Source organism: Barbatula barbatula, assembly GCF_947034865.1.
Source record: "Barbatula barbatula genome assembly, chromosome: 6".
NCBI classification, from domain to species: Eukaryota; Metazoa; Chordata; class Actinopteri; order Cypriniformes; family Nemacheilidae; genus Barbatula; species Barbatula barbatula.
The window spans coordinates 20963808-21035884 of NC_136765.1; the positions used below are offsets into that span (position 1 = coordinate 20963808).

The window sequence follows — 72077 nt, forward strand, 5'->3', positions numbered from 1 at the left end:
AATATCCAACCATGCATCACTTATCCTTTCCTAAAAAACTGCAAATTTTGACTTAGATTTTAAAAGAACAGCTGCTATACTGTATGTGGGTTTTAAAGTAAAACCATCCTGTACCCAACAGTTTTATTATTTAAGTATTTATAGATCTACCAAAAGTACTGTACAGCTGTTTTGAAATTCAGTCATTTTATTTCAGCTGAAACATTAAGCACTAAATTAAAATGTTTTTTCATCATCTTAAAAAACACGCAGCATCAAAAGATCTTTTATAGGAACAACGGGACGTCCAAAATGTAAGCTCATATCACAACTGCACCGCACGCGCATGATTCAGAGTGAGGTTTTTATTGCACTGAGAACAGTATCCGTAACAATATTTTGTTTCAGTCAAGAAGTCATCGGCCTACTGTTCAGAACAAAAGTCAATAAATGTGTTGCTGCCGCTCAGGGACGTGAATTGACTCTGCGCACACGCTGTGCGTATACTGTAAGATAATCTAATTGTAATGATGAGTGTGGGGTCAAAACAATGAATGAAAACATACACGTCTCACCACAAGGAGTCCGAAACATATACACTGCTGGTACGTTGTGTGTATTGTGACATGATCTGGGAGTTTTTGTACAGTTTGTAAACCTCAAGGTTGTAGATTAATATTGCGTAAAGGATCCAATACTTCATGAGCTTTCAGATCATAATGCACTGGAGGGAATGTAGTTCATGTTTTATTTCTCAGTAGTTCAGGGTGATATAGGAGGTTATGAAGTCCTATTCACAATGTCCTCAACAGTGTGCCAGAGCAGAAGTGTGTGAAGCAGACAGGTCAAGGTGAAGAAGAGATAATGCAGAAGTAGCCATCTCAAACTGTGTGTCTTTCAAAAGATCAAAACTTCGCATATGGCGAGATTCTGTGTAATGTATGTTATTACTTGATCACTCCTTTTGACAGTCTTTGCTTATGCATCAAAATCACTTTCACTCTCTCTTTTAGAGTTTGTACTTAATGTGTCAAAGGTTTTTGAGTCAATTATGCAGTTTTTCTCTTGTCTTTAGTTACCCCAAGCTAAGAACTAAATATCCAAAGAGACAGAAAATATTAGGCAACAATCATTTTTTATTATTAAGTATCAGGAAAAATCTTAAAATATTGACTAAAGGTTGCTCTTTTTTAATTCTAAGTTATGTTATGCATTTAATGGTGTTTTAAATCATATTAGAATAATATTCATATTTTAAGTATTTACAGTATCAGTAGGTATCAGTTTCTCTTAATCTTTATTCGAGAAATAAAACAGAAAAAGAGCAGAAAACTTAAAAAAATACTTACTTTGAGTCTGAAAGAATTTGAAAGAAATCACTGAGTTCCGACTGACTTCCGATTGCAAATCTACGTGCAATTTAAGATGCTTCACCTTTACTAAATCTCACCCAAAAATGTTCCGTCAAACATGGACATTTTCCCAATTTATTTAAACCATATTTATTTATTTGAACCGTATTTAAATTAATATTTTTAATGCAGAAACTTTATTGTGTTTGTTTTATTGACGCCTTTAATGTTTTGAGCACAAACTATTGTTGTGTTTATGGCTGCTGCTCAATGAATGAATAAATGGAAAAAACCTTGTGCAAAAATCTCACTTTCCTGTTCTGTTAGTCTCTGTGCTATCTAGAAAAAACAATTGACGGATTAAATTGATTTTTTTTATGGCTGGATACCTCAAGCCAAGGGCTAAATATGTGGAGAGCATAGGGGAAGAGACAGAAAATTAATTGCCATTGACATTTTTCTATGCATGTTCTGCAGGATGGGTTCAGGGCCATCTGGTCTTAATAGAACATCAATTGATGTGAACAGGAAAAGAGACCAATTTGTTTTCTCACTGGGGGGTTTGGGACTGGTTTGTAAATCTCATATACACACTTTGCCATACTGAGAAAACTATCTTCTTGATCCAGGCCATTGTAAGATGACGGCTTTACAGTAGACACCCAAGGCAGCGTATGCACATGTGTGGACGTCGATTTAGGGATGTTAGTGAACACAGGCAGAAGGCGGCGGACTGCACGCTTCCTTAAGATGTTCTCAGAGCTGTTATGAAAGGTTGTATGTGTATTTCTGCATCTATACGCATTCAGGCGTCTGTTGAGGGGTTTGCTATTGTGAAAGGGGTTGAGGAAAGGCATGAATACCCTCAGTCAGCCAGCTGGCAGTCTCGGGTCTTTGTACAGCCCAGCTTTTCATATTGTCTGCTCAGTTTACAAATAAACATGGCTGGGGATGAGGCCTACAACAAACAGATAGCCCCATTCATTGTGCCTGACAAGCTGCGGGGAAAGCCCAGGTCGCTGTTTCCACAAACCACTCCATTTTAACGTGCACATTCAGCCAAATACGGCTTCTCATAGCGTTTTATGTATACATTATACGGCATACGCATAATTTACATCACACAGTCCTACGCTTCCCACTCTGTGGTGTATACATTAGATTTCATATGGAGTGGGGTCCAAAAGACCGAGACCGCTTGTAAAAACGCTTCTGCGTGTTTACTACATGTTTAATTACCTGCATAGGAAATTAACAAGAATTTCAGAATTTCTAGATTTTTTCAAAACTGAAGATTCATGTAATCCTAGAATGATTTGAGATCGTTCCAACGAACATCTTGCGTGCTTAGAAGCAATCGTTTTTTTTTCGTACAAAGGTAGTAAAAGGAATAGTTAAATTTCCTTAATCGTTTATTCACCCCCATATCATTCCAAACCTGTACAACTTTCTTTCTTCTGCAAGACACAAAAGAAGATATTTCGAAGAATGTTGGTGACCAAACAATTTGGGACCCCATTGACACAAAACCACTGAGACATTTTTCAAAATATCTTCTTTTGTGCTCCACAAAAGAAAGAGTTACATACAGGTTTTGAATGACATGAGGGTGAATAGATGATGACAGAATTTAGGGAACTTCCTTTAACAACGTCAGAAAGTTGCTTATTCAATTGGTGCTGCATAAATAGTGCTGGTAATATCGTAGTGGAACTCTTAAGTGTTTCTTTTTTTTAGTACAGTTGGTAAAGCATTGTGTTAAAAACGCAAAGGTTCACAAACTGATAAAATATTTTACATATCCGTTTTAACCTAATATTTAACCTTTTTATTTCCAGGCTTAGTTTAAATATTAAATCTTATATTGTCAACCCAGACGTTCGGAGCTCACTGTACTGCATGGTCGAGGCTGTATTTTGTATTAGCCTTCGAGCTTGTAGACAGCACATGCGGCTAGAAGGTTTAAGCGCAGATACAACATGACAAAAGACCTTTTGAATCAAATGCTCTCTTTTCACACACTCTAAGTACAGTCTTTCTCTCTTTCACGCGTGTTCCCTCCCTCTTTCCCTCTCTTATTTTTTTAAGGAAAATAATAGCTGGTTGTATGGATCCGCCTCCTGGCCAAGGGAGCTACTTTGTCTTAATTACCTCAGGACGAGCGAGTGGCCCCTGAAGCAATCATCTTTGTTTGTTAAAACAGCGGTTATCTGCTTCAGTTGGGTCCATAAATAAAACATAGCCCAGATTACAATGTCACGTTTCTTAGGACTTTAGAACCTGGGAACCGATCACAACAATAACAAAAAATCCCTGAGCGTTGGACACACACACATAGGGAGATGATCGCTCTCTCTCTCTCTCTCTCTCTCTCCCTCCCTCCCTCGCTCTCTGTGTGTGTGTGTGTGTGTGTGTGTGTGTGCGTGCGTGTGTGCGTGTGGGCGCGTGCGTGCATGTGGGCGCGTGCGTGTGTATGTGTTCTTATCTGATGTCAGCTTGTCGAGACTGTCATTGCTGAGTGATCTAGAACGAGCTGATTGTGGGTATCCACAGATGTAAATAACCTTTTTCACTAGTTCAAGGTGGGACATCTGTCCACTGTCATTTATTTACTTTATTACTGTGAACTGATGGACAGCAGCACCAGTGTCTGCTACAGGCAGGAAAAGCAATAAATAATGACCTTTCTGTCTGAATTATAATCACCAAAGTGTTGCCATGGCACAGGTCTGTGGCACTTCTCTTAGCAGCAGGGGAGCATCAAATCATATGCTGGACATATGGATCCTGCCCAGTTTAGAAAAGAGCTCCCAAAAGAAATGGATTCTGATAAAACACACATCGCACGTGCATGTATTGGTCTTGTTTGTTATGGTCTGTTGTGAGTTATTTAAAGCTTCCTTTCAGACATCTGCATACAGTTAAATAGGGTGTGATGTTGAAGAAAATGTCCTTTACATTAGATTATTGTCATATATGATATACAGTGTCCAGTTTCTGATATCACAAGACAATTTAAGAACCTGGAGGTAAAAACTAACTTTAGGATTTTGAAACAAAGTCAGAAACAGTTATAAGAATTGAATTAAGGTGAATAATAAAAGAAATCTCCTCTGTTTTGTAGTCATCAATTGAATTTGGACTCCACAGATTTAAAGGGACAGGTCGCCCAAAAATAAAAACTTTTTTAAATTTTTCATTATTTACTCGCCCTCAAGTTGTCTGATCTGTTCTTGGCCAGGGTTGACTTTTACAGGAAATATTGCTTCATAGATTTCTTTGTTCTGTTGTACACAAAAGAAGATATTAATTTAGCGTGTGTAATGTAAATGTATTTGAAGAATGTGGGAATGGAAACAGTTCTGGGTAGTCAATGGTGGCCAAGAACAGTTTGGTTACCAGCATTCTTTCAAATATTTTTGTGTTCATCAGAGTAAATGTAAATGATGACAGAATTTTTATTTTTGGGTGAACTGTTCCTTTAAGAAAAAACAAAATTCATCAATATCGTACACATTTCCCGGCAGAAGAATTTCTCAGCTTTCATTTCAAATTGGGAGTCATAAACCACGTCGATCTCGTATGCGGGGTAAGACTTATGAAAATTATCTTTGGCTTATCAACTTTTGTTTCATTAAAGGGAAGTGGAACCAGGTATGTGCAGGAACCAAATTTTACCAAGAAAAATTATGGCCCGTAATGTCTCTGAGATTCAATCCATTCTTGAAAATCTGCATTCGGCAGTAACCTTAGAGAAAAATCGCCCGATTCCAATCTCTTCCCTGTGATGTAAACCGAATCACAATCACAGGAAATGAATCCAATCACTGAGGGGTGGTGCAACAATCTAGGTCAGTTTTGGAAATGACTGCTACAGGCAATAAGATTACAGAACGCACAGATTCGGTGAAATATGAATCAGTAAATAAGCTTTGAATGAATAACACTTTGCTTCTGTTCTTTGTCTTATATGTAGCTAACGTTTATTTTTCCTGCTTATTTTTCGTGATGAGGAAGTGAGAAAGAAAGATGCATTATGCATCTTTTTATGAACAGTACAGTAGATGAATTATAAAAAATAAATATATATATTTTCCGCATCTACCGGTCGCCAACCACTCAACCCCCCCACTACACACACACACACACGCACTCACTCACTTTCCTTCCCATTTCTACAGCTTAACTTCATTGTCTCGATCCCTTTCTTTCATCTTAAGACAAAGATTTATGTAAATCTTTGGGCCAGCGTTAATGCGAGCCGCAGTGTGAGAAATAGCATCCCTAAATCGCAGTATTGTTGTTGAAAATGACAAGGCAGCCCCCTAATCCCACAATGCGATCATCCAAATGTGTCATAATGCTCTGTGTAGGCAGGCAAATCTGAATATCAAAAAGACACCACGCACCTCGCCAGAGTCTTCAGTTCTTCAGAACCGCTTTTTTTAAGGAACTCACCCTGTTGTCACTTAAGGAAAGGAAAAAAATATATGAAAAACAGAAATGTGACATTTGAGTGACTGGCTCAGTGTGCTGTTAAAGGAATTATATTTCTTTGTCTTAATGTCTCAGTGCTTTCTTGCACAGTCTTCGTGTTTTTCGAGTGTGACCTTCTCAATCGGAATCTAGTCATTATGGTTCTCTCTGATTTTGACCAGAAAGTTTTATTCAAATTCATTGATCATCAAGCTTTATACACTATATGCTGCTGTATGCTGAATACAATAAATTCCTGAATAACAGTATATTTTGTCATTCCCCATACCAATAAATATTGAAAGATTATTTGCTGAATAAAGTTAAATAACACTATATACAATATATTCAGGTACAGACAGCCGCTGGGAAAAAGAGATCATTTCAAAGACCATTTTCAGCTTTTCTGAATTTACTAGGTTACGTAAGGTGTTTATAAGTCATTGTCATTGTTTCATTCTGTGAACTACTTTCATTCTGTGAACTACTAACAATATTTCTCCCAAGTTTCAAATAAATAATGTCAAAATAAGAGAAAAGATTCTCTGCATTTTGTCTGACCTCAAATACTACAAAGAGTACAAGTTCACTTTCAAGCAATACAACAGTTGTACGTGTATTTAGGAAAAGTAAAAAAAGTATGTGATAACCTTGATTTTTGTGACACTTTATGAGTAACTTTAGATTTTGTTAAAATTCTAAAGACGCTGGACTGGAATGGCCACAATACACCTAGAAATGCAAGAACCTAAATGACAATTTCGAATGGTCTCTTATTTATTTTCCCCATGGCTACATGTCTTGTTTTATTTTATTTTATAAAAAAATATTTTAAGTATTTATTTCAGCTTTATATTGTAGAAAGATAATTATGAGTAGAATAGTTTTCATAAACTTAGATAACATAGTTTTTTCCCAGTTACAAAGAAAATTGCCTTTTAAATAAATGCTATCTCCATGAACGTTTGTGTGATGTTTTGTTCCCTAGTGCTGATGTTTATGTAATACTAATAGTGCATTTGTTAAGCCTCAAATTGATTTAAACACATTTGATTAGTTTTCTTGTCATTTTTCATGCCGATCTGTCCGTCAGAAAAACAGAGGAGAGAGAGAGAGAGCCCCTTTTGGAAACAGCCATGAAACAGCCATGTCAATCAATTGGACAAGGAGCAGTTAGTTGAATAATAATGTTAATAATTACAACACAAGTCTAGGGAATCCCTGATTCGCCATGGCTCGCTCATTGAGCCGTCTTCCACTGAGACTCTTCACTTCTGATAATTAAAGGAACCATTACACTTTTTCTTCATGTTTTGCTGCAGTTCCCTCGTTTTGATACACGTAAGGAATAAACTAGAACGATTCCACACCTTACTCATGGATCTATTTAACAGTTTGAATTCGCCCCCTCCCCATCCGACAGTAAAATCTTAGGCCGTCACTTGAGGCCCGGTGGGGGATTTTGTGGGAAAGAATAGCCGCGTTGATCTTGAAGTCTTAAGTCTCAGCGTACCTGTCAACACTCAGGCTCAATGGTAAAGACCGTGGCTTTAAGTCACTTGAAGTTGCCTTTTAATGAGTGGGGAGGTCTGTGCACGCTGTCAGACTGAGCCAAAATAATTCCATACCTTCTGAATAACCCAAGCGTGTCTTTTAATCCTGGTGCTGTTTATGTAATGGAAATAAGCAGGAACAGGTTAATGAAAGGTTGAGTTCTGGCCTGTGCCCACACACACGATCAGGGCTGTTTATATTGTGAATATGGAGGTGAGGTGTCTGATGCTTGTTTTCGCCAAACACATTCTTATACTTTAGCAGCACCAAAATGACTCACATAAAGACGCTCCTAAGCTACTTTTAATTTTGTTAATAAATTCGTTTTTTTATAATATTTTTGCACTTAAGTGTACTTTTAGTATAAATTATTATGTTCATTATTTTTATGCTCCTTTTTAGAGTCTCATTAAGTCAACAAAGCTCTATTAACTTTGATCATGCAAGTCAATGGATGCATTTTATACTGCCTTCAATTATTAGTAAAAATCTATTATTGCTGTGCTATAAATAAAATAATGATATATAATATTCGACTGCATGCATATGTGATTGACTCTTTGGCCAAGCACATGATCCTCTTCCTTTGCTTCCTCTCTCTCATTCCTTTCATCCCTCTTTTATTCATTTTCTTGCTTGCTTTTCCTCCTGCACTTCGTCTTCGCTTTTTTCTTTCACTGGGAATAATCCCTCCTACAGGAGACTTCAAAGAGCAAGGACAGGCTTAATTACCCGCTTGTCTTAAATCCGATGCCAAATCATAACTTCTTCTGGTCCATCTCTGTCCTGACCTGGCATTGTTAATTGTGGATTCTATTTTGGACAGTTTTGAAAAACTTTCAATTGAGTTACATGAAGCATGTGGGAGGCCAGTCGCACATCAGCATGCACTTTCTGGAGTTCTGGCGATGTCTGATTGATGAGAATTTGTGCTATTTTAGGGTACTCTATAACATCATCTCATATAGTTGTGGCGTGATAAATAGCACATCAGTACTTAAGTCAACAGGGCCATGCGGGAAGTGTTTTGCTTGGCCACTGTGGATATTCAGTGCAGAAAGTACTTGCATTCGTTCTTCATGTTTATTTTTTAATCTTAGAGGGGGTATGAGGATGGGGTAATTCAATCCCTTTTTTTTAAATGAGTGAAGTTTTTAAACCCCTCCAGGAAGTGCCGGAGGTTTCAATGGCTGGCCGTCGGGGTATTAAACACTGTAGTGAGTTGAGAACGAGGGGGTTTAATGATGGCGTCGCAGACGGGATGAGCGCTTATACACCGCCCAGGGCCCACGATGGATGGGGCACCTGCAGAGCCAACCATCAGTCAGCTTACTCATACCCTCGACAGGTCCCGGGAGGAGTTTTAGATCCCTCCAACTCACATTCACCAAGCTCGGAGAGCTGTCACACTCCACAAAATGGCCTCATAATGACATACACAAAGGCGTTTATGCGGTGGATTGCATCTGGGTGAGGATTTGAAACTAGAACTCTAGCAAATTCATGTTTTTTTTCTTTTTATTCTGTAACTAAATGCGGTCTATTTTAGTAAACTGTTCAGCCTACGAACGTGGTCACAAAAAGTGGCCGCAACTACAAAACAACGTATGGGATTTAAACACAAACAAATATTTATATGCACTAAAAAAGTATTAAAGGTTTCTGAGAACATGCCCGAAAGCCAATTATGCTAGAAGTACTGTAAGGGATCAGAATCAAGCCCTATCTGTTCATATATTATCATAGAAAACAGAAGTTAAATCAGTTCTATAAAGTGACATCATAAAGGATTGTGTATTGTGTGGCCCACTGTAATCGCTCTTATACATTTTATTTAAACTCTTGTGTGATTCTCAAACTTGTTTTTAAAGTTGTGTGGAGTGGGAAATAAAGAATAAACAGCAGTGCAAATTGTTTTTCTTTTTTATTCAAGACCTGCATACCAAAGTTGCTTCAGTCCAAACAAGGGGCATCAGCGTCTAATGCTCGGAAGAAATATGGGAGGGAGAAAAGACTAAAATATACACAGAAGGGTGGCTTTCAAAACAAGTGAACACAATCTTTGAGATGAATGTACTGTATAAATGAGTGGACAAACAGTGTGGTCGATCGTACAGAGTTCTCTGACCTCCACAACGTGCCACATCTTAGATGCCGATACCACAGCCTGATGCATTCTGGGAAGGGTTTGAAAGTATATATGGTGGGTGAGTGTGATTGATTCACATCTGCATGAGTGTGGTCAGTTTTAGTAGCTCTTAATGACTCTAATTGTAGCCTTTGGTCAGAGGCAAAAAGCTTTGATGTGAATTGCACACAAGTGAGAGACCGTTTATGTACAGTGAGGTTTGGCTTGGCTATCCTGTTACCTACACATTTACAAGTCCTCTTAAAGTAAAGACTGTATTGATTCTTTAAGTCATGTTACGAGTGAGTGATTCCTGTGTGTGTGAAGATTTAAAGAGAGAGAGAGAAAGACAGTCCGAACGTTCCAGACCTTTTCTTTTCTTGCTGATCAGAAAATGACACAAAATGACCAGTAATGACTTGGACAAGTAAAACATGTTGTATTTGTGCTCTATTCTTTTCATGCTAAAAGACCTGCACTTTACAGGCCCCATAAATCAGGTATTTCGCCCCAAATCAGAAGACTGACGGGGCTTTGTTTAAAAAAGACAGACTGTTGTCAGAAAAAAAAGAAAATAAAACAAAGACTGGGCAAGCATATAAAAGTATTTACAACCAAGATAAGAGTGAACAAAACATTTACTGTTGTTTATGTAGCTACAGTAAAAGGTCAGACAATCTCTTAAACTCATCTGTACATTTTTAATTTCAATTTTCACAATTGTATCCTGCCAAATGTGTGTACATATACAATATATATACACACACACATCATAGTGCCTACACATGTATTTCATTCCAGCCATTAAAAAAATCCATTACTGAAGAAGGTACCAGAAAGATACACATAACAGGAATCTCTGTATTTGTCCTATAATTATCTTTCTGCGTTGTCGCTGACCCTTTCGCCTACAAATTCTGTTAGCAGTTTTCTTTTATTCAATTGACTCTTTATTTTCATACACCCAAGGCAGAAAAAAGTTACTAAAACTCAAGACTTTTACAGTTACAGTGACAAAACATTTTAGAGACCCACAATTTAAATTGGACTGCAAAATGAAACTTTAAAAAAAGAAAAAGACAGAAAAATTATAATTGGAAAAAATATCTTTTTTTTCTTTTCTTTTTTTTGTAAATTGCCCAGGCATTCTCCAATATTACAAATACTGGTATACTTTTACAGTAAACAAGAGAAATGTCATATATATTTATATATATATATATATATATTTATATATATATATACTTAAAATCCCGTCACCAAAAAACCAATATACACACGCCACGATGGCATTCAGAGAAACGTTATAAGCAAACTTGGGGGGAAAAAAGAAAAATCTTGTTTGTTTAAAACACACATACACAGAAATATCATTTTACCCTTGTACTTGTTTCAATACTGTAAACGTATTTTAAGACAGAGTGCACTAAACATTTTACTTTTTTCTTTTTTTTTTTTGTCTTTTAAGTTTCTGTAGTTCCTGATTTTTGTCCAGTCTCTTTCACAACTATTTGTAGCAAAAAAACTCATTCATTATTTTCAAGGGACACAGTCTAGTCCTTAAGTGAAAAATTGTACATATATATATATTTGTCTATTGTGTGTGTTTTTGTGCAGTTATATGTACATAGATACACACATAGACACACATTAGTATTGTGCTGGCTACTTTTCATTTCAGTTCAACTTTAAATGATGTGATATCTGTTTTAACATTATTGTTTTTAGAAGCAAATTAAAACCATAAGGACTTAATTTTTTTCAATTCTTCGCTTCACAAAAGTGTTGCATTTGTCTTATAAGACAATAAATAGGAAGATCAGTATTCAAGGCACACTCATGTCAAATTGAATGGCAGTACAAAAACTGTCCAAATAAATTAATTTCAGTTTTATAGTGCCAGCATTGTGAAAGCCAAGCCTATCAACGCTGGCACTTCAATCTCAAATGCTCCCTCTAGCAAGGCCCAATAAATCCATTTTTCAACATAATTTCTTGTTCAGAAGCCGTTTCTCTGTTGTTTTCAAATATGTAAATCAAAATAATAAAGTGCGGGTCAACTGCAAAGAGCTGAGTATGTTTTCTTTCTTTCACTCTCATGTTTCTTATTGTCTTTTTTGAAACCACAATATTCCCTCGGTTCAATCATTTGTGGTGTTAGGGCATCTTGTCGAAAAGGGTGTTTAACGGGCAACAAAACAGGTCTGTGACATAGACAGCCCTTTAAAAAAAAAGATAAGGATAGAAGAGAAAAAAAAGAGAAAAATCAGCTGTGCATTCTGTAAGCGTGTTGCTACTTCAGAGAATGCGCTCAACTACACATCACAGGAAGTCCTAAATGAGAGGAAAGAAAGAAAAAAATGTCTTACTGTTTTAGCACACGCTCAACAGGTCATGACAAACACTCTTACTGTGCAATTGACTAAGTTGCATACCTGCTGATGGCTCTAACACACGGGAAATTACCAGATTAACCAGATATATCAATAGCATACACGTTTTACGTCTATAATCAGATTTACTATGCAGTATAGATTTGCTTCTCAAAATGACTGATAAATATATATATGTACAAAAATGCATAGGGCTGTTTCAAGTGATTTAAGAAACATTGTTATAGAATGACAGCATTATACGTCAGTTTATTCTTACTATCTAATCTGGTTAAAGTGGTAACTCCCTCTAGAAACCCCATAAATGAAACAACACAACTAAATACAAAAGAAAAATGTTCAGATATAAATGTCAATGGAAAACTGAATGGTGGTTCTGCCTTGCTTCTGACTGATGTATTCTTAGCTTTACTAAGCCAAATTGGACTGTACATACCCTTATCTCTCTCTCTCTCTTTCTCTCTCTCTCTCTCTCTCTCTCTCTCTCTCTCTCTCTCTCTCTCTCCTTGTGTACGGTGTTTGTGTAATTCACTCTCCTAGTGTGTGAAATTTTTTTTCCTCTGGCCTACACGTTTGTTCCTTTAACTCAAAGGAATAGTTCACCCAATTTTTTTTAAACATTGACACTCTCATTTCTTTACAGACATGTGACATTCTTTTCTGCACGTAACAAAATCGAAGCTGTTTAGCAGCTTGTTCTTGTTGCCATTTTTCATATACTGTAAAAAAAATCCCATAAAACAACTGAAAAATTCACCGGAAATATACAGTAAAAACGTATTCCTGTAACAACATGTTTTTCTGTTACAGGTTTCCAATATATTAACAAATATGTAAAATTTAATTTCATCGACAATTTTTTTTGGGGGGGGAAACTCAAAAAAATCTATTGAAAAACAACATGTAAAAATTCTGTAAAATTACAGGTTTTTTACAGTGAATGATAGCAGATAGTGACCAGAGGCAGTCACCATTCACTTGCATTGTATAGCCTGGAAATTTTGCTAGATATGTTTATTTTTTCAACAGAATTTTCATTTCTGATTAACTGCCCCTTTAACAATAATGTAGTATGACGAGACACTTTTATGTGAACGATTGAGGTGATTCATGACATTAAGGAGAGGCTGGCAGTTCAATATGAAGTGTGCAGACAAGGGGAGGCCTGTGAATGAGCTGAAACAGAGGACTGGACTACTTTATCAGAAACGACGGCTGAGATCAGATAGCACACTTGGCAGAAGTAGCTTGCAGCTCACCCTGAGTTGTTTTAAAGCTCTCAAAGAGAGCCATGAAGCCACCTTCCTTCTACCCACTATTATGCTGTTCAGCTAAATCAAACTGCTTTGATTAAGTGCAATGTCTATGGAAAGAGTGCTAGGGATTAAAATTACTATGGGCAACTGGAGTAGGACCTATATAACACGATCCAGAAGATAGCGTTGTCTGAGTCAGTACTAGGTACCGAGAAGCAGCTGCCTTGGCTATTGTCTGTTTTATCGTCTCCTCTCCCTGATTTCGGACCTGAAGAGTTGACAACTTTTTTCAGCCCCACAGTCCTCTTTAGATTAACTGTTAGAACTGACATTCAGTGCTACATACCCAATTAGATTGACATGTCTAAAATCAGTTCGTGCTACATGGCCTAAGGATTGTTATCCGCTCATTTTATAAGTATGAATAATAAACAACAAAAAAAGAAGGACTAGCTTTCTCAGTTCAACTTTTGAAATTTAGAAACTGAATGCGGCTTCTCTTCAAGAAATTACATGTGTATCTTAGATAATCTACATTGTAGGTAAGCAGCGGCCTATGGATTTCTCGATCGATACTCTGTTTGATTAAAAAAATCTCAGGATGTCTTTTGGGTTTAAAAACATTCTCAGCTTTCTCAGCAAATGTAAGAAAATGGAATAAAAATGGTGAAATAAAAATGAACCTGCACATGCCAAAAAACTAAAAATATCCAATAAATACAGAAATTATTGCACAGTTAAAGGCTCCATGTAAAATATTGTCTAATGTATCCACTCGTGGATTGCTAGAAATAAAAGGCCAAAATAGGCGATTTAGACCAGCTTCGAATTAAATCTCCCCTTTTTTTGCATTTTTCTTCTTCTTTAATGTCTTTATCATTCTCAGATGGCAGTTTCTTCGGACAAATCTAACTCAAACCATTAACTTGAAAACAAACAAGCACCCAAACAAAACAATCAAACGAAAATCAAAAACAGAGTATCCAGCTACCCCTTTTATAATCGAGGAATTGTGAGGCAAAATAGGAAATCTGGCTTAGCTTCTCTCTGCTTGTTCAATTTTGACCTCATTCGTCATCAAATGTTCCCCATGCCACTTTTTCATGTGTTTCTCAAGCGTGCTGTAGACGCTGAAGGGCATTTGGCAAATGTCACAGCGGTACACTTCCTTACCGAGCTGGCCGTGCGTCTTCATGTGGCGGGTGAGCTTGCTGCTCTGGGCACAGGCGTAGTTGCAAAGCTCACACTTGTAGGGCCTCTCGCCTGTGTGACTGCGTCTGTGCACTGTCAGATTGCTACAGTTCTTGAACACCTTGCCGCAGTACTCGCAGGTGTCGCTCCTCCGGCTCTCTTTGGAGCTGGGCCGGCCATGTCCCCCACCCAAGTGTGGAGTGCTGCCTCCACTAGCGGTACCGCTGCGGCCGGAGAGGCCCCCGTCCAGCAGGTCCCCTGGCGGTGTGGAGAATCGCAGGCTGCCGTTCTCGGAAGAGTGCTCCGAGGAGGTGGCAAACGGAGATTGTCTGGAATCGGTGAAGCCGAGAAAGGGATCTTTGATGAAGTGGCGGGATGCTGCGTAACCCACGAGCCACTGGGAATAGACGTTTTCGGATGGGATTAGGGGGGCTGGGGGAATGTCCAAATCCTTCTCTATTTTGATCCTCTTGTTAGAAGAGTTGGACAGGCTGGGGCTGGTTATGGGAGTGGGCTTGCGGGGAAACAGGCCTGAGAAAGAGTCACCAGATCCACAGTGCCTTCCGTTCACAGTTGGCCGCTCCACTCGGTCCATTTCGCCCACTACCGAATCATCATCGCCTGCGTACTTCTGCACCTCTGAGCCCCTTTTGGAGAACAGAAGCCTTTTCCGATTGTCAACTATTAAGTTATTGTACTGCTGAATGGAGCTGAGTCCAGAATTTTCTACCATCTTACCCAAGGAGAGATTTTTCTCATCCGAAGGTGGTTTGGGGCCATTTTCTCTATTTCGACAGAACTCTGAGTCCATGCTGAAATTCGACTCTGGCCTGCTCTCGTTTTCCAGCTCCTCCTCTTCTTCCTCCTCCTCCTCCTCTTCGTTGTCAGGTCCCATGCCCTCACCTCTAAAGTCTCCATCTCTGTTCTTCATTCCCTCCCCAGTGACATCGCTGGTGCCTGGCTCAGGTGAGCTAGTGGTGGACAGACCATCATCGGAACGGCCCGTCATGGATCCAGACTTGTGCATGTGGGTCTTCATGTGGCGTTTCAGCTTGCTGGCCTGAGAACAGGCGTGGTCACACAATTGGCACTTGTAGGGTTTCTCGCCCGTGTGGCTTCGCCGATGTACAACCAGATTGCTCTGAAACTTGAAGGTCTTGCCACAGAACTCACAGGACTTCGACTTGGCCTGTGTCTGTGGAGGTGTGGTGCTATTCGGGGGCATGGGGGGCAACGGAGGGGTGCTCAGAAAGGGCGATTTTGGGCTGGGCTGAAAAGGGTTAGGGTTGAGGAGTCGATGCATAGGGTTGGAACGGCTCGGTGACAGCGGTGGAGTGGAGTTGTTGTTTCCAGCAAGCTCCCTGAGCCGGCGAGAGAAATCCATCGACTGGGATTCCATGGCCATGGGTGTCATGCGCATCACTCTTTCAAAGGCACTGGGATGTTGGGAGATTATACCCATTTCCTCTGCGCTAAGGCGTTCCAGGCGATGGGGATCTAAATGATGGCGGGGAGGGGGGCTGACGAAGGGAGGCGTGTTGGGGAGGCGGTTTTCCACAAAGCCTGGTGGGGGCTCCCGGAGCAGGGGTCCAGCCATTCGTAGGAGGTGGAATGGGTTATTGTCCCCTAAAAAGTTGGTTAAAGGGGACTGTGGTATAGATTCAGCACCAATGGGAGGAGGAATGTTGATCCGTGGGGTTAGAGAAGTATTGGACGGGTTGCTCTCCAAATAAATGCGAATCCCATGCGTGTTCTGAACGTGCTGAAGGAGGAACCAGGCGCTGGTAAAGGGCTGTTTGCACGTTGTGCATATGTAGCTTGAAGGTTCGTCTCTACCTGCAAACAAGCAGAAAACAACAAAACATTTTGTTAGAAAAAAATCTCATAAGCATTAAACAAAAATGCTCTGTGGTCTCCTTTTTCAATCCCACATGGTGGAGCTGTGCTAAAAGCAGAGTTCACGTGAAATGGAAAATGTGGAATGGGGTCGAGGAATGATTACATGTTTCAAAGAACAAACTTCGAGCCATCTGACATATCTTTTAAATGTGCCTCGCACTTTGGGCAACGGGCACCGACTCACCCATCATGCTGTCATAGGAACAGGGCAGCTCATACTTAACAGGCTTGTGACAAGTGCATTACCATACTACGGCCGTGAAGGCCTGCCGTTGTGGGAACACTGCATTCCCTATTTCAGCTTGTCTTTAATCTTCGCTTTTACAAACGGCTGACTCATTTTAGAAGCATAATGCCAGGCAAAAGCACTCTAAACTGGGAAACCCTCCAAGCGCTGAGACTGTCCTAGGATGCCAGAGTAATATGCCACCAAATTGGAAAAGTACAACTAAAACTGTGATTTAGGGGACTCTCGTCACTATCAAACAAATAAAGTTGTCCCCTCAAAGAAACAAATAAAAAATGAGAGAGGGGTTGGGGGAGGGGAGAGCACATCAAGATAAATGGTTTCAAATAAAGAGTGAAAACACTGCCTGTGATTTAAGAGGCGGTGGGGGAAAAGGGAAAAAAGCTCAACGGTCTGAGTGTTAAAGTCTGTGGCATTTAAAACAGCTCAAGGGTATTATTTACTGTTCCATTAAGAATTTCTCAAGATTGTTTTCCTTACTTCCTGTCACGTTTTTGTTCCTGTCACCCCACCCCCTTCCTGACTTTCTGTATGACATCACAATGCTTCACAACTGATGCTAAAGAGATGGCTTGATGTGTGAGGCGGAAATTAATACATAATACATGAATAAAAAGGAATAATAAAGTAATAAAATGAATAATAACTATTCATTTATAAATCATAATTTAAAATAAATTCACCATGTTTCTTGATAACTTTTGTTTGTTGCTGGACAGGGTTTTTCAAGCCGTAACACTGTTTAGCGGTAAAGAAAACATGACGCGGTAACTGTTGGACGTTATTATCACGGTAAACCATTAAACCGGTATTCGTTACATCCCTAGTGTGAACAGTATCAGTTCTCAGGATCAGACGATGTGTTAAAAAGTAAAGAGGATCCTGTGCTTGGTGTGGCTCCGGAGTTTTAACTACATGACTAATTGATGCTACAACTTCACAGTAACACAGGTTTCGCCGTGCAAAGGGGAATCATTACCGTAGCAGCACAAACAAGCCAAGAGTACTGAGTATACAATGAAAAAGGATGCTAAACCTTCTCTGCTTCACTCCCGGGGCACTAGCATAGAAAAAAGATCTACAAAGTCGAAATGGTAATTGTGAACTAGGAAATGGGTTTCATTTATTTATTAAATGAAAGCTCGCTGTTCTGACCTAATGCAGCAATTTAGGATACGCGGGAAAACATATGCTGCTGTAATTGTTCTGGTATTTGATTTCTGGCTGTGCTTTGTGTACCTTTATGAGCGGTTTCATGCTTTCGTGTGTGTGCGAGAGAGAAAGAGAGAGAGAGAGAGAGAGAGCGTGAAGAGAACAACGGGGCGGCAGTTGCACAGAGGAACTGGGACCAGGAAGGCCTCACGGGTGTCTATTCCAATCATGGCCATTGTAAAGGATCAAAAAGAGCAGGGAGAATGGTTGGTATCTGTTCTAGCGTTCCTTTACATGCTGGTGAGGAGCAACGCTGAACAGAGAAGTGTGTTTTCATGAGAAAGAAACAGAAACAAGGGATTATATACAGCTGTAGCCTGAAGCTGCATCTTGTTGGTACACTGGATTTCATCAAGGAATTAGAATAGCAAGCAAAGTAAGATGTAAATTAGAGAAAAAAGTACTGCTAACAGGACAAGCGTATATGATTTTTTTAAATTGATGTAATAACTATAGAAAAACTTAACTTTTCAAAATGATGTGCTTAAAAAAATAATCATAAAAAAGAAATTCTGGAACACAAAATAAATGTTTATAGCATAATGCTCTTCTCCATACAATGCAAGAAAATGGTGACTACGACCAACACAATCTCATGGCAGTTAATGAATATTTTGTGAGGTGGTTAATTTGTATAAACGTGTACATTTTAGTACAATTTGTTTCCACCCCAGTTATGTTTACGAGTAAGGTCAGAGGTGGAGCTTCATTATTGCTTTTTTGCAAATAACTTTACATTTTTGTACAATTTACACAAGATAACAACCTCATAAAAAGGTTACAAATTCCTGTAAGATCATGACTGTCAAAATAGATTTTGGAGTCTTTTATGGAGTTTAAACCCAGCTCTCCATCTTCTTTCATTGCATTGACGATAGCACGTTGAATGTTTCTCAAAACTCCTCATGTTCTCTATAAAGAAAGTCATGCAGCTTTACAACGGTCGATGATGACAGAATTTTCCTCCATGTTATATCCATTCATGTGAAAAACAAACAGAAATAATGCCCAGTCAAAAGATAAAGTGTAAAGGATTGCTGAAAAAAATAATTCCCTCCGGAGGTTATTATGCGGCGACGTGAGCGTTCAGAAAAACATCTGTTTACCTCTGCAGTCTATCGCTGTCCTGTAAAACCTTTGACTTAATTACGGTGGACAGAGCATAAGCTCTTGCACAATGGCCATCTCCCCCCCAGCCTCTTAAGACTTGCATATATGCACGCACACACATACAATCGTCCACCCTCCTCTTGTTTTATGGCAGATGCTTTCAAAGACTAATGCTCCATGTAAAGGAGGTCTAGAAAACAAGCAGCGTCTGTGTTTACCAGGCACTGTCTTTTTCCTCTGTGTGTGTGTGTGTGTGACCGTTTCTCTACACTAACTACCGGGCATAAAACATAGGCTACTGTACTGTCTACTATCTAGCAGACAAACAGAAGTCATCAGGGGGCCGAATGTTCATTTCTGCCCCACAATTAAGACGAATCAATGGCCGCTGCCTGAAATGGTATTTGTGGCCGTGCTGAAGGGATTCGGGCGTGAGTTTATTGAGATCTGTTCTGCGCCTGCTCTCCCGGGGGGATTGGAGTCCGACGCAGATGGCAAATAAAGTATGCAGCCCGAAGCGAGAGCACATTATGCTAATTCTAATGTCAGCTGTACTTTAATATACAGCTCTATTTAATCACCCTATTATTTCACATTTCCATATGAAAAAAGGAAGAGAGAGAGGGAGAGAACGCGAAAGAGAGAGAGAGAGAGAGAGAGAGAGAGAGAAGCCTACTCTCGCTACTAACACGATGAGCGTGCTTAGGTTTAGGTGGATATATTCCGAGTATTTGTGTCGGCATGGGGCGCTGTAGCTATTCGCTCACGGGTCCAACACACATTAATACCCTAAATAAACCGTATTGAATCACACGCACACAAACGTCAAGACACACACACATTTGTACAGATAATGCTTTACAATTTGGATACGTTCAAAATGTGCTAATACCTTAACTAATACTGACTGTTACTTTCGCATTCCTTCATTAACCACACTGATGAAGAAATACAAACTTTGACTTCTATAAAAATGCACATATTTAACATTTGCACACACACAGACAAGTAATAATATGTTGGGGGTATAAAAACGTGTTTGCATGATGTTTTCATGCAAACTCATGAATAAATATTGGGCTAAACATAATACATAAAATAATACTGTATGTAATAAGTCCATAATAAAAAAGTAGTTCCGAGCTAAATTCAGCTGGAAATAATGTTTGGTTGTGAATAATTGCGTATCAGGTTATGATATTATTGCCCAATGTTAGTTTTGGAGAGACCCAGTCAGTGAAAACACCTTTGTGTATATCAGCAGAAAACGTTTTTTTAAGATTTAAATGACAGCTTTTGAAATAATATTTATTTTCATCTGAAATAATAATATTATATAGACCTGCCGCAAAACACAATATAACAAAAGATATAGTACATCACCAGACAAACTAGACATCATCCACAATACAGACCTCCACACACAAGAACAATTTACTAATTTAGTTTTTGCTTTGGTGCAATGAATTCTTACAGAAGGCCTCTCCGGTTTCTCAGATTTGGAAATGAAAGGGCCAAATAACAGCAGCACATCCTGCTGATAAGTTTGGAGTGATTAGTTTCTCAAGCCGAGCACTGACTGATTCTATTTTCAATTAGATATTCCCATCGAGGCCCAGCTGCCGGGTGGGAGAGGGCTATGAGGACGAGGTATTGTGCGAAAGTGTGTGTCATCTCTGGTATCAGTCGTGCATACAGACCCCGATTCAATTAAAGCTAAATTATCACTAATAACAATCGTGGCTCTCCGCACACAAGGACTTAAACAGCATGCAAATGCCGGGCTTTACGACACATTAACCGAAAAATAAAAAAGATAGTTAATAGGTTTCAGCATCTTACTAAGAGGTAGAATGAACCACTTTAGCTTTCAACCTTTAAAAAAGAGAGACAGAGACATGCATTTCCTGCAATTATGCTGTTGCCATTCACAGCTAGTCTATGAAATTTAGTTTGATGGTTCGATCGTAAATTATTCCTTAAGAAACGCTTTGCGAACAAATTGACTTTTGTTGTTAAAACCATTAACAAGATTAAAAATAAACCCTAGGTCATTATATCTTATCATTTCAAACGAATAAAGAAAGATGTTTGAAAAAAGGATGAGGGAATTATTTTTGTTCCTCTGCTTTATTGTGTCACTGTAAGCATTACTCTTTTTTGCAGAAAAAAAATGCACAATGTTGGTATTAGTAAATCAAAAAGAGGCATTGTTTTCTGAGGACAATGCAGCAAAAATCTCCTGGAATTTGAGATTTTTGACACAATAAAGGCTGGTTATAAATGGAGGAGGCGGGAGACGCAGGGGGAGAGAAAAGGAATATAGCATCTTTTAATGAGGTGCTCATTTGCTGACAGTGGTTTTCACTATAGGGACTTCATTTAGGCTGTCATTAAGTTATTATCTAGCGTAAAGAATTTTGCCGTCCTGTAAGTAGCGTGTTGGGTCTGGAAGCTTTTCTCTGTCTATTAGTGGAAGCGTGCCGCGCTGGCCTGGACGACTGCCTGTGTTTTGTTTGGCTGTGGTTCACACACAGCTTTGGCAGGGGGCTTCTTGGATGGTTTACAGAGGAAATAGGGAAAAGCGCGCGCAGGAAAGAAAGGGTGAGCGAGAGAGAACGAGAAACAGGGAGAGCAGAAACTAGCTCGCTCGTGCACGGTAGCTTTTTCTGGGCCAACGAGGGGTTCCAGCGTCCCATTTTCGGCATTTACAGTTATGGTATCCAAATTTCCAACAGAAACTACTGTCGTAGTACAGTAAAGACAGATCCAGAGAGCGTCACGCTGCTGACCAAGACGCCTTTGAGTCATAAGTGCTTCAACATGGCAGTCTGGTAACATTTTTCAGTTACACGAAACGAAAATATAACTGGCTGAGAAGAAGCTGTTGAAAAGTGAAAAATTACTGTAATTGTTAATAAGAACAGGTTAAGGGTACATGATGGTGAAGTTTGTTTAGAGAAATTTCTTAGAGATTATACTTGAAATGAAACTCTCTCCAGAGCTGAGAAAGAGCAATCTCAGATGTTTCTCACAAAATTCAGTATAAAAAGTCACACAAATTGTTTACATAAAGTATAAGTACAACCCTATTAACAACAGAAAAACTCAGGTCTTCATACGGAAACTGAATTTTGCAAATTGTGAGATCTTGTCTTGATCTTGTATTTATTTGCTCATCATTCAATCTAATTGCTGTCCAGGAAAATCTTTAGAGATTTGTATATTTGGGATTATTTTATTCTCTATATACAGTAGTGATATGGAATCATGGTCAATAAAAACACAAGCCTACGATTAAATTCAAATATTTTACACACAAAAAAAAACTTTGTGTGTTTGTTTGATTTATGCACCAAGTTCTCTAAACAGTCCAAAATGAGACAACCTGGTCTTATTACATTTAAGAGTAAGACAGCAGACTTGCGGAGAGACCCAACGTCTTCAGAGACATCTCTAATAAGCGCCACCTCCATCCCGACCGTGGCCTCTCCCAGGCCCGCTCTCCCAAGCTTTTTTCTCTATTGATTAAGTGTAGTCTGGTCCTTAATGATAATTTAGAGGGACTAAACTCCACAGGCCTCTGGATGACTATTCCGTTGAATGATTATCAGTGTGGACACCCCGCTTGAAAATTAAGTTAGATTCTCCTCGGATAGATATGCAGAGCGACGCATGTCCCATTAATTAGGACTCAAGCTGCTGTTTGCGGAGCCGAGACGAGTCTCGTGAAACATGGAGGAAGCCTCATTCAGGCGTGCCGTCTGGCTGCAAAGGACCGCGCAGCTGCGTGTAAAGAATCGCCACACGTCTCTATTCAACCAGATGAGCGCATCAAACAGAGACGCAATTGTGAGGCAAAATACTTGTCTATCTGAATCTACCAAGGGAGAGGCCGAACGGCAGTCCCTTACGGTTCAACGACTTAAACGGTAGAAAAGGAAATAATCCATTGGTACACCCATAGATATAAACTGAAACATAAATGAGAACATTAAAGGGATAGTTTATCCAAAAATTCTGTCATCATTTACTTATCCTCTTGTCATTTCAAACCTGTATGACATTCTTTCTTTTGCACAACACAAAAAACGATATTTTGAGGAACGCTGGTAACCGAACTAAGGTGGTACCCATTGACTTGGTTTTGTGTCATTTCTCCAATTTCTTCTTTTGTGTTCTGCAGAAGAAAGAAAGTCATTTGAAATGACAAGAGGGTGAGTAATGACAGAATTTTCCTTTTTGAGTGAACTATCCCTCTAAGTCTACATTTAGATAATAGTGCAACAAAACTGACGTAATTTGCATTGCTCAGATATTTTGTTCTCGTAAGAATTTAATCAGAAATATTTTCTGACTTTTTACTGCATCTTGGCAAATCTTAAAACATTATTAGGATTTTTTCTGAAATTCATAAAAAAATTTCATTGTGGCCTCAGAGCTAAACCTGAGATATAAAAGAGATCTCATTCATCACTATTATTTAATATTGGCATGGATAAAACAGCATGGCATTTTACACACTACATAACAATATGCACAGATTTATTTTCTCCTGTGATACGCTCGCTGAGCATGCGCCAACAAGGACGTAAGATTAAACGACACCTCAAACGTCGGGACGTTGTTACGGCAGCAAGATTTCGACACTATGCCTGGTCTCCCTTTGAGGAAGGCAGGGTGCAGGATAAGCCTGTAAATGAGGGCCGCGTGCATACAGTAATGCCGGTCGCTGGAATGATGAATGCTATTGTACTGTAAGGAAGAGGTGGGTGGTGCGGACAGAGAGGGAATGAGAGAGGCGCACGGAATTGTGGGTCTCCCCTGCTGTTCCTCCCTAGAGTACTGTGATGTGTGCTCTTCAAAAGAGCTCCTGTCACTGTCACCGCTTCATTTAAAGTCAGACTCCCCTGAATTTGCATCTTGCAACGTCTTACAGGACGTGCCATATGCCGTCCGAATAAGACAATGCTCACAAATAAATTGGCATCCCCCACCTCCTCCCCCCTTCGCCCCGCTCAGAAAAACAACATCTGAGGCAAGAGGATGTTGTTTAAAGACGGCATACAACAAAATCCAGCCACCGTCTGTGGCATTGCAAACAACAAAACATCTCCTCGGGCTCGTAGAGAATCAAATCTGGTAAAATAAATATTTTATTTTTTAATAATGACTGTCTGTACGGAGTGTTAGCAGAGAAATGCCGGTTAATACAGTTCGCGGCGCGGATCTGAGAAGAGATATTCGTCTGCGTTAATTTATCCGGCAAGCTCGTGTACTGCAATCCTCTCAGGAGCCCGCGCCGGCCCCAAGTGTAGACTTCATACCTCACAGGCCAGTCTGAAAGTGCAATAACGAATAAAAATGCTCATTACCGAATGATTTCAGTTTTCTCTATGATTCAATTTGCAGTAATTACTGTGGCCCGCGCTAATAAAAACTGCTACAAAACGCGAAGGTCAACTACCAGTTAGGCGTGTTCATTTTCATCTCAATGTATTCATCCTTGCCGCCTAATGGTCCAATTTTCTCCCCTCGCTCTTCAATAAATATTGCTGGAATTACAGGTTAAATAGCTAAATTAAATCACGGCTATTATGAAAGGCTGCACCAGTCGGTGAGAGAAACAGGTTTACCTCTTGATCTACAATTGCTGGGGAAGTGCCAATCACTAGACAGTTTACGATTAATGTCAACCGTGTCAAGGCCATCAAATTATAGTGTTCATTTCCCCCTCCGCACTCTGCGCTGTGAAATAAGAGAAACGTATGCAAATGTCTTATTACGGCAAAATCAAAAGGGTATTTGTCATGCACAAATTAGGCTTTTAAACAAACTAGATGCAAGGTAACTCACGTGGGCAAAAGTGCATCTCGAACTGGTCAAGTTTCGCTTGGCGTTATTAGATTAACCCCTTCAAAAAAACGAAAAGGATGATGACGCTCAAGGTTTAATTGCCAGGCACCAGGTCTTGGAGGTGTTTTTTAATTGCTCGGGATGAATTTCGTTCCATCTGATTACCCAGCGTACTCTAATGACCAGGGCTACTTACGACAACTCTAAGAGGTGCAGGCTGATATTGAGGCTGTGAGGTAATTTGTATAATGACTACAGAGACCGAGAGTGGAAAGCAACTGATTTGGTACCTTCATTCATCCTAGGTTCTCTGACTGGTGCGCTAGGCAGTCTGTTTGTGAAAAGTCCCCTCATTATCCGTCCTCTCGCCCCTTAACGTTTAATTAATATCCTAACCTTTTGAGTTATTTTGGGAGACTGTCTTTTCATGCCTGAGAAGAGCAAAGGAGGCGAACGAGCCGGAGAAAAAAATTGGTCACATGGGACATCAAATCCCACTTCAAAACTGGACATCCTGTTAACCAGGACTTACTCAGATAACCTTGGAATATCCAGAGCGTTAGAAGTCTCCCTTTCTGAGCCACAGTCATCTCTCTTTGAACTGTCTGAAGTTTTCACACACTGGAGTTCTTAAATTATTAAGGTCAAGATTATATTCCTTGTATTTCATGGTACCTGCAGACTAGATGGATTGAGTTTCGCCAGGCGAATAGATGCTTCTTCTTCATTGCAGACTCAAAGTTCTCTCTACTTCAGAAAAAGAGGCAAACAGAGAGGGAAAAACCACAACAAAGTAGTCTGTTGTGGATCGATAACTCAAAATGCCATGTAGCAGGCAACTCATGACGAGAGGGTCCAGCGCGCATACTACGGTTGACCTAAGCTAGTCCTGACAGCCCGCTTGTGGGCCTGGGGTGTCAGAGCGCTCCACATTTGATAGAGTCAATGTCACGACAAACTGATTTGCATTTAGAACAAAGATGACATGAGCCCTAGGCACAGGGTACCACCCTCCCGTCCGCCCAGCTTGTGGAAAGTTTCCTGACATTTCTTGCATTATTAAGCCAGGGGCTTCATTACCATGTGTGTGATCTGGGAGTCTCCTAAGCCTCTAATTCCTCCTCACCTTGAATTGCTAATGTCTTGTTTATGACTATCATGGCAAATCGGAGGCAACAATTATATGCAAATCAGTCCCCGCGCAATGTGCCGACGCGAACAAAGCTGCAGAGAGGCAGAAATGCGCTTGTCCGTGCTTCCCCTCATACCGACGTATGCTTGTAGCCAGAGCCCCACCTGCTCCAAAAGCCTCATGAAAGAGAGATAATCCTAGCGGCATGAATACAAGCGGCTTCCTTAACCGTAAAGTTACGCATCTCTGTGGGGACAGGACTGTCTGCCACAAAGACAGTGGGCAGATCTGAGGGGAAGTGATAGCATTCAGCGAGGAACAGAGAATCATGGGTGATTTACTAAGTGTAAATGAGGCAAAGGAATCTGGAAGCAGCTGTTTTTTACGGCCTGCTTGACATACTAGTGCAGACCTGGACTGGACAGCGCACAGCTATTTCCCACAGCTAACATCTGCTTTACATTCTCTGCCTCCGATCTGCCAAATCCCCAACTGGACAGGTTCAGTTCAACAGGATAAACACACTTCAACAGTCTGGACAACACTACTTCTCTACTTTTCACTCTTTCTTATTCCTTTCTTTCAGTTTTATATAGAAACACGTCATCTGGTCTATTTCTCTTGATGACATTTTATCACTGTTATTTAGGGAAAGTGACAGGATGGAACAGGATCTGAAAGGGTTTAAGCCAGATTTAAACTCTCACTTCAGTTTTTTTATAACGCTTTTCTTAATGTTGCAAAACAAATGTACAGAAAATATTTTAGTGATTGAAAATGATAAAAAATAGATACAAATAAGCCATTATTATCTCTTGTCTCTAGTATGCAAGCAGTGTGGAGTAAAGAGCAGACAGGAGTAGAAAACCCAAATGGAACTGGAACGGTATGATTATAAACGAGCAGAAAAAATTACGCCGCCTTCATTCGCATGCTCTGCTTCCGAGACCTACAAAGCAAGTGGAAAACTCAGTTCACCGTGAGTCTGTAGACAGTGCTGAAAAATGTTTACCACTGATTAGCCATTTCGACTTGGTCTTAAAGTGGAGCCCTAAAAAACCTCAAGTTCAGCCAATTGCACAGCCAAAACCTCTAGTCCCATAAACCAACACGACCGTGCATTATAGTTTCATAATTTCACCCAAAGGATGTTATTTATATTCATATTTGACAGGAAAAGTGCGTGACCATGAGAACTGACATTTATAAGACTGTCTGTGTCAAAGCTTCCCCCTGACTGACAAATAAGCGCTCCCCACTCCTCTGCCGCACGGAGGGAATCTTGGTGCACATGGCATCGCTGTGGCACGTCTCCTCACGTGAGATTAGAGGAGCGGGGATTAGGCAGGTTGGGAGGGGGTACGGAGCTGAAGGGTTACCGGCATTATTTCTTATGAATTTAAACTAACTCTGAGCAGCTTAGCGAAATCAGAATGAATTAAATTCATTAACTCACCCGGTGACAGCAAAGTGGCAGGGCGGAGAGAAGAATTAACAATTTCTCTCCAATGAGGTCATGTCATTCCACAACAGGCCCAATTGGTAGATACTGTAGGTGGAGTACACGTGTGGGCATGTGTGTGCATGTGTGGGTCAGAACTTTGAAGATCATGTCAGGAAAGCACGGCTCGCTGGGTCACTGTCAAGCAGAGGGAGTTAAAGGAGAACAGAAGGTCTCATCTTGCTTCATCCTCTCCACGGACGGGGGAAAGGTGGATGTCAAACTGTCATTACCAGTTCACTGGATTTACTGCCGCGGAGGAACGTCAGCTTTTAAATAAGGTTTAAAAATTACCATAAGCGTGGCCGTGTGGAAGAGAGCGCGTGTGTGTGCGACGGCACGAAAAGGTAGACGCTTTCAGGAGTTTCTGGATGAGGAACCTGAGCTAATATGGAAGGCCTATGTCAGCAGCTCTGTGTATGAAAGCCTGTGTCATGTTAACAAACTAAAAGGATTAGAGGTGAAAGGAACAGACATGGCTTAACATCGACATGAGGCTGGTCAGCACTAGGGGGAGTGGGCAGCGTTTAGATGAGATGGAGGGGGGGAATCTAAGGCCCGTAATCCTGCTACACAAATCTTAAGTGGCAACAATCTCACCTGCAGGCCTGTACCTGCCATCAAAAGGTAAAAAAGATCTCTGAACTAAAAATGTTGTGGGTTCAAACATGAGGGTGGAATCACCAGTTTGGTTTACTGATAGCAGCAATAGGTAAAAAAAATCACATTCTTAATATCTTAAGGTGTGTTGTTTTGTCTAAAAATCTTTAAACAAATGTGCAGAAAAGACTTTAGCAGACAGTTTTTTTTATTTTTTTAAAAATGTACCTCACCTAATATATATAAATATATGTATAAATAATAATAATTATTATTATTATTATTATAATTATTATTATTGGTACTATTATGTATAATTTGTATTGTTTTTACATGAAATAATAATAATTATTAAATAATATACCTCTTTATTAAATAAATTATTCATTAAAATAATTTAAGAAAAAAATGCATCTCAAATAAATTGATATTGCATGACTAACAAAATATGTTTCGATTTTGGATGCAAAACAAAAAAAGCTGTAGCACTAAACTACACAAAAACATCACAAACTAATATTAAAACCTACATCAGCATGCAATTATGCCATATCTCATCTACTAGTATTACCTCGATGTACAGGACTACAAAGATTTTTTGGACAGTCCCTTCTGTCTGCCCCCATGCCCAGAGTGATCAGACCCATAAGGGAGCATCCCCAAATGATACGCCTGCTTTTCTTGTCCCTTATCAACTAAACGTTGTGTTGCCCTTCCTCTTGCATAATAAGTCACCAATCTGCTGTGGGCTCTTATTGAATCCTTCAACACATATTTTAATCAATATTACATTTATGCATTTGTGAAATAAATATCAAGTAAAAATTACCAAATAAATAAGTACTCTAATGAGCTAAAAATAACCTCTGAGCTGTGAAAATTTTCCCTGGTATAGTTTCAGCCTGACTGAGTGGACCCCTAAACACATTTCCACTCGGCCTCAGCAGTGGGCGGTAAAAATGGCTCCTGCGGTACAGCAAAAAAGTATTTGGTTTTGGTTTGAGGTTGGCCAGCGCTATTTACTCTGCAGTAAGGTGTAAAGATGCCTGCCTGGGGGAAATTTGAGCGAGGTGCACCCCAAACTTACGCTATTGGTTTAGCCAATGTTTCTGTGCTGGGCTGGTCGGGATCCACAAAACACAGAGCAATGTTATGATAGCACCGTAGTGTTTACACTTTTTGGTGAAATCGATCTACAAACGGCTCACTTATAGCTGTCACTGTATATTCAACTGGGATGGGAGAAAGTCATTTAACATAAAAGTTCACATTTCAACTTAAAGGGTTAGATTGAAATGTTGATGAAATATAAGAATAGAAGTAAATAGAAGGCACAGTATACCACAAACCTGTGTGTGCATGTTTATGTGATTTAGAAGTCAGCGTCCATGAGCTCTGGCCGAGGTCTCTGTGTTTACACTGTAAAGACAGAGAGAACTGGCGAGCAGTGTCCTGGGAGAGCAGATTCAGACCAGACACGGGTTAGAGTGGGGCTGGGGGAGGGATGGGTGCATGTCCTCTTTTATAAACGGCCCTTATAAGGATCTGATCACACACATGCTGCACCTGATGGACTGCACAGAGACACGGGGCAGCAGAGACCGTCAGACCATGGGAATTATGAAACACGCACACAAACTGAGTGCAAGGTTCTTCCCATCATCAAGCGGCCGGGAGTGTGAAAGGCTCGCTTTAACAAGTACCTGTAAAATTTAATCAGGCGTACCGAATGCGCCCAATAATAGCGCCAGCCATTGTGTCCAGGCCCATTCTGTACTTCAGACCGGGAAGGAACGGCTTGCAAAACCCGACTAATTGCACAAGCACTTGATTTCCACATAGTTCGGCTGTGCTGCAACTGAATGTAAATGTTATTTTAGAGCAACGCGAAACCATCCGTTAACTAAAGCACTTCTGCGTGAAACATTTAAATCACAGAGACACGAAAGACTATGATGTTGCCACAATTAGCAAACGAAACAGAGGTTTACGTCTTCCCCAACCCAATGTTTTGATATCCATATCTGGATAGAATTCGGCTAGACAATATAATACGAGAAACCGTGCGCTCCAGTCAACATAAACAAAGTACCCCTCCATGTCAGCGCAAAGAAAACATTTTCTCGAGGGATGATTATAACAGTGAGCCCAGGTTGTAAAATGGCCCCGTTGTCAACGAGATAATGATAATCACATGACTCCCGGCGGCATGAACCTGGCATGCTCAGCGTGTCAAACTACACGCTTGAAAATGCTCCTTGTGAGCGCGATTTTGTTTTGAAACACACTTTTGTCTCCGACATCGAAAACAAACGTCTTGAAACTGTAAGCACGATTACAGGAGATCTCCGGCGAGCGGCTCTCCTTCTGTTTAATTCCAGGGTCTGGAAAAAAATGCTTAAAAAAAGGGAAGCTTAAGAAAAGAGCGCAGCAGAAAGTAATGCTGGAAAAAACATGTCAGAGACTGTAAACGGAGGATAGGGTGGTGGTAGTGGGGGGTATGGCATTCACACAGTATGCCTGTCTCCAGTATAACTGAAACCAGGCCCTCTCCCTTAACCAGTCCAATCTGTTTTCATTTGCCAGAAACAGAGCTCCTTGAACGCCCCCTTGTCTCCTCCCAAAACCCTGTCCTCAGCGAAAGAAGGACTCGAAACATCAAACTGCTCAGTTCTCGATGGTAGACCGTTGACACTCCGGCACATTTTACAAAAATGGTTTGATCAGCATGTTTTAAAGACAAACTATCTGGGTGCTTCCTCAACTATGGGCATTCGTATTCCTTTAAAAAAAGAAACTCATATAAAACTCTTGCTATTTTATTTACTGTGGATTGTCATTTCTGTGATTTTCTTTTCATTTACATTTCGCCAAAGTTAAATTCTAACAGATTAAAAATTATGTCTTCTGTATATATTTTATATTCCGTTTTAGATTAATTGATAAAATGACCAATTCATTTGTCTTGCTTGGGCTAACTGCTTTGATAACATTTCAAATCTAAGTACACTAACTATTTATATTTATTTTGTGGTGAAATTATGACTCGCTCATTAAATGCAAGAGATTTAATTTAAGTACCCATTTAAGGTTTAACAATAAAATAATTTGAAAAGTTTTGGGGAAAAGTTTTAATTGACCTTATTACTTATTACCAAATATTTCAGTTTGAATAAACATTTACTTCTGCGACATGAAAGTGCCCTAAAGTTACAGAAACAGCCATATACTCTGTGTTAGTACACTGACACCATGAGAAATCTAATTAATTTAGTAAATCGTAAGAATTAACAAGACACGTAACACAGAGGAAACTTGCCAGCACGACACTTCAGCTCTGCGCTGTACCCCATTTTAAGTGCAGGTCAAATTAGTGGATATAAAGCGCAGTGTGGATTTAGCAAATGAGAAGGTAAACACACTTAAACATTTAACTAGGTTGCCCGAGTCCATGCCGTCAATGAGGGCTGAACGCGAGACCATCCAACACCAAAAAACTGAAAAAATCTCACTGTCAGAGAGCGAGAGAGAGAGAGCAATGGCTGCTGCTCGGCCAAGAAAAAAATGTACTTCAAAAAATTGCATTAGCCGAGCTATTCATTTCATTCGGGAGAATCTACATCACTGGTTGGGAGCGATGTCGCAACAAGAGCTAAAACCGACCATCTTTCCCTTGATTCTGGCTCTGCTGTGGTAGAGCCCGGGCCGAAAAAAACCCGTCAAAGTGTCTCGAACACCCAGAAGAGGAGCACAGGAACAAAACCCAGAGAAAAGAGACAGAATAAAAGCCTTTGTGTGAAACGAAAGGATAATGATTCATTCTCTTTTAGCCTACATCAACCGGAAATTACAAAAAGCCAAATGCTTTCTGCCAGTTCGGCCGTTGGATTTCGGTGGGGGATCCGCATGCGTATATTTCTCGGTCAGGTTATTGATCTCGAGCCTAGACTTGTGCGGTCCGCGGAGGAGTCCCTCCGAGGTGCAGGAGGGGAGAGGAGTCCAGGCGGGTGTTGGGAGCTGAGGTAGTCAGAGAAGATGGGGGCTTGTGTGAGTGAATTAATTACACGTGCATTTTTGGATGGCGTATAACATAATGAGCCCCAGCTGGGCCAGGCATCCAGCTCCCTTTAAATGTAACTATAAAAAGCCGGGCATTCAGCAATCTCTTCACAAAGAGAGCAAGGCACTATAAAAGGTCCCTGTGATGTGTGTGTAGAAATGTGCAGGGGGCAGGCGGGGAGACGTGCCAGCTGGGGCGTCCAGGCACATTTCAGACGTCGAGGGTTGTAATCGCGCGGATGACACTGGTTCGATCAGAGGGTTTGAAACCATACCACAACTTGGCAGACTTGGAATAAGACGATGACATTCTGTGAATCGACACTAAATGCTCATTTTTGACCAGTTCTTCTTGGCTTTACGGTGGGCGGAGGAAATTAATTGTGATTGGATTTGCACATGCATAAAAATGCAGGAAACAAGGTTTGCTAGTAAAACGTTACATGAGAAAAGTGCTGCTTAGATTTAAAGATGGACCTTACACCAATAATTTTACACCTGCAAGTTTTAACAGAGTTGATTGATATCACTTCCATCTGAAGACGAGGTCGATTACCTTACGCCTTATTTCAGCATTGCTGATTAACTCTAATGATGCTCATTTAACCTTGTGATTCCTATCTGATTTCTATCCACCCTATCTGAGAGAAAGAGAGAGAGAGAGAGAAAGAGAGAGAGAGAGAGAGAGAGAGAGAGAGAGAGTGCGTGTGTGTGTGCATGTGTGTGAGAAAGAGAAAGAGATAGAGAGACCGAGATGTTGTGTGCTTTTTGGAATAGAGAAAAAAAGAGAAAGTTGACTCTCCAGCTCCAATTAGACTGGACTGATGCACTGGCCTTCATTTAATTTAATTTCACATGCTACCTCTCACTTTCAAATTAGGCAGATGGCCAAAGTTCCGCCAGAGGCAAAATTCCACATGGCATCCTCTTCCAACAACAGCGGCCGCAGACTGCGGACAGAGCAACGCTCCCAGCCGGCGGTCTACTGATCTCTCCCGACCAAGACAGAACCACCTGGGACACAAGAAAATTATACACGTACTGTCTCTTGCACGTATGACACTATTATCATGATATCAGGGTGGCACAACAGCCCTTACTGTCCTGAGAGGGTTACGAAATAAAAGTGTCTCAATTACCTGAAAGACATGCCTTTCATCCTCAATTTTTCCTTCAAGTCATGCCAGGTGCCTTAACACCTCTCTTCATAGACAACAGGGGTGCCATCTTAGAATAACGAGACTCTCTCCTTTACCCCACTCAAACACCATGAGCAATTTCACTGGATTAACTAGCGGGTTCCTCTGGTGGCTTTTGAGTGCAGCACTGAAGAAAGTGATTTATTTTCCTACTTCAAATCAGAATGGCGTACATTAAAGCACAATAAGCGACTGAGATTGGCTTAGGTCCAGCATTGTTTACACCTAAAAGGTCCTTGAGCTTGCAAATAAATTAGCTTGCCAATGGGTGGCTTTGGCCTTCCAACCGAATTCATCAACAGCGGCTTTTGTCGCTGTTGTAAAATTATCACACACCTGCAGCTATTCGCCAGCTTTAGTTGCCGAACTTCAAGACGTGATTAATAAAATAAACAACTGATTTTTAGTAAAGCAAATGCTAGAGCAGGCAGCCATGTTGTTTCAATAGATTAAAGGGGGCACTGGTGGTGTTTTTTGGAAGGGAATAATTCGAAGCTCATTGTGTTTTCATACAGACAGAGGTTGGATTAAACGCATAAACCAGAGCCACTGATGAGTAATTGAGCGGAATGTGGCTCTTAGTGAAAGCAGACACCAGCTCTTGTTTTACCACGCTGCCACCCAGACAGTCCCGAGTGTAAAGTAAACAGAAAAATAGCACCAGATTTAGCCGCACAGAAGTACAAAATAAACCCTGAGACTCTCCGTGCGGCAAACCGAAACAGTATGGATGGAAAGTCTGAAAAGCACTCTAATGTACACCAAATGCCGTTCCGTTTTTCTCGTTGTGAGACGGGTAGAAAGGGTTAACTCGTGAGTGTCTCGTGGGACGGTCGAACGATGCCAGCCCGTGATCCTCCCGCTCCAGCCAGCGCTTTGATAGAGCTCTTTCTCTAAACTCCACAGACGAGAGCAATTACTGTAAGAGAAGCATGATTATAGGTCTGCCATATCCACGCAGGCCTGGCATTTTGCTGCTTTACATGCTGGAGGTTTCAAAGGAAGAAAGGCTGAGGACTGTATGAGGCAAGGACAAGAAAGGCGGAGGGGAAAAGAAAGAGAGAGACCCCGGGGAACAAATATCAATATTGCAGGATGCATTTCAGCTTAAAGTGGCTAGAGCCATCACTCTGGCAGGGTGGAATGTCTAGGGCCATGCTCTGCGACCGTTAGCATGTGAAATTGGGTAGACTTAAAACCCCCTAAACAAGGGGATCAACACGCATTCGTCAAGCTGCGCTGCCCGCCCGCACACGCCAGCACGCGCGGAGCGCTCGAGTCCCCCCGAACGCGATCCGCCACGCTTCCTACCTTTAGCGGTGACAAACAGCCCCTGCGTAAATTGTCACCGGGCTTTAATTTCACTCTTAACAGCTTTTTCCTCCACCTCTCCACACGATCCACAAACTTTGTATTATTCAACCACTGGCCCCTAATCCTCCCGAGCTAACAGAGGAAAAAATTAGCTTTTGTTAAGTGGTGATTTCTCCTGCTAAATGGCAACACCCTTCTGTGGGAAACGTTCCAGGCTTGAGAGACTGTTCGGATTTAAACCTTCGAGATGGACTAATTCCTTCAGACGTGCTGTGTCAAAACCCAGAGCGGCCCGAGAGAATGCGCGAACGCGAGGAGGAACCTGCGCTAACCTGGTAATCCCATCCTGTCCACTGCCTTCGACATCCGCCCCATTGTTCGCAGCGCCAATCCACTTTTGCCAAAGCGGCTTTGCGGGGAGGTATACAGGCGCTGGCATCCAGGCCCGCTTAGACCCAGCCTGAGGGGCTTACAATACGCTCTCCTCCCCGGCATCTCCCCCGCTTTACAAATTCAAATCTTCATGGAGACTAGTTCACAAAACAAACACTGTCAGTCCGATGGAGTCTCCGTAACGATATGCAAAAGGCAAGCAGTGCTCGGTTTTTTCCTGAAAAGCACAACAAGCTTTCCAACCTGCGGGAGGAGGACCGAGCTAAACAAATAAAGATAAAAAACTTCTGTATATGAATTTGAGAAGTGGCTTCAAGTCTAAAATCTTAAGAGAATTTATTAGCTGTTGGTTACCTTGAATAATTCCGCACAAGTGGCGCGGGGAAAGTCTGTGTACTTGTGTTTCGCAGAGCATCTATGCTGACTATAAAAGAAAAGGAAAAAATGTATAAAACAAAGACCAGCGTGAGGGCGAAAGCCACCAGCGTGTGCAAGAGTCCTGCCAGCGCTCGCTATCCAAATTAGTGACAAGTTTATTCCCTGCCTGCGGTTGGGAGAGACTAAAATCACGCCATATGACAGCCACAAAGTGGCAGAGGGACCGTTTGATGTCTTCATGTGGGATACAGTGACCTCTTAAAGCTTGTACGCAGTCCAGAGCACATAAGATTACACTCCCGCAATTACAGTAGGAGGGCATTGTGTACTTCTTTACAGATTGCTGGGAAAGCTGTCACTCAGTTGCTGTTTATATAGATAAAACCTATAAATTGCTTTTAAAAGTTTGCTTTTATTCTGTATCCAACATCTGTGCTGTCTAGGAAAGACAATTTGAATATTTAGAGACCTCACATGTGATTTTATTATTAATAATGAAATCTGCCAATTGAATCTTTTAAAATTGGTAAAATGTTCAAATGTTACATAATATCTTTAAGCACTTGATTCTTGACCAGCGTTCTCCAACACATACCATAAAAACTCATATTAAACTCAATGAGAAATCCAATAATGCTCTACTTTCCCATTGACTAATTTAAGAAAAAAATCGAAAGAATCCCTCTCCTAAGCCATCCTCTATTGAGTGTACAGTAACATCAAGCAGGAATATTGACTGGGTCCGACTACGCTGCCCTTGAGGGTTTAAAGGTGTTTCTTCCATTATCACAACATTACTGTCACACATGGCAGCATTTAGAAAGAGCCGTTCTCCAGGTATGCCAAAGCTGTCACACACACTGTCCATTACAGCATAGCGCTCATATGCTGACCGTCTGTTGGCGCAAAACACATCTCTTTGTTTTGGATCCAGCCCCAGAATCCTCATGCTGCTAAAAGTTGTGTTTAATTCTGTCGCTATATCAAAATGACAAGGAGACCACCAGTTTATGAAAAAGAAAAGAGCGCACACAAATACTCACTTCTCGGTTATGCTTGTGCTGCTAGTGAGGACGCACGAACACACACACACACACACACAGGCTCCCTTGTGAAGACGTTGCCAAACCACAAGCAAAGGGCCAAAATTCCATAGGCAAATGCTTGAACCCAGCAGGGCTCTGACAAAAGCGAAAAAGAAAAATCAGTGGAAAGGTAACATTAGTTAAACGTGTACAAATTGATGTGCTTAAATAAAGGCGAATCTCTGCGGATTGAATAAATGGAGCTCATTTCAAAGGTAAAATACTGTGTTATTAAAAAAATAAAACACAGAGAGAGAGAGAGAGAGAGAGAAAGAGAGAGAGAGAGAGAGAGAGAGCGACAGAGAGTACTCCGCAAGTGAGCCTTTTAAAAACATTTTATCAGGTTTGCAATGAAAAAAAGATCACATAAGCTGACGCTGAGTAAACCGTGGAGGAAACCGACTCATAAAAATGGGCTTTAATTGCATTCTAGCAATAAGACTAGATTGAACCAATCAGGTGTGAGACTAAAAATGAGCAGGATAAAATGAGGAGGAAAGAACGAGGAACAAGAAGATCTGGAAATGAAGGCGGCAAACGATCGCTTTTTTCCGCTTGGCTAAAAACCATCCATTCTGACAACGTCCTCCATTCAAATGGTAAAGACGCAGATGCGCTCTGATGCCAAGAATAGTTGTTTCGTTAAGAAATAAATAGGCTAAACAATAGATTCGAAATGCCTGTCTGCAGTTGAAGGGCTGTTTTCTTCTGCTCGCTTTATGACGTTTCATTACATAAAAAACGTTTAAACGACTGCTCTTTTTCTTACACCAATTACAGGAGATATCTGAGAACAGCGAGAGGGATGCAATAAAGAAGCCGCACAAAGATACAAAACACGCTATCCTCTCTTTCTCCCCGGTACATCCGCCGTCGTCTCCCCTTCCTTCTCCGCCTGACCCCCCCAAAACGAAAACACGCGCACACACAAAACCCCACATCCACAAGCACCACTGCCACCAATCACAGCCCTGACGCCAGGACATCAATTCTCGCAAGTCGCAGAAAATTACCATGCATGAATGCAAAAAAGCCTGATCAGGAGTAATTAACACGGCTTCATATGCAAATTTTATTAATGCAGAACTACAAAGTCATTATGCAAATGCAACTTTCGTCAGGCCTCTTGACAAATATTCAGAGCTCCAGCCAGAGAACAGGTTTTCTCTCTCTCTCTCTTTCTCTCTCTCTCTTTCTCTCTCTCTCTCTACTTGATTCTAGGCAGAATGTACAAGTATGTTAAGTTATTTTGAACTTGGGCAAATCGCTTTTATTCATATTCTTATGGAAGTTTAAATCTTAGCAGTAAGGCGATGATGGCCAGGCATCCGCAATTAAAAAGCTGGCTCTTGGTAATGACTGTTTGGCTTTGGAGCGAGGTAATGAACCTGTAATTCTAGGGGAAGTGTGTGTCTGCGCGTGTGTGTGTGGCGGGGGGTTGCAAATATGAATATGCATGAGGCTCACTGGCTTTGATGATTAAAGAAAATTTTAATATTTAAATGAGCGCATGCAAAGTGATTAACTGAGAAAGGCAACGAGGCAAAAATCGGAGAAGGATTTCAAGATGCTAAGAACAACACGGATGCAGCTTTGGGTTTTTATGGTCTATTAATGACTAAAACTGTTTTCTCCTTCTCTGCATCTCACTCCTTCTGGCTTTTCCTGTTCTTGATGCTGCTGGACACAGCCCAAATACGAGGATTTGGAGAGCATTTCAAAAGCCAAGTAAAGGTAGCACTTTCCTGAATTTTGAGGTACCGGATAAAACACGGAGGGGGAGAAATTAAAGTCTGGTTTACCAAAGGAAACGTATTTAGCAAAGTGTACCACCGTGTCATAACTCGGGAAGGACGGGCCGTAAGCGTCGATAAACAGAGATGTTGCTAAAACCAGACGCTCAACTTTATTTACTTTATGGAAACGGAAAGAGATCTGGAGAGCTTGCTTATGTAAAACTGCATCGTTTTGTAAATGTACAGCAACAGCCCTGCATGCTGTTAAAGTTAATATTTACAGATTGCCACATGCAGATAAACATACTATTAATGCATATTTAAACTCCCCAAAGGATACACCAATAAACACACACGATGGTGTCGAGCTCATCTTAAGTGTTAAAAGGTTTATATTTGTGCATCTTGTAGGTCATGAGTACATCTACTCCAGTGAGCTTTCAAAGCATGACAAACAAGTTCCTCGCGTGTTTGGTTAGGCATCCTGAACTTCAATGGTACACTCGTAGTAGTGTCATTAAATATGCATCAGGCCTGCGTCACACACTGGCATTTCATTTGAGAAGCATGCTTGGAAAATAACAAGAAAGATGCCACGCTTTAAGTAAGCTTAAAAATGAAATGGATAGAAAGTAAAAAGACGAAACTAGGCGAAAGTGGGTCATTACCACTTCAAAATGGTCGCTCGGTCCTGCACTTCAGGCTTTATTGAAACAACAAGGCGAGTAAAAAGTAATGTGCCTGAACCAGGCCATTAAATCAAACACACATCTACCGCCGAACACTGATTCAGGCATTGCCCCTGAACCAGTCTGTTTCCCTGCCAAGCCTTTGTGAATCTTAATTGAAAAAATGGCATGTGTGTCTTATTATGGGAAACATGTTTTCGATATCTCTGCGCCCGTGTTGTGTCATTATTTATTGAAGGGGCCTCCCAGTGTATATGTTGATTCTGAGCGAGAGACATGTTCCCTCAATTGAGATGCTCTGCGCAGCGAGGGAGGGAGGATCCACATATCTGTTTATTCTGGTCGGTACATGCACGTCTCCGCTGGGCAGAAAATAAGAAAATACATAATCTTTTGATGCAATCAAAAATCAGGCAGTTTGATAACAGTGTAAACGGTCTAATGGCCAGTGCGCGCTCTCTCTAATGCGCTCTGCAAATATTGAATTTAGACTTTACCTCTGAGAAATTATGAACCGTACATGCAAGATGGACCGGCTCGTGCTGGAAACTTCAACGAGCTATGTGAACCTTGTTAATAAAGATACAGCCAACACCCTACCTACTTAATTCACATAACAAAAAGAAGATAAACTTTTGAATATAAACGCTGCCATTCGAAACAAAGCACATCATGCACCTTTGAATAGCTGAAATACAAAGCTGGCAACCTTTGCTGGCTCAACACCACTCCAAGTGAAACTCTGCCGAAACAAATCTTTCTGGGCAAAGCCTCAAAAATAGGTAGGAAGTTGAGGGCAAGTAACAGAAACCGGCTGGCCAAGCTTAGTATCACTGAAGCCAGAACTGGTTTCTACCTCCCGATCTAGCTCCACGGTAGAGAAATATACCAAAGCCACACGCTTGGGATATGATAGGCGCACTTGATGTTTCATAAATAAAAAGTACATTACAATTATATTACGTTCCCAAAATAGAACTTATCTGCATGTGTGATTAATGAATTACAGCGCTGAAAATGAATCTGTGACTACTGTGTAAAATACGTCGATATTGAGGGTGTCGTGCCCCAGAAATTAAACTATACGGCATCTGATAAATCCATTTACATAACACACATACAAACGGCTCTTGAGAATGCATTAATGGCAGGTGTGTGCTCGGAAGCGTAGGGGGTCTAGGGACAGGCACATGGAGACGTGGAGTGATAGAGGGGTGTCTGAGGTAAATTTCTTTATAAATATAGCATGTCTCATGAAATATTCACCACAACGATCTGGTGAGCCAAGGGTCAGAAATAACTCCCCGTCACAGCACTTGTTAGACGTGTAAAGCCGTGTGCTTGGATGGTAAAGAGATGAAGAGAGGGAGGGAGGGAGAGAGAGAGAAAGAAGCCATGACAGAAACAGGATTGCTTCTCGCCAAACAACATACAAGTGGGTACAACCTATGGTTCCTAAATGCGAGTTATCATCTTAGGTGATGCAGGCTGTGAGCTTTGAATTGTGCATTTCTACACATTTCTGAGTCCGGATGACGCATTGATTTAGAGCAGAGCTGAAATAACCAAAACAGCTCTGTAGGAAATGTTTACTTCCTATTTGTCACTCGCATTTGCGTACTGATATTTAAGCTAACCCCAAATGCAGTGCTGGTTTGGAATGGTACATGGCCACATCACCACACTCACAGACTGACAAGAGCTCGATTACAAATAACACCAAAAACTCAGAGAAATAAGCCTCAATTTACACTCGGTCTAATTCAGTTTCTTTACAATCTAAAAACACTATCCGTCACTGTCGGATGCTGTAGAACACAAACCGCGATTGACACCATTTTATTTTAATTTTCTTCTATACATTTTACAAGGTTAAAGTTTGTGCTGGTTATTAGATCTGTGCTATTTTTGCTTGTAAGATCAAAGAATTCTTATTCTTTAAATGAAAACGTTATAGCTGCATTGCCAAAGCCGTTTAAATATGATTTATTTTCAGACAATCACTTATTAATCTTATTATTTTAATCTATGTTATTCTGTGTGTGTAAAAGTACATGCCTTCCGTGTCCATGTCTTCTGTAAAAACTTTGTTAACCCAGTTTTTAAGGGGTTTTATAAATGACACTCTCTCTCTCTATCTCTCACATAATATAGTAGAATTTATAATATTGTCCGTGTCCTTCCAAAACCTCAGGTGTCCAAATTTGCTGTTATTGAAGGAATGGAAAAACACTGTACTTTTTAAATGATTAAATATTGTGTTGTCAAACATGACAAGCACTTCTTAATATGTTTTATTAATACGTTTTATTGGTTCAAATCAATTTAATCTCGTTTGGAGGTTCATGAGATGCAAATATGCGTATTATTCATATCACACATTCATGATTCCTCTTTTATTAAAGCATCCACAAAGCAAACCGGCTTTAGTACAATGAAACTCCAAACACTCTGTGGTTCATAGCACCTCTATCTGAGATCAATCTATAATTAAATAACAAGTACCATTAAATGCCTGACCAGCTTCAGCAGGCTAAGCTATCTACATGCATTAAGCAGCAGTAAATGTCTTATTTATTTGTTTATTTATGAACGTATTTATTTATTTATTTAGCATTTAGATTGCTTAGTGGTGCACAATGGCTACCGCTAGCCTTTTCAAGGCCCTGTTTTTTAGTACCACTAAACTGTTTTAAACTAGCTGTGCGACATAAGGGGGGCTCCGGTGACTCTGGCCCTCCGTATGCCCCCAGCAGAAGCTTCTGTTGCCTGAGGGTATGCAGAATGTCATATTTTATTTAATTAGGGCTATTAAATATAATTAAATTCCACTGAAACTTAAGGCGGTTAAGTGGCAATACAATGCGACGCCGAGCGAGCTTGTGTCCTACTGATATTTATGCAGGAAATATTGAATTCAACCCTCAAGTGGTTCCTCTTCTATGGCTGCTCCATATTGTCATAGATAACGCTGACTTTTTCATACTCACTAATAAAGAAAAAGCCACTGGGAGAATTATCGCTAAAAGCTATTTCTGTAATCAGAATGCTTTATCACGAGGTCTTTTCCACTGATTATGCGTTTTCCAGATCAAAGATGCGACGTTTAGTTATCATTACGCCGTCTCTAGAGAACGGTTAGGTATGACTTAATGAAGTTGCCATTCGTGCATATTGTGTTAGTACTTTCAGTCAGCCAAAAACAAAGATTCATACAGATTATTTTATTTTTCTTAAAGGGCCATAACGTGCCGCGAGATATGAGGCGTGATATTGGGCCGTTAGTTTTAGGATGTGAGACCCTAGAAGATGATTGGTGAATCACGCAGGAGGGGATGATGGGATGGAGGTTGACATGTGAGAATGCGGTAGATTTGATGTAACTGCTGAAACAATAAATAGAAATGTACAAAAACATCACTTTTGATTGAATATCTATTTATTTATAGAAAATTACCATTGCACCATATACCGTAAATACTTTTGTAAATATGCGGCAAACTTAAATCAGTTTAATTTACATAGAAAAGAACCAAGTTCAGGGTGAAACGAATGACTAATACAAATAACTTTGTAAGATTCACGGTGCATGAATACTGTGCATTCTCACACTTTCCCTCATTTCTCCACTTGAAGTTGGCAGATGGATATATTTTAAAGGAAAATAAATTCGTGAAAAATGATCTGTGCTTTTCCAAGCAAGGGCGCCATTGCTATTTTCGAGGCGCAATGGCTGAGTGTTTTTTGCACGACATTTTCTGTCTCACGTCGAGAACAAATGGAACAGGAAAGGTTTAGCATAAAAGAATACTTTAACCTGCTGGGAGGCAATTATGAATACAAGGCAGCCTGTGAGTGTTTAGCCGCGTGCACGGACTGACATTCAAGCGTCTTAATCACTTTCACAAGACGTTTCATCTGCCGTTATTACGTTCCTCTCTCCCTACTGCATCTCTCTCTAGCCCTGAATAAATGAAAGGTTTAAAATGTACTCTAACTCAATGTGATTCACAAAGGCAAATGTTTACCTTTTATTTTAATAGCCCGTTATTGAGATTATGAAGTTTAAATAAGATTAAAATTCAGAGTAACACTTTACATTAAGGTACCCTTTATAAAGCGTTTATAAATGATAAATAAGTCATTTACAAATGCATTATGAAGCAGTTACAACTGCTTGAAAAAAAGAGGGATTCTAACTAAATACCTGCCAAAAAGCGATGTTTAACTCACATGTTATAAATGCTTAATAAATGTATTTTTTCATCATTTATTTGTCTCGAAAGCAGATTCATTATTATCTTGCTGTTGTTTGCAATATAGGCTGTCAGACTGGACACTGTAGGGTGTTATGTTGTTTTTCTTATACCTGCTCACTATTTGGCAGGTATTTCATTAGAATCCCCCTTTTTTTCATGCCATTATAACTGCTTAATAATGCATTTGTAAATTACTTATTAAACATTAATGAACACATTTATAAACGCTTTATTAAGGGTACCTTCATGTAAAGTGTTACCAAATTCTCTTTTTAACATTAAATTTATGAGGCATGCAGAACAAAAATAAAGAGATCATGCATTGTGTAATAAATAAATAGATGAACACATAAATCAATTTGTCCTTCAAAATACAAAATACACCACCTATTGAAGCAAATCGTGTGGTTGACAAAACACACGCTTGTGACTCGAAGCAGTCAGTGCTTTTTTTTAAATCAGTGATGACGAAGTGTATAGTTGAACGACTTGCACCTAACACGGCGCGTACGCCTGCATCATATTTCACAACTGCCGCCAACACACTGTGAGCAGACAGTCAGTCAGTCAGTCTCAGAGTCGAGTCTGCCCTACATCATGTGAGGTAGCGAGTAATTTAGCAGCGGCCTCATTATTTGAGACATTTAAATACGTGAGGCATTGTGGTGGCGCGGAATAAATTGTTTCCGATGCCGCAGGTAACTTTCACAAATAAGGATTGTGAAGCATTAAAAAACGACGTTATTAAAAACCGAGGCAGTGTCATAAGCCGCTCCCCTGCGTTTCCCCCGGTAACTTTGTCCAACCTAGAATATTATTTTATGAGACCCATTTCCTGTGATCCCTCAGGCGTCTTCGTGAAGGACTTGACTGCGCTGTTTTGCAAGATAACTGTGAGAGTTCTCTCCCTACAGCTGGACTAAACTAAACTGCCTCTTTACCTCATTCAATAGGAAACTCAATCTTTTAATCCTACTCTACGTCTCCCTCCCTCCCTCTCTCTCTCTCTCTCTCTCTCTCTCTCTCTCTCTCTCTCTCTCTCTCTCTCTCAGTTTTTTTTGTTGTTGTTGAGTATTTGAATTTTAATGAGCTTTTCACCTTTTAAGCAGATGGCTCAGGCTGGATTTCTCCATGGAAGTGGGGTGAGATCTCTGTCACGTCTTGCACAATTTGTTTCAACTACCAGAGTCCTTCAGGGGGTTTTAGGATTTTCAGTCAGTAATGTGATGTTTCACTCTGTGCGGCGTAGGCTCCCCTAATGAAATCAGCTAAAGGAAAAACAATCTCTCTTGAGGCTCTGAGATGAACGGTATCACAATCACTACAGGACGCCCAGAGTCCTACCGCGGTAAATGAGTGTGTGTCTTCTTTTTGTCTAAAACTCTGCGGGCTGTGTGTGCGTGTTCCTCGCGTGTATGTGCGTCTGAATTAGAATCCGTGCTGGTGTGCATTTTTACTTAGCGTCACTGATCGAACAACTTTAAAAACTTTTCTTTGTGACACACCGGAGATAGTTTGACCTACCTGCCAGACCACTTTCTTGCTTAGGGCAAATTCCTTTTGGGGGCGTCAACAGTCTCTCGTCCTCTTCCTCTGGTGTCACCTGGATACCAATTTCGACCGGTTCCACCACTTTCCTTAGCTCAGCGCGGGGCGGCGAGGGGCTGTTGCGGTCTGCCATCTTGTCGTAGCAGCCGTGGCCGGCCGTCAGAGACTGGCACTGTTTTTTCTTGTGCTCGATGAAGAGCAGGATTTCTCCCAACGGGAAGGTTAGTTGGCACTGGCCGCAGGTGAGGAGGTCATGGTCACCCAGGCCGGGGGGCAGAGGCCCGGGCATGCTGGGATCCAGCAGCGGGTGAGGGTGAGAGTGGAGATTGTCCACGGCCAGTCCGGCATCCACATTTTCAGCTTCTGCTGTGAGAAAAATAAAAATGCACGTTGAGCTTAAAGACTAAATCAAATAAAAACTGACCTTATTAATTTATTCCTCCAAAAACCTTCAAGCTTTAAAAAAAAGTCATAAAACTAATTTTATAATAACTACTTTTTTAAGGATTCACATTGCTTCACAAGATCGTGACACGGTCAGTTTCCAGTAGATAAAACCAAGTCCCGTTCAACATTATTTTCAGCTGAATATTTAGTTTTACTAAATATTGTGAAGCGAAACATTAAAAAATGTATACCTTAAAAGTCGCTTTGAATAAAAGCATTTGCTAAATGCAAACATGTTCACTTGAAAAAACACCACTTCACTAGTAAAATACATTGTAAGAGTAATTTGATCATAATTTGCATCTGTATCAGTTCCTCATATTTTATTGATGGCAGATCCATCATATATATTCGTACTAACTCCTGAATAAACCTGCCAGAAACACATCAATGGAGAAAATGTAAATCAAACATAAATGGAGTGGAACGTGCAACATAATCACACATTTTGAGAAAGCTGAGTTTAGCATTTCGGCATTTGGCAGCTTGTTAAAATAAAGGAAATGAATACCGAGGCCCATTTAACAGTTCACCTACGTCCCATGACATTCGCACTAAACTTTCAGAGCAAAGAATAAATGCAGACGTCAACTGAATCATCCCAGTGGCCACACACAAGGCACCTCTCCCTTTTCGGCATGTTCTGTCCTGTACCAAGCCAACTTTTGATAAACATCCATACGTGAGGCCAAGACCCAACAGCAAGGCACTGTTATTAATATACAATACAGTACTTGTGAGGCTGAGAATGAGACAGCCAGACATGAAAAAGGAAGACAGTGAGTGTGAAAGGAGAAAAAAAGAGAAAAGAGAAGAGGAGGGGGGCTAAGGGCTCAGTTTTGGCTGTGAGAGATATTTGCACAACCATGAGAGCAAGAGGCCCTGCAGATCTTCTGGTTGATTCTGTCACCTAGATAAACAACGAGGAACGGCGGGCTCTGGAAACCGCAGCGTACACCGGTCAACCTCGGGCCTCCATTTTGAAATTTCATCCTCACCTTTCAGCACGCGGCCACAATTGGCCCTTTGTAGCCGGGTGCCAGGCGCAAGAGCAGTTATCAAAGACAGTAGAGGCCCTTGACAAAGCCCTCTCGGGACCCCCTGACAGACAGCTCTGTTGATGTTACATTTGACAGCTTATCCTTGAGCCATACTAATCATAAGATCTAGACAAACACCTCTCTGACTGCCACTTTACACTCCTCGACTTCCTGTCAGTGCTTTCATGCTCTCCCTGCTCAACACGCTGTATGATTTGGGTGAAAGCAAAAAAAGATGGAGAAAACACAACAACACAACCGTAGCAACACTTAAAGCCACACAGCGAGCAGGTGTGGATATTTGAAGCGCACATAAATCTGTTAGGACACTGACGAGAGGGATTCTCAAACTGTCAAACACTAAAGAACAAACATCAGCTGTTTTTTCCGTGAAACAATCTGACAGCGTACATGACAGATTAGCATCTAATTGATAAGTATGTTTTAATTTATTTTCTTTCGAGAGGACACGAATCACACTCTTCGGTTGCACGAGCCCCAAGAATGCAACGTGGTGTAATAGGCCTGGAAATCGCTAACATCGTGAGAAGCGAGTGACACTGTGGAGACGAGACAAAGATGAAGGAAAGAAGCGCTCTGCTCGCACAACGCAGGTAGCCCTGTTTACCGCTCCCTAGGGAACCGCCTTACCACTAATTTTCAATGATAAATTACGAGCAGCCTGCGCATCCATCTGCAATTTGTCCGCGGCCCAAATTATGAATGCGGAAAGATTTGTAATGTCAAGTCCAGAACGCGAGATGAAACGAAAACACCAAACCCTGTTATCTGTTTCAGAGGATGCATTCGATATGTTTGGTGGGCATCCTGTCAATCGATACATGCAAATATATAATTCAAATGTATTGTAACATAATGAAGGAAATTATTAAAGATGACTAAGGTACTTCCACACCCCCTGCTCTCCAAACACAAACTGAGGTCCTCACTTATATATAATAGGGGAGAAAAATACCCCTCTGGGTAAAATTGGGCCATCTGTGCATTAAATTAGTCTACAGTTCATCTATGTAAATAAACAGCGAAAGACTTGCAGGCTTAAGAGACTGTGAACATCCTAATATACTTCATAAGCAACTAATATACTGAAATGTAACTGTGCTCTTAGCTACTATAGCACAAACTTGTCTATTTTTAATTAAGAATCAGATTATTGTTTATTTATTTCAGATTGTGGAAATTTTTCTTTGACATGGAGTCTTGACCTAAATAAAACAGAAAAAAGAAACTAAAATGTTATTATGATTAAATTTAGGTAAAATATAGAATAAAACAATGAAAGCGTTACATTTATAATGTGAACTTTTGCAGCGGGGCAAACGTCTGAGACTGCAAATATCTCAACAGTATTTTGTCTTTTCTTTATTTAATATCATTTTTTGCTTTATAATTTATATAAAGTAAAATTTGAATAAAAATAAAAAATATATACGTTTCTGAATATTTCTGAATTTCTTAGCATTTGATGTTTTTCCCTTTTGCTTTAATGATAGCAGCATTTGTGCTGGCATGGACTCCACAAGCTCATGCAAAACCTGATGATCCATGTTATGCCAGCGTGATATGAGAATACTGAAGAATCTTAAATATTCCTACTTCATTTTACATATTTAAAAAATGCAAAAAATATTTTGTTTTATAAAAGAATCATTTTAATGTGGAAACTGTAAGTCAATTTTTCTGAAATTTGGGGTCTGTTTAGTGCAACTGTTTTACATACATCAAATATATCCGCACCTGTGAGCACATGCACAAAAGCTTGTGCATCTGAACCAATAAATCGAAATGGCTTGCAGGCATGAGCAATAGTTGTGCATGTGTGTCGGTTTGTTTGTGTAAGCGTGTCACGCATTTGTGCATCCAGGGAAGCTGCAACAGCGGAGGTGCGCACACACACACACCACCACAGGAAGAGGTAAATTTCTATTATTTACATGTTTACAAGACAACAAGGACCTGTGCACTTTTTTTAAACATTAACGTGTAGCTCAAGCAGGTTAAATTTTATATGATAAAAAAGTAATATGCCGTTATAAGTCATTGTGTAATGAAAGGCAAAAATGAGACTGTACCCTCTCGGTAAGGTGGAAGAGATTTTGAGGTACGTTGGTGGAAAGCGTTAGTTTAATGTGTCATAGGTCTGGCACAGAACTGAATCAAAGTGACAGCAGAAGAAAAAAAACTGAGTAAAGAACGAACGCAGCTGAAATTCTCTCTCTCCATCCACATCATTTGCTCAGACTGTGCCAACCACAGGAAACACGCTGCTTGCAAGCAATGCCGCTAGTACGCACTTCAAAAGAAGGGACCCCCGTATGCACACACACACTCACACACATACATTATACACACACCAGGTGTTGTAATCATGTAAACACACGTGACGTTCACGGATCCGAATGAATTCAAAGGTCAGTAAAATACTTAAAAAGATAATTTCATGCCCTTCCATATTCTGTAACCACTCTGATGGCCATATAAGAAAATGAACTATGCAGGCCTGATCCAACGGTGTGTGTTTCCTGCTGTAGGCAAACAGGTGAGTGTGCCATTCCTCACAGTCACACACACACTCTCATCCACCAGCGATAACAATGCTGTCACCAAGGTAACATTACAGCTCATGATTTTCTCTGATCCCTCAACAAATACTCCATATAATTCTATCAGGGCCACCGAAATGTCAAATGTTATTTGTCTTTATCTAGCCCTCTCTGGCAGCCTGTAGAGCACGATAGTGAGAAGGACAGTTGTAAGAAAGCCTTACAAGAAAAAATATTGCTATTAAAAGATTAAATAATGTGAAATCGTAAATTTGCATGAAAGGTGCTACTGGTTATACTGAAATGTAAAAAAGACAGCGTATTGACATCTTGTAATTAGCTACAATGCAACGACATTAAAATATAAACAGCCTCTTATGATATTCTCGTTTTCCTAAAAAGCCTATATGTTTCATAATGCACACTAATAGGATTTCGGTAAAACATAAAATGAAATGAATGTGGGGCAATTCATGTTTATAAACCGTCTTGGGATTTTTTTCTATTCCCTCCTGGATTTACGCACCATTGTTAAGGGGCCCGTCTGACTCATACTTACTGAGTCTTTTTGTTTGCGAGTGGAACAAAATTGCTGTTGACAGGTATTTGGCTGATCACAGTACAGCCTGGGTTTCCCTCCTAAAACACAAAGGTCTGCGTGTTACGTAACGTCGCTTTAGCAGCCCTGCGTAACTTTCCTCCTGCACGAGCGTTCACGGTAACAAACACGACTTAATGCTCTGCGTTACTTGGCTTGCTCTTGCGATTTTGCATATCAATATAAGAAAGACAGGGTTTTTTCAGACATAGTTAACAGTTAAGGCCTTATTAGACGACGCACACACCATTTAACGGATTTCATATTGTTTTTACTGGGTCCATAAATTTTCCTATTTAAATCATGAAAGACTTTATAATGCTGCCCAGATATAAAGATTTACCCCGGGCCAATTAAAGCCATTCACTGGGTGCGCATAGGGAAAGCGCGCTGAAAATGAAAGCCAGAGAAAGGCCCTAATCAAACAATAAAAGCACCGCTTTACTGTTTGTGCATTATTTTGCTATGTTTCCCATCAGGCTGAGCTGCACGAGAGCAGAGACTGCCGATGGGGGCTTAGCTGTTTGCGCTGCTACGTACACAAACCTGACCACACCAACCCACAAACTCCAACTCTGAAATACCCCACCACGTGTAACACAACCCACCCCCAGCAGCATAACAGAGATGTAGGCCTCAGTGTTTGTGAATGAATGTCGGTGAGGGGAAACTCTGACAGTAGGACAGGCTGGATTTTGTGTGAGCGCTTCACTCAGACGGCATGCAAACAAACAAACAAACAGGTCGGCGAGAAGGTAGCGAGCTGGCAGAAGATGTCTCTTCGATCATTTCGTGTCTGCCGTGCCTGCAAAGGGAGCATGTGACACGTGCGCGTGTACACGTGTTCACGCGCAGCAGCAGGAATTTATCAGGAATGAATTAGGCTGCCATTAATCTGTAACCTACAGTCGAGCGCACCAGCGCTCAAAGAGAAGCCGCAAACCTCCACCTAACGCTTGACAAGCTAGGCCACTAGTTTTTCCTATTTTCTCATGCTTTCAAGTCTTCTCTGACGACCATACCTCTCTGTGTTTGTTTTGATAAATCTGATAAAACATTTTCTAAAACAAACTTCCATAATGATTTTTTAGTCTCACTCTGATCTTGGAGTTTCTTAGCCTTAAGGCTTTCTAAAACCATGAAGAGAAAGACAAAGACTCGTCTGGGATATTCAGTTGCAGCGTGGGTCTTGCAGAACATTTCGGTGCAGATGCAAAGCGCCTAAAACATGAGCAAATGAGAGCAGAGCGCTGTGTGTGTGCAAATGAAGCTGTTAACAAGAGGAGATCAGGGATCATCGCGGCACGCCGCAGCGGCGGAATCAAAACGCGTGATCCTCGGACACTATGGCTCGTTGTTTAATTAAAATAGGGAAGAATACTGAAAATGAGTCGTCTTGCAGGTAAAAAGAGATTAACGTGTTGATGTCCACCGGGTGCCTGTCTAAGCATCGCTGACACTTTATCGGGAAAAATCTCATCTGGGAGATATTACCTAATGTTTTCACAAGGACTGAGGAATTATGGGTAGCTCGAATGACTACATATCACCTGAATCTCTTTTTCTGGTTCTGGAAAGCTTTGCTTTCTAATGAAATACATTCAGAACAAAGACAGCACGTATATCACAGTCACAGAAACACAGATGAGCGCGTTGGCTCTTAGGCACGGATCTGCGCAGAAGCTCAGGAGCCGGTCAGAACTCAGCCAGCTGTGCGACGTCAAACATCCAAGCCACCATTAAGGGCCTCTGTGTCTCATAAATCAAGCTCGCATGGATATGCCCACTTTTGATTCCCCTGCCTTGATGCATTTCTACTGACAGACAGGCATACATATACACTTCTCTACATTTCATCAGAGGGAGGCAACGTGCTCTCTCTCTCTCGCTCACCGCGCAAACAAAAGGCACCTGAAACGAAAGAAAGAGAGAATATGCAGGCGTATTAATCAAATGTGCCAGCCAGACATTTTGCCCATTGTTATGGGAGAAGTGTAGAGGCTACCAATTTTTTATATCACGGACTCAAATTTATTTATTTAGATGGCAAGAACAATAGGTCCTCAGTCAGAGGGGCCCGCAAGTTCCCGAGCCACTTCATCATTCACGTTCTTAATCCAAATGATGACGTTCAACCTATTTGTTTTGATGTTTAGTTAAAGCCACACCTATCAGATTCTGAAATCTAAAAGAGAACCGAAAAGCAATTTAGCTCCAATAATGAAAAATTAAATAATTACTTAAGTGCAAATGAAAAAAAAGAGTGATATGCAGGCAGAAAGAATGACAGGCCGATTGTGTTGTAAGACCAGCTGCCGCTGAGAGGCGTTGACAGTTTGCTTTTGAGCACGTGTGTTAATGGCAATATCACTTCAAACATCTATGCAGAGTCGTCAGAAGCCGCAGTCCCGTAGTTCACTCGACTTACACATTTAAGCACACTTAGGAAATATGTTATTACACGATATCAGCCTCCCTCCCCCTCTGGCAGACTAAGAGCTCCCCCTAGCAGGTCGAGACCAGCACACTCACTGCAAAGCAAGGTGGCCCGTTTCTGCAGCATACAAAAATTAATTAAAACAAGACACTTCATAATCTGAAATGTATGGGAAGGCATTCAAATGGGACAATTGTATGGCCCGTTTACTGAGTTTAATATCTTGTGCCGTAATAATCGTAATAAATAATAAATACAAATATTTATTTCTCACATACGTTTGTAAAGTACAATGTAAGGCATAGCATTTAGAGTTAAGAGTGAATAAATCCAAAATAAATTAAACATTATCACCTTTGTTTACTTTGGATTACAGTGGCTGCAAAGCACGTCTTTGTATTAATGTATGTGTCTGGATACAAATAATATCAACATTCAATATTTGAACATGCCTCTGTCTTTAAAATGTATTGTTATAATAATAACCGATACCAGATTTTAAGACATAAAAATGTATGTCTAAAAACATTCAAAGCAAAGTTCAGTTTCCTGTGCTGGCAGGTCTAATGTAAAACATGCATCTCGAGCAATAGTTGATCATTTACGGTATAACTTTGTTATTCTGACGCTCAGCGAGGGAAATCTAGCTCTCTTCTAATTACTTCCATTTGAGGATGACATCTGTTACCTCACATTTATATTTATTTGACTGCGCTACACCTCGATAAAGACACTGTGCACCGACATGAAAAATTGAACAGGTGTCAAAATCCAATTTAAATTTGTGACGACAACGCCTGCGCAATAATTCACTCCAATAAGTGTAAAAGTTAAAACAATTCTTCAAAATAATTACAATTAAAAACAAAGGCTTGTGAATGTTTAAGACATCTTGGTGAGTGATGTTTTTCAACAAATCAAGTCTTACTAGAAAATTCTATAGGTTATGAAAGTTTGTGGCGGATCTTTCTGCGTTTCACACAGAATTAATAAACTGCTGGGTTTATAGAATATTTGAGGGCCATAATGTAGCACACACAACCACAGGCTGCTAACACATTAAACTGATGTACATCACAGCAAAGTTTGCAGGCCGCTCACGCCGAGAACACATGAATTACCATGTGGACACAAACTACACACACACACTCTCTCTCTCTCTTCAACACTTGAGCAGACAAAAATTGCCTCTCACTAACTCAAGGCTAATCCTGCTAAGACAGAGTGGTTAACAAAAGCTAAATACCACAGAAGACATGCTGACGAGCAGACATTAACACACACACACACACACACGCACTTATTTACAGCTGTGAATATATCCCTTAAAAAATACACACTACATTTTTAACCTTGACATTTCAGGCAATATTAAAAGAATACATTATTAGAGGAAAACAAATATACCCAAACTAGCAATCATTCACATTTCCATCCTGCTCGACAAGTAACCGTTTTAAATAATCAGCAACGTATCAAAGAATATTTCGCCACAATATTTTCGAGCTTGCAAAACCCGCACAAGTGCACGCCAGTGGGGAGGCATTTTCATAAAGTACCTACTACAAACAAAAACATCAGTCACATCAAAATCGTTGCCACAGACTCGTACACATCAGCATGTGATGTGAATTCTGAACTACACGGAAGAGCGCAGGCCATAGTTTAGATGACTATCAGCTAACACCTGGCCTACTTGCCCCCTGCATAAAAACCACCACGACCTGATACGTTTAAGGAGCTACTGTGAAGCTTATTTATTCATTCATTGGTGATGCACGCCCATCAATCTCTTGTTTCTGAGGAGAAAGTCGACCGCCCTCCTACTCAGCATGTTAGAAAAATACAAAAGCTTGATGTCTACACTGGCGTCTGCTTTACTCTGTGCACGTCTGCATTTGTGTCTGTTTGTACGCGTTGGGTGAGCGCGTGTGTGTGAGAGAGAGAGAGAGAGAGAGAGAGAGAGAGAGAGAGAGAGAGAGAGAGAGAGAGGGAATGTGAGAAAGAGCACACAGGGAAAGTTCCTTGGTGTAACTGGAGCATTCTGAAATTTAAAGCCCAAATTAATAACCACGGCCATTGTACATGCAATGACTGATGGGATATGTGATAACTATAGAAAGATACTTAGTGAAAAAGGGCCATTTTCAACCAAACCAGCACGGTTGTTTTACGTGCACGCTGCACAAATATCACAAAAAGCTAACACAATCTGTTAGATATTGTTCACAAAGGATATGTGAACATTCTGGTCAAGTTTGCACAATTAAATATGAAACAAAATCTAAAATTATTGTTAGTCACAATCTAACACGCGTCGACAAGGGCCATGCATGCCCCCTAGCAAATCTAGCCATGGCGATTTCAGATAATGTGCATCAAGCTTTAAATATCATCTACACTCCCATTCCTTCATAAGTCAGAGGCATAAGACTCTGCCATATTTATAAATTTAAGATTTAAATCAAACACACAACGCACCGACATGATAAATGTTTACACCGCAACCGTGCACATGTGCGCATATACAGTGAAACATTAAGCCATTAGTGATAGAATGGTGTGTGTTAGAGTGTATGCAAAGCGTACATGGTCTTAACCCTGCAACACAAAACAGATTTGGGTGGCATTACATCACTGTCTCTGTTATGAATTATGTGGATTGGCTATGTAGACTACACTTAAGCACAGGAGGATAGGAAAAAAAACGGGATACATTTCATTGTCTTTCAGTTCTTTGTCTTTCATTTTCACTGACCAGACTCAATCTAGGAAAAAAGCATGCATATTTAAAGTAGTCAATGTACCTGGGAAAATCATTTTTACAGGTTGCTTCTAGCAATGCAAATCTCACAAGGGAAAATCTACAAATGAATTTTATCAAGTAACAGAACATAATGTCATTGTTTCTCTATAACTTTTGCTGCGAAAGGTCTAAGTGGCAGAACTATGCCACGTTACATACGGTTCACAGTCACAACCTTGACTCGGGGGCAAAGTTGAGCGTAAGAAACATTATCACATCCCTATGCCTGCCTTTGTTTCTCTATACACCCTTTTGCAAGCAAAAGCAAAAGCGTTGCATAAATCAAAGTGACTTAGAACCTAATTCGGAAAGTTTAAATTTGTTGTTTGTTTGAAGTACACTTGACATTTGTATCATGAAATAAACTGCTTTAGCTTGAAATTATTATTTTGTTTCAATAATTTTCTTTGCATTTAGTACTTATTTCTAAATTTCCCAGTGCACATTTAAGACTTTAAAGCATAAATGTTGCATAATTATAATTTCCCTAAACTTGTTTAAGAAAAACAACACACAGTAACACATTTGCAACCGTGCAGTGTGTGCACAGCTAAACTCAAACCCTTCACCGTTCCTGTGTTTGGGGGTTACAGGTAGCTGTTCACCTTAAGAACTGCTAAAGACATGTTCTTGTAAAAAGTGAAGAGGACTTATATTTTAAGTTTAGCAGGATAGATAATGTAAGGTTTGATTACAAACAGGCCTACAACTAAATCCATGTCACTTTAAAAAGAAATATATAAGATTAAAATCTTATTTTATAATTCTTTTATCCAGCAATATATTATTATAGCCAGCATATATTTTCTAATATGGCATTATATTAATATTATTCAATAGGAAACAACAGACATAATCACTGTCTTTTTTAGAAAATTAGCTTCAAAATTAGCTATATTATAATTATGTATTTATCCTAATATGTACAGCATATCTTCTCCCTTAAAACACGACTTTAAACACAACAAACGCATTAACCAATTAAAAAATGTGTTTTTAATCCAAATTAAACTTTTCATGCAGATCTCATGGCCTGCTCACAATTCTTACATTAATTCAAACCTGATATTCAAATTTCATGCCATGACTTTTATAATACAAACTAAGACAGTAATGTTCTCTAACGATTTATTAAATGCAATTTTATTCAAGTCCGTTTAAAGTCCAACTAAGTCTACACTGCATAAGCGATGCTTAAAGTGAAACTACTAAAATTCTTTAAATAATGGGCATTAACTATTCATACGTCTAATTTATCCATCCTGGTTTATTGTGTATTGCGTTTTATGTATTAATGGTTTCATTGATTATATTGTTTTTATAGGATAAGTCCATCACTAAGAACAAATAAACTCACACACGGTTCTGTGCTGTCAGTATGACGAACGTTGCGTATAAATCCCAAACAACTTCGTTAACACAAATAATTAAATCAAACGAGTGACTTACGTGTTATAATTTCTCTTTGCGACAAATGCTGAGGGTTTCCCTGCTTGCGACGGGACATTGCCCTGGCATTTACACTGGCATCGCCCAGATACCAGCACAAGGAATAGTCGGCTCGCTTCTTCTTTCCTCCGTGTCCGTGGCGTGGGCTTTTTCCCTGCTCTCTAACTAACTTTTCCCGGGACTTCCAAAGAACTGCCACAGCTCCGGGCCGTGGATATACAGTAGACAGACGTCCCTTGACAGTGAGAAAAGAGAAAGTGTCTTTGCGCTCCGGAGCTCCAGATGACCAGAGACGCGCAGACGCTCAGTATCTCACCGACACACACACATGCGCTTCTGTCGTGTGATGAGTGCGATCAGTCCGAGGGCAAAAATATCCTTGAAGTTTTACGCCTTTGAGTGACAGTTGTGAAGAAACCACCGTAACTGTCTCTTGTACCTCTTGAGGTAAATCAAAATGCAATGCCCGGCGCGTTTGGATAGGTTGGACACTAAAGTGGCTGTGTCTTCGTCAAGTCAGCGAGGAATGGATTTGTCACAGGCAATTGTTTTTTAAGTTGAAATAATAATTAAAGAAAACAAAAAGCTACTTGTCAAATTGGATGAAATGAATCCAAATTCTCCTTGAGTTGACACTTGAGTGCGCAAAGCGCCGGACAGTTCTTCTCTCCAGGGCACTATCGCATGCGATGCCCGGATACTTCTCACTCCCTCCAACTCTTTGCACTTGCTCCCCCTATTCGGCTTTGCGGACTGGAGACCAGGGATATGGACTTGCCACCTCCTCTCCAGATGAATGAAGACCTGCAAGGTTTTTTTCCTTTTTCTGCCTCTGTGAAGATGGCGGAGTCCTGCTTCTCCGGGAGCTCTCTGTCGCTCTGTGGCGAGGGCTGCCTCCGTACAATGGGATAAAATTCAAGTTCAAGTGCGGACGTGACGTTAAGTCTACAGTGGGAAAGAAAAATTGGAGACTGCAAGAGCACTGGGGGCGACTAGTGGTGGCTTTTCACAACTATCGGATCACCAGAACAGCGGTGGAGAGCGTGGACATCGCGAGCCTCTGTCTTCACACACACACATACACATGCACACACACACACGCGCGCGCGCGCACACACACACGGCGCTCAATAGACCGACTGCTTGACTGTATTCGCAGCAGCGCAAATAAAATGTGATATCGTTTGCGCTTCAGCGTTTACATTGAAGAATAAAAAAGTTTGTTTTGAACAAAGCCGCACCTCGTTTTTAGGAAAGATAATCAACGTGTCAACATGTATGAAATTTGGATTTCTACGCACGTAAACAAAACAATACATTTGACATTTATGGATATGCATTGACAAAATATGAAAATTTGACAAATCTCAAACGAGTTGATGGAGAACATTAAAGAATGGACGAGTGCACAAAGAATACACCTGCTGTTTAGGCAACCTCGTAAGCTATAAACTACACGAGACGAGACAGGCGTCGATACACATTACATTTCTTTGTAATGCGTTTCACGTTTTAGACCTTTTTGAATTATACTTTTGAACAGAGAAAATACTTAATGCAGAGGAATATATATTTTTAGAGTGTTCTGTGCAAATTACCTCATCAACATTTTTCCTTTTGGTAGGAAATCTAATGAACATTTTAATGAATTTGAAAACCCATACAGTAGGCTATGACATTAGGAATGTCATTTTGATTTTACATTTTCTTTTGACATGTTTTAATTAATTACATGTGTCAAAACTGTTGCATCTGCATAACTGAATGCTGCAGGAAGCGACTGACATTTTGAAAACAGGGAGGAGTGTTATACATTGAGCAAATAGTTGAATGATTTAAGTTTACTGGGTGAAATAGGGGTAGTGTTTTTTTTATTTTGCCACAGTTTCTGTTTAACATTCAGTTAACATCGCTGATCTGAAAATTGGTCATGTGTCTTTAGATTTGTAGGCTGATGAATTTTTGTACATCGAAAAGTTGCGTGGACGTTCGTATGGCTATACGGGCGGTGTGAATTTCTCCCCCGGATTGTATTGAAATCAGCTTTTCCAAAATGTATGACGAAATATGTTCCGCTGTGATGTCAGTATTACTACAAAATACATTTCCATTAATTTTGCACTTAGGGTCTACTTACAAATGCGCGTAGGGCCGACGTGATCATGCTGAGGTCTGTCCTGACTCCTGACCCTTGTTGAAGAGTTTAGGGTTAAACTAAAATGTTCTTGGAGGTGTCATGTAATCTGATCGTTTATTCAAAGTCCCATTTGGATTAAAATGTCTAACTCTCACACTTTGGTGTTGATGCGGATTTACATAAGAACTGCGTTATACTAATGAACAACACGCAGGCTACTAAATATGCAATTCTTTTCTAATTATAACTGCTTGTAATTACACAATTACACGATCTTATTCTTATTGCTATAGCACTTAATTATGGTAACATTAAATATGTGAACATGGATAGCGTAAATTGTAACCAATTGGACATTTAGTAAGTAAACGCTGTATGACTAAGAGGAAGAACGTTATTATTTTGAGGGATATCTAAAGTACTCCTGATCGTTGACCATGGTGCGTAAAAGGGCCATAGCGCACCCAAAGACGGACAGAGGGTTCAGTCCGTGCCAGTTCAGTGGCAGGTAGATTTCAGGCGTTGGAGCGCCCATATGAGATGCGTCGATCCATCTGCTCATGATCCATCAAGGGACGTGACGCTGGGTGGCACAGCCTCGCCAGCGATGCCATATATCCTACCGCTGTCCCTGATATATCCTCCGCCCCTGAACTCTGTGTTAACCGATGCCCAACTTTTTTCAGAGTTCTGAAATGTGTTTAACATGTAGGCTACACCAGCCACCGTATTACACGAAGTCGGTTTCTCATTTTTAATTCGGACTGATATGTGATAGATTATAGAGAGATCTAGACAGAGATTCCTGAAATAAAAAGTTATAAATTCATCCTGTTTATCAACTGATCAATTCCTTCACATTTTGTACTCATCATTTGAATGCATTCTTGTTCAATTTAAAGGAAATGGTGTCTGAGCTATTTACATTTGCAATTCCAGGTGCGTTTTTGTTACTAAAAAATAGATTTATGATTTAAAAGCATGTTTAAATCTGGGGACACCATCTTCCTCGAAATAAAGATGGAGGCCGTTCCTGAGACAGGCTCAGCTAGTGCCGGATTATTCTCCCTATAAAACGTGTGAAATGTTCTCTGAAAAGCAGTGGGTTGCCTACAGCTGACAATTCCATTTTATTGCATGAATTCATTGGATACATCCTGTGCCTTGCTTAGTCCTCAATGTTGCATGAAGTTCTTTTTACTTTTGTCAATAAATTTTTCCCTATAATGGCAGCTTTGCCTCGATCGTGGCCTGGACCACAGGCAAAAAGCTGAATGCCAACTTTCTCCTCCATGCATTTCCAGTGTGTAGGTACTGTGTAAATAGCCTTTTTAGGTCTTGTTTACCTCAGTACATTTGACTCAATTGATCTGCATCTTTGTTAGCTATTAGAAATTTGTCCTGTGGTCTTCTCCTGTCACAGTCTTGAAAATGTTGCTGTTGGAATCATTGTGACTGAACGGATTATTTATAATAAACCCATGCACAGTATGGATGCGCATTGCTGTTTTACACCCTTTTGGTCTGTAGTAGCCCTAAAAAAAGTAATGAATCATGAATAATTTTTGGGAGGATTGCATCCTGCTATTCATAAAAAGCAGAGCATAATAAGGTAAAGACTGTTTATTTTTTAACACAACAAACAGCCTTGCTAATGTAAATCACAAATCAAAAACTAAAGACACACATTGTAAATTCTGTTTACGAATATTTACTGTAGGTTAGGTCAGATGTTTCAAAATAACTGCAATGCAATGTAACAGCAATAAAGAGCTTCATATACCGTGTAGACGATATTAAATTCTAAGGATTTTGAGGATTTAATATCATCTCTATGTGTGTACACCACAGTTGGAAAAGCTATACTTTTTAAACCTCACGCATGAACTGAACTTGCAATGCAACACTACCCTCTGTTGGTTGGTTATTGCACCACAGTGATTTACAAGCAAGGACCTCCAGCACACGCACGTTCACTTAATTTCCACTTCCATTATTGATATTTTTGCCAAACCAACCCAATTTGGAATCTGTGACCTATTGCATGTGAATTAGTTATACATTTGGGTAGATTTTCTTGAACTACAGTACAAGCCTACACCGAACAAAGCGTTCATCTGTGACAACTGTCAGAAGATTCTCCTCTCACACAGAGATGTTTGTCTCTCTATCATGGTGGGTACTCCATTAACATCTCTATTATTTTTTTACTCACCCAATGACATCTCAAAATCCTTTTTTATGACATTACAGTGTAGGCCTATATTAAACTGTTTTCTGTGTGCTATCATCTCCCAGCAATGTAGACTAAACCCGACCGCAACACAAAGGAAAAAACCTGCATGCATTTCACTTGCTAAAGTTACAAATGCTTAGTACACAAATCAGTTTCAAAACAATTTCCGAAAGCCAGGAGCCACAAAGAACATGAACACAGAGAGCATACCACCATCATAAAACTCATTAAGACCACTCCATGCCCCCACCTCTCTCTCTCTCCTCCTATATCAAGAGAGAAACATTAATCTGGTAAATCTGAAGGAATGTCAGCCCTAATTGCTGTTCAATGAGGAAAGAGAGATAAAATGGAAAGACATAGCTTCGTCAAGCAATAAAAGATGTGAGCGATAAGACCTTCTGATAAATCATATCTCAGCCCCCTGTCATCATTAAACCCTGGGCCTGGTGGCCATCTTGTGGGCGGCTCTCACCCCAGGTCTGCAAACAAGAGCCTAACAGGTTTACTTCCGCACAGGGGCTTCCAGGGTGTCTTTGGGATGGTCCTATCACACGCACATCCCTGCACTATCCAGCGGGATGTGGGGGGTAGCGATTGTTTGAAAAGAAAAATGGCAATAGAGTGTGACTAAATCAGTTTGCTTGGCAGTCGGACAAAGCCTTGATTCCCCGCTCCCGAGAGAGAACTGCGCGCTTTGCCTGGCATCAGTTCGTAAAGTTGAACGTTGCCAAAGGCGCACATTCACAACAATTAGCTACCTTTTCCGTCCCAGCCCCCTGGTTATCCATCCCCTAGGTGGTTATCTAATCGTCTGCTTTTGTTTAGAGGATCTCTTTCACTCCGCGCCTACATCATTTACAGCTGCCGGCTGCCACTTCTTGAAATCTGCGGAGGAGATGGGCAGCAGTGGCGGCACATCACGGAGACTAGTAGATAAGCAGGGACGTACCCAACCTCTTAATGCGACACCGCGAGCCTCCGGAGCGCATATGGGGAAAACGCTCGTCCTGTTTCTAGCGTGCAAGCAAGCGCGAGCTGGGATATTAGCATTGCGCAAAAACTTTCAGGGAAGGTGGTTGACTGCCTGCGCGTCTACTTAAAACCGCCACGGGGGGAGAGAGCTGGCGTTTGTGAAGACCACGGGGATTACACCGAAGGAGTATGAACATTTCTACTTTATCCTCCAGCTTTATGGCTGATGTCAGGACAAACACCGTGACTACGGGATGGTGTCGAGTTTTGCACCCTTGTGCACAGCACCCGCCCCCGGAAGCACGTCTCATCGCCACAACATCGTTAAATCAACCAAGTTCTAATAGCCCATATCCGCTCCATGTGTCCTCCCTCTCTCATTTCAGCGTCGGTCAGGTGGGTACCGAGGTTACCGTGCACGTCTATGGTGATGGATAGTGCGGTCACCTGGTCGTCTGTCGTCCTTACATTGAAGTCCCTCCTATAGTTCACACGGATAATAAAGCTCCAGCTGTAAATACAGGGCTCGTTTACATCAGGTGTGCGTGTGCGCGCACGGGTGTCCTCACGGTGAGCTCGCGGGATGGTTACGGGCTGTTTCCGTATCAAACGGCCCGACATGCTTTCAGCAGAAGACTAGGCGCCACTCCTGCAAGACAGAGAAACGATGACACGAATTAGTTCTTATTGTTTTCTTGAGGGCACGTTGAAGTGATGCAATCATAAGCAACGCACCCGCTGCCATTTTTGAAGTGTCAATGCAGTGCGATCCAGTTGCCCTGGCTTTACTCACTCGGGCTGAGAAATGGCTCAGCCATGTCTGGATGTGTCCATATAAAGGTAAATAAACATGAGAGGCTTGACGATTTTATAGCGATTTTACAACAATACAAAAAGCACCGTGCCCTGTGAAAAAACGCAGTAAAATCATTGCGATGCACGACCCTGAAGTGGCTTATTGCTTTAATAAAATGACAGAAAAAGCAATAGCATAAAATATACCAAGAACATATATTATAATAATAATTCAATAGTATTTCCGAGCCAGTTACATCATTACATAGATTTGCAAAAATACATAACGAGCAAATTAATAAAAACAATAATAATAAGGGTGTATATTGTTGTATATAGTGATACAAAAAGACGATGCGCATCGGAGAGTTATACATATCAACAACCTTACAGCATTAATACAGATGTCCAGTGACAGGTATGCCTGCTGTAAATGGGGCTCACCACATCAGAACTTTTTGTCGTACAATATATACAAATTTTGTTTTAAAGAAATGTGTTTAGCAGCGAGGGCAGATGGAAGCTCTTTCTCACAGACTGTAAAGCGGCGAACAGAGTTAATCAACATGTCACACACACAGTGACCCCACAGGCCGAACCCGCTGTATTTGTTTGTCACCATGACTTGTTATCAGGAAGCAGTGTTTCGAGGGACACCATACATACTTTATACAAATAGGCCTCTGCACACCCACACACTCTCTATCTCTTAGACACACATGCGGACATACAATCTCCGCAGGTCCTGCACTCTGATGGTGAATAATGGCGTACTTTTTTGAAAGCGGCAGTTCCAGCCGTAGTCTTCCCCATCCAGCACCATCAGCACTTTAAAAGATTAAGTCCTACCTTCCCTTATCGCACTACGTTCCCTGCTGCTGGCTCGACACAGGGTCCTCGCCGGCCGCGTCCCCTCTCCGCCAGCCCTGCGACAGGGCCTTAATTTCGGCCTCTCTGGCGACTATCTTCTTGTTTCACATTTTTCTCCTCCACGCTCCCGAGCCCATCTCTTTCCGGCCGTGCGATTCATCACCCCGGGATCAGCCACAAACGGCCTCTCCGTCATTGAATGTTATCTTCCATCTCAATGTCATGGTCTTCAGCCAGACTGTGCCACGTGGCACTGGGTAGAAAAGAACAGACAAGATCAAGATGGGCAGGAAAAAGAGGGAGACTGCTTTTAATTTCAAAATGGGTTGGTTTCATTTACTGTACATAGAGGTTGAGTGGTAAACCAATGATCCAGTTTTTCTCAAATTAACAATGTAGTACTGTCATGATGAATACCACTTGTACTCATTTGCAAACAACGTAAATACAATTTCTGTGTTTCTTTGGCCTGAAACAGGTAAACCAATGGCAGGAGGAAGTATTCTGCACTACAAGTTGTGTTGAAAGCATTTTAAGACACAACCCAAAACATGAAGACGCCACAGTGTAACAGTAGATGTTTAATCTGATTTTCGCCTTGTTTCCGAGTGCGCTTTAATCCCTTATCAATACAGTACTTGCCCTTAATTATGCAGAGGTGACTGATAAATTAGTTTAGACAGAATTGAGATTATCTGTTCAATCTGCCTGTATCTGGAATTAAAATCGATGGCTCATCAGCACATGGTACACTAGCCCAAAAGGTGGAAACACAATACAGTGTGCAACGCTCGCATGTACCGTGTGATATCGCTTTCACACTTTTGTTCACACATTATTTTGAGGGTCGATTTATGTGTGATTATTTATATCATCAGTTAAGGAAAAGCATGAAGAATAATAGCGTTTGCCGAAGACTGTTTTGGTGGTCCTTAATGGGATTTGTGAAATAATTGAGCTTTGATATGGGTGCAGTATTCAAGAATGGAGGAGACCAAAAGTTAGTAATGTACTCATGTCATTCCAAACCTGTATGACTTACTTGACGACTTGCTGTATGACTTTTTCTTCTGCGTAAAAGAAGATATTTGGTTACCGAACAACATTGGCCCCCATTGACTTCCATTGTATGGACACAAAACCACGTAGACATTTCTCAAAGAATCTTCTTTTGTGTTCCACTCCAGAGAGACAAAGACTCATATACAGGTTTTCAATGACACGAAAGTGAATATATCTCGACAGAATTAGTTTTTTGGGTGAACTATCTCTTTAATTACAACATTTCACTCATTAATTACCCACTACTGCCCTCCACTGGTTAAATGCTTCACGGTGGTGAAAAGCCACTGTACTCTATCAGCCACTAAATAAATACATAAAAAATATATTTTATCACAAATAAAAAAGGAAACACTTGCACTCGAGCGCACATTCACATATACATAGGTATTACAGAACTCAAAAACACAGTACAGCACTGCAGTTTAACAAGGCCATTGTAGGATTCAGCCAGGCCATCTTATGCCGCCTCTCTTCATAACTCCTGCTGTTGTGTGTGCTTAGCACCACTCACTTTAATTAACAACAGTCGAGGTAGCGCAGTCGCATTTAAAAGGTTGCCATTCCACCAATATGAAAGCACAATTAAATATTAATTGCCTACTGAATAATAGATGAAGAGTATCTGTGTACAGTTCAGGAGCCTAATTCCTGTTAAAGTACAAGTCTTTAATCAAGCAGTAATGAGCACTGCTATGTCAACAGGCGTTGTGCCCTATCAGCAAAGAATAGAGAGAATTACCATCGAAGGCTCGTGCCGCCGAGAGCCTGTATCAATTTTAATGTAATTATGCTTTACTAATAACAATTCAAGTCATTATAAGGAGCGATTGCAGAAATTGATTCTGTAAACAGCAGACACGCACGATTCTATTGCGATTACTCTCCAGAGGTTTCGTCCCGCTGTGTGGTAGGCCTACGGTAACTCACGGTAAGAGTACACGGAACTAAGTGATCTCTAGTTTGTGGTGTTGGTTTTCCAATTATCAAAAGTATGATTGACTTTTTTTGTCAATTACTAACGCAAGTCATTCCAAACGTATGGACTTTCATCCTTGTTTAGCTTGATGGGATTAATTGTCCTTCACCTTTGGAAAAGTCTGGACATTACTCAAACATCTCATCTCATCGGCAATTTTTATTTTAGGGATAAAAACCAAACAGTTCTTGGCCGAAAGGGTGGTCAAAAGTGCCTCAGAATTGTTTTCTTTCCTACATTCTTCCAAATATCATCAGAACAAATAATTGTTTCCTACTTTGGTATAGTCAATGGTGGCCAAGAACTGTTTGGTTACAAGCATTCTTCCAAATATCTTTCTCTGTGTTCATCAGACCAAAAACATTGATGCAGATTTGGAACAACTTAACTAAGAGAATGTTTGTAATATCTAAAAGAAAAGAAAAAAGCAGACAGATAAATACGACATGTACTGTACCACAGGCAAAAATGACTGGTGCCAGCGTGACCCTTTTAAATTCCAATAAGTGAGATCTTGCGTCCTGCCCCACTTCTCTCTTTGCGAATGAGAGGCAGATAGAGACAGAAAAGAAAGATGAGGTGAGCTGATGCCACATTCACCTCTGATCAAGATTTTTCACACCGTACCGGTGAACTGCACGTTTCGCAGTCCGCCCGTATAAAAAACGGGAAACGATTCGGTGTCCGACTGTATCTGCATCACAGCCCCTTTCTCGCCCCCCTGACCTAGAAACAAAAGACCCGGTGAGCCCGCTGGCCGGCGAAAGGACCTCGGCTGACAGGAGCTGGATGCTCAGGTGGACGCACCAGGGAGAGGAAGACGAGATGGCTTGTGGCATTCTGGCTTTCCAGCTGGCCAGCTCGTTCCACTGTCAGGACGAATGTCTGTGGAGGAGGAAAGCAGTGAAAGAGAGAATATAAAAGAGGAGAGAGAGGTTAGCACAGACAAGCCCGATGAGGACAGGCCTCTCCTCTACAGGGTCACAGTGTATGTGTAGAACGGGTCATGAAGAGGTGAAGGGGAGTTTAATATTCCGGATGTGGTCTCGTACAGCCAGGCTTTTACCTATCAGCATGAAGTCCGGTCTACCACTAAGCTTTTTCTGTCCAAGAACTACCTAGACATAAAAATGTATTCATATTTGGTTTTACATGACATTGAAAAGCCTAACTGCTTAAAGTCTTTAAATGATTGAGCCTTTTCAACTGCAAATGTAAGTAAGTATAAGCTTTGATATTTGTAGATCCAGTGGAGAACCTGTATGACAATGGAAGCTCGAAGCCACATCCTGGAACAAAGACGCTCGTTCTTTCTATCGCTGTCTTTATGTTATTTTCTGCAGCCGTATATTATTGATCTCACAACAGACAAAATTTGTTTTCCCCAGTACAGTACAAGTGAAGAAATTGCAATTCTTTTATTACAAAAAACACAGAGTAAAAACAACCCAACACGTTCTCTATCACTTTCCGCGCGACACAAGTCTGAATTCTATTACGGGAGAGCGGCGGCAGATACAATGAAATATTTTCAAGGGATCTTGAGGCAACAAAGTATATAAAATGCCATAAATAAATTATGGAAGACAATTTTAAGAGCATTAAAAGTTTGATCTCCTTCAGGGGAGGCCGCCGGGGACTTTTTGAAGCAGTAATTATTCATAAAAATGAAATGTCATATTAGTTTGTCCCGGCTTAATTTGATTTCACGTTGATGAATTTTTTCCGCTTCGACAGGATTCAGTTGGACAAATGTGGTGCTCCCCTCACGTAATTCTCTCTAATAAAGACACATTTGTTTGAATATACAGACAGGGAGATCCGAATAATGATAGTAATTAACACTGTGGATGTTGCAGAATTATTTCCGTTACTGCATCCGATCACAAAATTATGAATAACTACAGGTTTATATCGATTGATATAGTCATCTGGCAAAATCATTATCAATTTCAAAAAAACATACAGCTCGTGTTGCATCTGATGTTTTTTGGCTACACATTTTTTCATTGACAAAATATGAATTATATACTGTATTTGAAAAATATGTATACCTTTAACTGTTGTCAACGGTTTCCTGTTGAGCTTTTCTGTATGCCCTTAACTGGGCATAAATTTAATAAATATATACATTATTTAAAGAAATAGTTAACCAAACAATGGCAGTACCCATTTACTTCTATTGTATGGTCACACAACCAATGCAAGTCAACGGGTACCTCCTTTGTTTGGTTACCGCCATTTTTTTAAATAGTTCGTTTTTGTTCTGCGGAAGAAAGTCAAATATAGATTTGAAATGACGAGAGGGTGAGTAAATGATGACAGAATTAAAAATTTTGGGTGAACTATCCCTTTAATGCAAATAGATGCTAAGTACAATTTTCTAATAAAATACCTAAATATTTCACTTTGTTGAGTCACACCATTTTTCTTTCCCTTACCTTTACACTTATGTAACAGTGATACATTATGGATTTGAAATATTCCATTGAATCTTTTTACACACACACACTATAGCCTTAATGTGATGCAAGTATATCACAGTGTTCATTTGTGTTATTCTCACTATTCCCCTTAGGAAAAGCTACCATAGAATACTTACAGTAAATGTAAAGTAAGCATGTTTTTTGGCAGACCGATAACCATATAACTAAAGGCAAATATCATTGTTAAACTAAGGTTCCTGTAATGTGACAACGGTAATTTTGTGGTTACTAGGCTACTATAAAGGGTTATTGTAGTAAACCCATGGTTACTTTTCTTAAGGGTCATATTGTGATGATAAACATATTATTATTATCGTTGAAAATGTGACAATTTTGACTCACAAATTCCTGTGAACCTCACTTACAGCAACTAGCGATTAAGACGTTTTTTTTTTATTCTTCATTTCTTAATCCAATTCAATATTTTCATATGGCTTCAGTCAAACAAACAAACAAGACAAATATGAATCTAAAATCGCATTTGCATCATCGTCCATGAAAACAAAACAACACACCAAAATCGGATGGCTATGTCATGCTATGTTCTTCTTTAAATTCCACCTTTTTCAACTAGGTGTGTGCACTTTTAAGCATTTATATGACCATCCAGAATATTTGAATTAAAACATTGCTTTTGTTGAACTTAAGGGTTAACATGCATTTTTGTGGCTCATCCTAATGACTTGACTTGCCAACACAGAACAGGTATAGGCAACACCTCAAATTTGTGTTACCGCCCAACATCAGCATTATCCAAAGCAGATATCCAGGTGAACACGCACATGCCCTTCTGTTAAAGGACACAAAGGGAGATGTACAAAAATGTAGCGGGCTGACGTGTCCTTTGAATCCCAGACACACCTTGTTAAGGGTATTAGGATCAACACTGTGATTGATCTGCATGTCAGATTCGTAAGTGAAGGCTGTGGATTCAGCTGTCCACAGCTCATTTTCCACTTGGAGGTCAATTAAGACACGGAAAGGTTAAAAAACCACTAGGACACTAGGTGCCGTACTGCCCGTAGTCCAGAGATAGTGGACATGGCATACATTTAAACAAACAAAGCTAGCCTCATTTGATTGCCCAATGTCACTGTTTAGCATATGCATCTATATGCTTGAGGGAGAGTTGTATCATGATATATAGATTGCTGAGCATCAGATCCTTTACCAAAAGAAAATGGAGGCATGTTTGGATATAAACTAATAGAATAGATATTCATCTTTGACTGTGTCGAACCCTGTCTGTGTAGTTATTCAGCACTGCCTCATTTCCTCGTAACGCACAGGGCTTTTCTTTTTCATTAGCGAAGCTCGGAGCACACGAAGAGTCAACCGTGTGGATATTCGTGCCCCTACAGAACTCTATTTACCCCAGCTCCTCAGCCATGTATCAAGGGGAACGTCTTTCTGGCATTAAATATAGATGCAGTCGGATTAACATATCACAAGGGAGCATGATTAATGCGAGATTACACCGGATAGCGGCACTGCGTTTTCCATCACTGTTAGAGTAATGGACTTTGATTCCATTCAAATCATCCTTTGGCCATCAACATAAGCAGCACTTAAGAGAGACACAAGATCGCTATGAGCGAAGTACATGCAACCCAAATAATAGACAGGCGGGCTTAAAAATGAACTTGTATGAGCACCGCTGTTACTGTCTTGATACGTCCGTCTGCTGTTTTTTCTGGACGATCCACAGTTTCTAAATAATCCAGTTGACATAGTGGATAATAGAGCAACATCTCATAGAATTGCATTCCACATAGGGACCAACATTTAAGGGAGAACTGGAGCAGCATGCACCCTAGGTAACCGACGAAGACATCAAAAACATAACTTCCTTTTTTTCTAAAAAAAATGCATGGTTATTTTTAACCCATAGGGTCCATCCAAATCCGATAGACCCAACTGTTCATATATGACCCAACCGTTGGTTTAAACAAACCAGCATTTTAGGCTGAAACAACCAAGAATGGGTTTATTTATAACCCAACGTTGGGTTTGTCCCTTTTTGACCCAACCTTGGGTTGAAAATAACCCAACCCAGCGATGGCATATAGCAACACCCCATACACCTACAACACAGTACCATCATGTAGCAAGTGCCGGATGTCCTTAAATAATGTCCAAATCTAGTTGGGTACAAATCCAACTGTAATCACTAAATTATATGGGATTATAATGATAACTATGGTTTTATTAAACAATATTCATATCAATATGATCGAACATGCTCACCTCATTGTCCTACTTGCTCTCTAAGAAACATTTAAAGTCCACGTATGCATATTGAATTCTAAACTTGCGATTTTAAATTGCTGGGCGACGTATTGATATTTTCTGGCCTGGTCGCATTTCGCCTCCTTTCTCCTTGAGAGAGTCACCCGTAAAGGGTTAAGCCTCCCCCCCCCCCCCGTTCTGCCCCGTGCCACTGCGTTTCTCTCGCTCTCTCACTGTGTCTCCCTGCATCCATTTGCAAATGATCTCGCTTGTCTGCATATTGTCACTTGCAGCCTGCTCACACATTCATCAACTGTCGGCCGGCTCGCCGCGCACTCCCCGCGCCCTCTACACTTAATTGTTCCCACTCTGACCTGGGAGAATAGAGAATGATGTTTCTCTCATTCGTGCTGGTGCACGGCGTGGAGAATTAACAGCTCTGTGGGGATGGCCAGGCTGCGGTCAGGCTCTCCCCTCTCCCCCCTGCTGTGTTTCTGGGGCACAGTCCTTCCTTATTACCGGATGCAGGTGAGGATTCACTAGGAGACACAGGATGGATTGGTGCAGACCTTCCACGGGCCACAAATTGGGGACGTAGCACAGAAATATATCTGGGTAGTTGATAGTGTACAGGAACTTTACTTTTGCATTTCAGGATTTTAGGTTAAACTTTACATACTTTTTACACTCTAAACATGTTGTGCTGTTTTAACTCTGCGTTGGGTCAAAATGGCAACGTTGGGTTAAAGTAACCCAGAAAATTTTTGTATTTGACAAAAAAATGGATTAAAACTTCCCAGCATTTTGTGTTTAAACAAAGATAATTTTTTAAAGTGTAGTTTAACTGTTTGTTGTGACGCTTTTTTTATATACCAATGGCGTGATGATTTTCTAAAGCTTTTCGCTTATTACCATCAGAGTTAGAATGGAGAAAAACTCCAACAGCTTTTCTTATGTGCTTATTGCGTCTGGTATGGACACGGTGTAAATCGAATGAATTAAAGGAGTAGTTCAACTTTAAAATGAAAATTCTGTCATCATTTACACGACCTCTTGACATTTTAAACCTGTATGACTTTCTTTCTTCTGCAAAACACAAAAGAAGATATTTTGAAAAATGTTGTTAACAGAATAGCAAAGCCCCCCCATTCACTTCTATTGTAACCAACGCAAGTGAAGGGGGGCTGTTTACAACAATCTTTTTACAACACGCTTATTGTGGCCAAAATAATTTATAATAAGAATAATATCGAGATGTATTGATTTATTAAAAATAAATAATTATATCAACCAAGTTTACCTTCAATTTTGTTATATTTTTCAACCAATGAATATGACGTTAGGGCTAATGCTTTTTTATTGGTACATTTCTATTTTGATGAATCTGATACAATACTTCAGACGAAGGAAAGTCACACAATAGTAATATTTCCACATTTGACTTAAAATGACAAAAAAATAACACTTTAAATCCATTTTATTAGCATATTTGCAAAATCGTATCATGTTAACTGCCCACCTAACACAACCAGCTTCCACAAGCCCTCAGCATGGGAGGTTTGGTCGTCCCCGGCACGGCCCCCGTTCAGTTCCTTTGTGTTCCGCTGTCGAGAGGTCATCCTGCGTAAGCATGTGTCACAGGCGAATGCTCCAGGAATGCGGCAGCACAGGGTATGTCACATACAATGGATTTATGGCTCCTTATCAGCATGTAATTTGCATTTGCCAGCAGACCCTGAGCAAAGGCCCATTTTCCATTTTCTGGATAGTGGGCCGTCCTCCGCCGGTGCCCAGGGGCCCCACTATGCATCACTCGCTCCCGCCCTCCGCTGCTAAACATTCCCACTGCTATAGCTAAGACAAGACATCAATTATACATGCCGTGGTTTCACTGTTGCAAAATACTATTTCCATCTGGCTTAAATAGTATTAAAAATTAAATATTGCTTGCTGAAAAGGAATTTGAAATCAGGATGAACTTCTGCTACTTTCAAGCAGGACTTCTGGGGCCGTGCCAAGCAAAGGGGCGAATCCGTAAGCACGGCGTCCACGCGATAGCAGAAAAGGAAACATTTTAATTGGATGTTTTTTGGTACAAGTATAGCAAATATTTACCCAAGCAGCTCACAATCAATTGTTTTTTTAGAAGTTAGATTTAAAGCAACCCCAACAGATAGTTACCAGGCGCTGGTTCACAACTCAAGTTTCAGCGTGACTTGCGTGTGACCACAGGGTACCATTTTCATTTTTTAACTCGGCCAATATCGCTATCAGTTCAGCCATTTAAATATTATGCAGCAGCTCCAAATATGCCGTTTAAGCTTTCAAAGCAACTTTAGTCTATGAAAAAAGCCTGTGCAAAAATGCCACCCAATCATCTTAACAGCCCTATCTTGAAATCATGGACTTGTTTGCACTGTC

General features: G+C 40.5%; 1 protein-coding gene across 5 annotated transcripts; it reads right to left on the minus strand.

Annotated features, from left to right (window-relative positions):
• Positions 1 to 10954: 10954 nt before the first annotated feature.
• bcl11ba (BCL11 transcription factor B a) lies at positions 10955 to 56950 on the minus strand. Of its 5 annotated transcripts, none has more exons than XM_079458879.1 (4): positions 55888 to 56950; positions 44523 to 44912; positions 14312 to 16165; positions 10955 to 11823 (listed from the first exon to the last, which is right to left on the minus strand). In XM_079458879.1, the coding sequence occupies exons 1-4, from the start codon at positions 55943 to 55945 to the stop codon at positions 11801 to 11803; spliced, it is 2325 nt and encodes a 774-aa protein (XP_079315005.1). In that variant the 5' UTR covers positions 55946 to 56950; the 3' UTR covers positions 10955 to 11800. The 5 variants fall into 5 exon arrangements, with proteins under 5 accessions (XP_079315005.1, XP_079315006.1, XP_079315002.1 ...); XM_079458880.1 differs by having other exon boundaries at positions 44523 to 44909; positions 55888 to 56772; XM_079458876.1 differs by lacking the exon at positions 10955 to 11823 and having other exon boundaries at positions 14005 to 16165.
• Positions 56951 to 72077: the final 15127 nt, after the last annotated feature.

Bases quoted from the DNA above. Each gene is read 5' to 3' on its own strand.
- bcl11ba (XM_079458876.1), bottom strand. From the start codon at position 55,945: ATGTCCCGTCGCAAGCAGGGAAACCCTCAGCATTTGTCGCAAAGAGAA. The intron at 44,913-55,887 runs GTAAGTCACTCG...TTTTTCTCACAG, and splicing joins GCAAAGAGAAATTATAACAC to CAGAAGCTGAAAATGTGGAT. The intron at 16,166-44,522 runs GTAGGTCAAACT...GCTTGTTTGCAG, and splicing joins GCAAGAAAGTGGTCTGGCAG to GTAGAGACGAACCTTCAAGC.